The 71,882-nt window shown below is 40.8% G+C and overlaps 1 protein-coding gene and 1 long non-coding RNA gene across 5 annotated transcripts in view; one reads left to right on the top strand and one right to left on the bottom strand.

Annotated features, from left to right (window-relative positions):
* Nucleotides 1-18,721: 18,721 nt before the first annotated feature.
* Nucleotides 18,722-64,006, top strand: SNRK (SNF related kinase). Of its 3 annotated transcripts, none has more exons than XM_075705186.1 (7): nt 18,722-18,738; nt 29,944-30,042; nt 31,314-32,007; nt 49,996-50,137; nt 52,693-52,905; nt 53,925-54,059; nt 60,089-64,005. In XM_075705186.1, the coding sequence occupies exons 3-7, from the start codon at nt 31,419-31,421 to the stop codon at nt 61,305-61,307; spliced, it is 2,298 nt and encodes a 765-aa protein (XP_075561301.1). In that variant the 5' UTR covers nt 18,722-18,738; nt 29,944-30,042; nt 31,314-31,418; the 3' UTR covers nt 61,308-64,005. The 3 variants fall into 3 exon arrangements, with proteins under 3 accessions (XP_075561301.1, XP_075561299.1, XP_075561302.1); XM_075705184.1 differs by lacking the exon at nt 18,722-18,738 and adding an exon at nt 19,289-19,439; XM_075705187.1 differs by lacking the exons at nt 18,722-18,738; nt 29,944-30,042; nt 31,314-32,007 and adding an exon at nt 45,900-45,919 and having other exon boundaries at nt 60,089-64,006.
* A 6,225-nt stretch (nt 64,007-70,231) lies between these two features.
* Nucleotides 70,232-71,882, bottom strand: part of LOC142592918 (uncharacterized) — a 5,157-nt gene continuing 3,506 nt past the window's right edge. The window contains exons 1-2 of one of the 2 annotated variants that reach the window (XR_012830837.1): nt 71,173-71,402; nt 70,232-70,879 (exon numbers count right to left, since the gene is read on the bottom strand). This is a non-coding gene — a long non-coding RNA (uncharacterized LOC142592918). Of the gene's footprint in view, nt 70,880-71,172; nt 71,403-71,882 lie in introns of those variants that run through there. The other variant, XR_012830836.1, reaches the window with a different exon arrangement.

Genomic DNA, 71,882 nt, shown 5'->3' with positions numbered 1-71,882 from the left:
CTTTTGCTGCTTATTACAAGAAGGTAAATGTTATTTCTACCCAGGTATCCTACAAGAAACTTCAGTCTATTAGTTATTTGCTCCCACTTTTTAGATGGGTGCCCAGGTAAACAGAATAAGGTACAGAAAGCTAAATTCTGGTGCTGTGAGTAGGGCTGTGAGTCTACAGGACACAGCACAATAAGACAGTGAGATTTTGGCCCACTGAGTGCATTTGTAGCTCAAAAAGTTCCAGGGAGAAAATGTCTTTACAGAAATTAATCATATTGCACTTATATGATAGAACATCCAGGCTGAGGTTTCATCTGTTGAAGGGAGAAATAAAGTGCTGTTTTCCAGATAGGAAAATGAATGCAGTGATTGCAACATGAAAAAGTGGCTTACTCTTGGCAGGCCATTTCTCTAACGGGCCTGCAAGAGCTGCTCATTAGGAGTGTTTTAATCACAACCAGTGACCACTGAAGTCTCTGTAAAGACAGCCTCCATTAGTTCCCATCACACTGCAAATACACAGCCCATGCAAACATTCAGGTTTTTCCAAGCTCCACTGAGACCACTGGCTAACAAACCCATCAGCATCACACTGAACAAATTTGACAAAATAAGAAGAAAGCTGAGTGTCAGTAAATGAAACCTGGGAACAGAGATGTCTATCTTGAATTACCCTTTTTGTGCTTCTGTCCATTACCTGAAGAAATGTGGGACATCTGGGAAGTAGGATTTGCAAATGCAATCAGTTACCCTCTCAGCTGTGACAGATCCAGACTGAGTTCTGTTTGTATTGCTCAATAATTTCTTTAGGGAGAGGTATGTTGCAGTAACAATTAATTGAAAAATGGTAATTAATTGACATATACACTCCATCTCAGCAACTAGAAAATGTGCGTTCCTGGCACTGGAAAGAGACAACAGTCTCCTCATCCCAGGTCATTTTACAGCTCTATTAATCACCTGCGTTTGTTCCAATGGAGAACATGCTTACTGCAACTGCTTCGTCTCATGCCTGCATACATTTTCTTACCCTGATTCTAGCATAGCCTCCAGGAAGCTCTGTCAGTGCAGGCAAGTTACATCATGCAGTTTGCAGAGCCACACAACAACACTGCTTGGCCAGCTCCATTAATATCATCACGCAGCATATTGATACTGCTTTTTATGCATGTATGTTTTTCCAATCCCAGGAAAAGCTTTACCATCAGTAACTAACTAAACAGCATACTGATGGGATGCAAGATTCAACCCATGGTGAACATTTCACGACACATGCAACCCTGGTGAGGCTTGCTGGTAGATTGCCATGGACCCGTTTCCAAGGTTAGACTTCCACTGACCTGTTTTTCACTGTTGGCTGTCTTCTGTCTGCTGATGTCTTCTACCATTAAAGCAGGGGCTGGGATAGCAACTAGGGATATACCTGCCTTGGACATGCACTGGATTATCAGGGGTCCTAGCAGTGAATTTCCAGGTAGAAGTGAGGTAGAGCTCATTGATCATATAGCCTCCCCCCAAACGCTCTCTCTGTCAGCTTTCTCCCTGAAACTTGCATTTCCCTCAAGATCAAGTATTGATTCCTCAGACTCAGCCCAGAGATTATAAATATCCCCTATCTCCCACGTTCCAGTTAACATTTTGTGAGAAAAACTGAGGAAATACAGCGACACAGCTAGATTTTACGCAGCAACCTAAACTGGCTCATTAAAAGCAAGCAAACAAACAGAAGAGCTCCCCAAACCCCAAGCCCTTTCTGAAATGCAGCTTCCCTCCATCTAACTCCATCCTGCTTTAGAAGTCCCTGGGCATCCACCTGTGGCAAGGAAGGCTAACAGGCAGTTCGAGGGGTATCTGCTGTGAGATCTGCAGATCTAGACCCCATTTCAGCTCCTTCCCCTCAAGCGCTATCTTTCTTGTGCATCTCCTTCAGACTTCACCCAGGAGACCTTTCAAACCCTCTTTTATCACCTCTTTAGCTTTGCCGAGTTGCTGGCAAGATTCCAGCATTCCTGGAAAAAATGGTGCTAGTTTGTATTAGGAGATAATGTAGTCAATGGAACAAAACCCGTGAAGCCATCCAGCACTGGCAACCAAGAAAGCCTTTACGCTTTGAGTATCAGGAGACACCGCAGCTGTAAACCTCTGCAGTGTATGTATAAGGGCTTGCCTGTCATGTTGGATTTTCGGGACCGGTCTCCAAGCAGAGATGCAACAATTTCCTGTCCCTATTCCTGATAAGCAACCGCTAATGAAATCTTTTTTGGATTTTTGCCAAGGGGAAAACAATAGCTTGCTCGAGCACTTCAGCTTGAATGGGTGCGAGCTATTGTGCATCATCTGCTTAGCCAAATCCTGTGAGAGGGCTGGGGGATTATAGTCAGAATTCAGCATACGTGGAGAGAAGAGAGATGCATATCTGCTTTTTTCTTAATCCCAATGTACTCTGTTATCCCACTGGGGAGGATGGAGCTATGGAGGTACCATTGCGACTATCAGCTGAAGTTGAGATCAATTCTGACAGCAGCAGAGAGTATGCCGTGAGCATATGAATGCATTGACCATGAAGTCACTAACTCACCTGAACAATTTTGTTGTCCTCTTTAAATGTCAGGTTTCACGCTGTCATACACTAAGCATGATATGATCCCACAAATTAGTTAGAGCTTGGGCTAGCAAACATATGGTATGAAGCTGCAACAGGGGAAGTTCAGATTGGACATTAGGAAAAGGTTCTTCACTGAGAGGGTGGTCAGTCACTGGAACAGGGTCCCGAGGGAACTGGTCATGGCACCAAGCCTGTCAGAGTTCACGGACCATCTGGACGATTCTCTTAGTCATACAGTTTAGTTTTAGGTAGTCCTGTAAGGAGCAGGGAGCTGGACTCAATGATCCTTATGGGTCCCTTCCAACTTGAGATATTCTATGATTCTATGATTCTATGATTCTGTATCAGGCAATCAATAAATATGGTCTCCCCAGCAGTTTTAGAGGTGGAAGAAACTTAAAAAATGGAAAGAGGTAAATGAAGTCATGAAACATAACATCCATTTCTATAATATTAGCTTTGGTGTTCGTGAGACTTTCCACAAAAGCAAAGGCATGAAGAAAGAACAGGAAGGTCACATATTAGTAAAACTCTCTAAATTGAGAAAGCTGGGGCTTTTTTGTAAATGGAAAATAAAGATGTCCCGTGCTTTAAGAATCCTGAAAGATGATACTATTATATAAGCCAACTACAGACTATGAACATAATTTGTTATCATATTGTTTCGGTAAACGTGTTTGTCCATCCTCTTTCAACTCCAGCTGTAAAGGAATTTATTTATTTATTTTTCCAAATGCAATCAAAACAAATTTCATTGTGCTTACATGCTATGAGGACGCCTGTCAATTTTACAATGAATTTCCAATAGTTTGAACAGAAGTCCGACTTAGCAACTGCTGGTAGTGAGTACCTGGTTTTGACACATACCTCTTTCTTAGTCAGCTGCTGCAAATCAGTCATCATGAAATTGGAAATTCATTGCAGAACAAGGTATTGTACACCACGGGAAATATTCTGTGACTAACAAAGGATAATTTGTTTAATCGGATTTTATTTTCTAAGTTAAGTGGCTTTTCATTTCTTCTCTTAGATTCAGGAATGAACATTGTATTCAAGTGCATATCTCCTATGTGTGCTGCTTGAAATTGTACAGACGCAACAGCTTGTCTGTGGAGATTGAAACCAAAGGTCGGTTTGCCTAACACTGGGATATGGGCCAGGTCTTGTCTATGTTTTTCTCTCTCTCCCGATATCACTCTCGTATTGGTGCCAGGAATTAGGATATTAATCTTCTCTAGGTAAACATCAGTTTATAAAAAGGAGAATATAATTGCACAGAAGAAGCTATGATATGTCTTGGGATTAGTGAATGCTTCTTAATTGAGCTTTAGTGAAAGCGGCAGTTCTGGCATTATTTTTATTCACCTTGTGGAAAATTATTGGAGCATATTTCATATAATTAGGATCAAGAATGGATTTGGCATCACTTCCAGAAAATGCCCCTGAACACTAATCTGGTTTATTTGGCACCACTGCTGAAGCTTCGCTTGTGGGGAATACAATGACAACAATTAACCTGGCAATACAGAACAGAAATGGGAAGTGGGAAATTGTCTTGTCTTTTATCCACATATAGCATGAAGTGTGACCTCACACAGCAACAGAGCAGCAGTGCCTTGAATTTATTTTCTTCTTTTTTTTCCTTCTTGAGGTGCCCTGAGGAATCTTCTAATTTTTTTCCTGTCTAGCTCTAAAATCCACATTTTTCCTGCTGTCCAAGAGGGCCTGAATAAACAGACACATGGGCCCTCTTTAAAGTGTTTGTAGCTAAATGTATTGGATTAAACTGGGTGTGGTTGAATGACCAAAAGATTCCTTCCCTTTCTAGAACTAGACCAATACTGACTGTCAACAGCTGTCAGTTCAGAGTGTGAAATCAATGGCAGGCTTTGGGCAAGGTCTTTAGGTTACTGCACCAGGAGGTACATTTCTTTTTATTTTAAATAATCACATATGGTGTGTACAAACTCCAGTTTCTAGTGGGTTCTGTTTGTTGCTTTTTATTGCAGTGTTCTGGACAACTCATCAAAACCCTCCCCAACCCTGGCCCCCCCTTTATCCACTAGTCAGAAATGCAGCAATATGTTTTAAGATTTCTAGGTCAGGTGCGGCAATAATTCATCCATCCATACGGGTTTTTTTTCCTTTGATATAGTCATCAAGCTGGACGATGGCACAGCAAAACTTGCGAAAACTAGTTTGTTTGCAGGGAGGATGTTTGGAAGAGGAGGCTTCCACTAGAAGCAGGACAAAGAGATTAGGTATTAACCTGGGATCTTAAATACTGCAAAGCTTGAGAGACTTAGAGAGATTTACAGAGATGTGGGGGAACTTGACAGGAAAGAGGAAGAGCACAGTGATTTGGTTTATCTCCTGAACCATCTGAGAAAGGGATGCAGAAGAACTCTGTGGGGAGGAGTGAGAGAGGAGGATCCTGTGTACTCAGGAAGCCTTAAACTTAAGCCCAAAGAACACTATCGAGTGGTGAGGAAATTTAAACAGGGAAATACGTAGAGCTGCTTATTGTGTTGTTTTGTTTTTTTTTTTCCTAGAGCCATATATTTCTTTTGCCAGATGTAGGACCTAAGAACACAAGAAATGCCTTGCCAGACTCGTATTCTGTCTCTGGCTGTGGCAGTAGGAAACACCACCCAGGCAAGCATGCTCATTTAATTTAGGAATAGTCACAAAATCTGCCACTGTTTCCTCTATCCTGGGTGGCCGGACAGGTGAGCTGGGAACCCCAGAGCACCCGCTGCACTGGACCTCATGGAAGGAATTTGTTTAAGCTGCTGAGCAGCCCAAGGGGGGCAGCTGTGGACCCAAGTCATGTAAGTTCCACACAAAGTCCCATTTCTTCCAGGGGAAAGACAGAGAGTGCCTGTGGCCAAGGAACATGTGAGAGAGGCTGAGAAAAAGGCAAGTGCTGTGATGTGCTCAGATCTAGGGCACCTGAAAAGCCTCCTGTAGACTCAATGTAGTGGGGACCAGAAATAAAATCCCGGTGAGAGCCACAGTAGCGTGTGTGATGAGTGGCTGGAAATCACAGGATCGTATTTCAGTCACATTATTAAAAATCTTTCCAAACACAACAGATTTGGGGAAAGCTGTCAGGTCTACCCTCATCTTTTCTGAAATCTTGGGAAAACAGAAGAGACTCGCAGCCTGTCCTGATCATTAACACCCCCCTCCCCACAGCCCCCAAACAGCCTCAAGCAAATGCCAAAGCTGAAAGCCCCTCACAGAAAGCCTCCTTCCATTATCTTGAGCTCCAATCTGTGCTCTGTCCTTTTCTTCGACAGCAGAAAAGGGATGTGGTAAGTAAATCCTGTGCAAGCTGTTCACATCAAAACCAACAGCTGAACTTGTAAGATTGCTGCTCATGGTAAAATACCTTGTTTAGTAAGACAGTAGCTGCCTACAGCTCTTGGATTGACTGTAGATGTAGCCCAAAGACGAGCACATTGCAGCAATGTAGCTGTGAAGCAACAAGTAACTGACTTGCAATACCAGTGCCCGCTATGGGGCAAAAATAGGCTGTCGCAACATCCCAGCCAGACAAAAAAGAGAAACTTCCTAGAAACTGCTGATTTGTGATTGTGCAAGGGGAACCCACCTAGAGCCTCTGTATGACAAACCAACAAATGGCAGGCACACACCTTCCATGAGGAGTGGAAAAGACTATTTTGCCTGAGTAAATAAGCCACTTTTGCCAGGCATAATTTCTGCCAAGCCATTTCATCACGAACTCAGTCCTCCATCAACAATCTGTGAGGTTTTCAACAGCACCAGCCTTGTCAGGTGAGCCAGAGAAAGGGGACTGGTTATTGTCAACACAGCTGCAGTACTGCGACCTGTTTTTCCTATTCTGTCCCCCCCCCAAAAATCATTTACAAAGCAGAGATGAGCAAATGGCAGGACAAATGACACTGCATCCAGGAGGATCTGACCCTTGCTCTGGAAATGCCTGGTGTGGAAGGAGTGGCAAACCTCTAACACCAGTCCTCCCCGCTGCTGCCATCAACAGGGAACTGAGCAGTGCCCAGCCGCTGTGGCTGGTCCCTGTCCCATGTCGTGCCCCACGCCGCGGTTTTATTCATGCTGCTGCCCCTCACCTGCCCCTCCCCAGCGTCGGCACTTGGAAAGTGATACAGGCCACAGTGCTGCTCCAGACCCCACCCTATGCAGGAGATGTTCTTGCTCATTTTCCAGCAGTTTTTGTTAAATTAAACATTTTATTTTTGTGCACACATGCCATTGTACCCCATCTCTAAACTCAGAGGCTCTTGAATTCATCCTTGGCTCAAAAATCTCAGATACTCACCTTCTGGCCCTTAAGTTTAAAAAATCTGGCCTGGATCCTTCATGTCCTCTCTCATGTCAGCCATTGCACAGCCCTCTGAACAGTGACAGCTAAAACACTGCATATGCTGCAATACCAAGTTTTGTGAGCAGAAAATGGGGTGTCACCCTTAACCATGAATTTCCTTCTCTCTTTTTCTAAAAATCTGTGTAATAACAATTAGCACGGCTTAAATATGTACCTTACATTTTCACAGGTTTCAGCCACAAATATTTTTACCTCACACCACATCTGAAGTAGAAAAATAGCAATGTTCCCTGTCAGCACAAAAAGAAGTGAAAGACAATAAATCACTGACTTGTAAACTGCACCCAAGAATCAATAAAATGTAAACGGCTACAAAATAGAAGGTAGAAATACATTAAATATGAATGATAAGAAAGAGGAATAAGACTGGAAAATGATAAGGCTGTGTATTTCATTACATCAGACAGAAGTGATGGAGAAGGGTTCTGGGTTGGTAAAAGGAGAGAAGTTCTTTGCAAACAAAATGGTATCTGACCATGTATCCCCGTCCACTATCCCTCTAATGGAGACAGAATATATCATACGAGTGTCAACAACTTTTAGAAACTTTACACATCGCTGATTACAAATGAAAATGTAATCCAGTCTACACGTGTTCTGGCTCTTATCTCTCCTCCAGGGGAAAGCATTGAAGCCTCAGCCTGCCATGGAAAATGTACTATTCAGACATCTGTGACCAGTATGTGAAAAGAAGAGAAGATAAGGTGCATACCAAGCCTACATCTGTGATAGGGGTCTCAGAGTGACTAGAGAAGGATGAACGAATGCATATGGAGACTGACTGAAAATTTTCTAATTAAACCTTTGCTTTCTCCAGAAGTATCTGCTCTCTACAGAGTATTTTCTGTTTTGAAGGAAAAGCTCACCAAAAAGATTTTAACCAAGGTACTCAATACCCAACGCTCCTCCTCCCCCCCCCCCCCTCCCCCCCTTCTTTTTCTTTTAAGGAACAAATAGCCTATTCTTGAGCAACGATACTGTGTATACATTAAAGACTCCCTCTCCCTGGAGAAAGTTCAGCCTGCTGGCCTACCATGGAAGGTAAGAGGTAAGCTGTTAACGGTTGCAGGATGACATTAGAAATATGGGCTGAGAGAGAGATTTGGATCTTTGAAGAATAACTAGTCCTGAACAACAGCAGATAAATAAATCAGAGCAAAGCCATGGGTAGCAACAGTGGCCTGCCCATCAACATAGTAAGGAACACAGCAGTACCAGTCAGTAGCTCATACTGGCAGTGTAGGTGAGGTGAATGAGGTAGACTTTCAACTTCACATTTCCGAGCAAGGCTCTTGAGTTTTACAGCTAGAAGTACAATCAGCTTTGTATGGTCAGCAATTCATTTTACCACTTTAGAAACTTAAGAATAAAAAATGCAAATGCACCTTTGATGTGTTGATTACTTAGGGATGTACAAAACCATGAACAGTGGCGGTAATGAAATGTCTCCTGGGTGCCTTGGAACATCGCAGGAGGACCCGGGCGAGGTTTCCTAGGAAACCAGAGATGCACTCCAAAGCATGTGCAAGCCTGGCCAGCTGACAGCCACTCCGTTGTGCTCTGAACATCACTGCTAGAAGGTATGTGATTCAACTCTGGAGTGTAGTTGGTAGGACTAATTGTGGAAAGCCTAAAGGAGGTTGGGATAGATTTGTTCCTGATTGCATAAATGGTCAGACCTCTAAAAGAAAGAAAAGACTGATTGCTAGTTACCCAAAATGAGGGGGAGAGAGTGATGAATAACACCTTCAATTAATCTAAATATTGATCTTAGGCCCAGATTCTCCTGGCCTAAATTTCACCCAAATCCCTGTGCCTACTGTTTTCCATTGGCTGGCACCCCAAAGGCGTCTCAGTAATTATTCCAGAGATGTGAGTAATGCTCTGAGCACAGAGCCACTTGTGTCCAACGGTGGTCAACACTAAGCAGACAGATTTATGTGGAATTTAGTCGTGACAAAACTGGGCCTTGGGACTAGACTGTACCTCCAAGATGCTTACCAAGGAAGGTGTCTACAGACCCAATGCTTGTCCTTGCCTCCTCTGACTGTTAGGCAAGGTAACCAGTTTGGCATCTCTTGGGAAACACAATTTACTACCTCTCCTAAAACTTGCTCTTTTTCTATAGCCCAGCACATCCAACCCCCATCCTCATTGGGTTTGCTCAGGAGAGAGCTAAGACTGTACGTGTGACCTGTGTGAGGAATGGGATTAGAAGAAAACAATTACTTTTGCCCTCCTTGGCAGCGTGATTCCCAACCCTTTGCAGATCCTTTGTCTCTTACCACAAGACATGAAGACCCTTTTAGTAAGGGCAGAACAGTGGAATTTCCTATGCAGCTATGGGAGAGATGACACGATTGAACTTCTTTCCAGTTCCATTTCTCTGACTCCCTCAGAACAAGCCCCTGGATCCACCAAAGACTGAAAAGCAGTCATAGAGATTTCAAAATGCTGTCTATGACTCAGCAGTGAGTTCTGCCCAATGATCTGTGGATCATATATCCTAAAGATCAAATATTTGTGGACTGGGATGTCTGGAGTGGAAAGGGTCTGCCACATATGAACTTTTCTTACAGAGTTTTCCATGCACTGAAAAAACGCTGTTGTTCCTGAACTCCCATGCCTTGGTAGGAGATAGGGCAGACAGGTGTGGCTGTAACTCCAGCACAAGTAATAAATACATTTAGCAGCCAGATTAGCATAATTGCTTGCCTAGTCAGCTAGCATGCAAAGTGCACAAACAAGTATCATAACAGTTTTATTACCTGTACATGCTTGCGTTTCCTTGAGACGTGATAAAACAACAGATCAGTAATTTTAAAACAAGCAGTAAAAAACCTAAAAAATGCAATGAGTAATTTAAAACAAAAGTTAAGAAAATTGTGTCTTTAAGAAATCTTCTCCAAGCTGCACTCCAATTATATTTTATTGACGTGAAAGAAAAGATATTATGACCAAATGTAATACTGCTCACAAAAGCTTACATTTAGGTAGCTTTTGTTTTGCTCCATTAGGAAATATACTTCACTGCAGTAATTTATACCCTTTGGTGTAAAATCATCAGGTGTGATTCCATCTGGAAATATTTTCAAATGGGCAATTGGTTGAGAAATGTCCCCACCCTTTCTTTGTTCAAACAATAGATAAGGAGTGTGCCTCTTATTTATCGAGTAGAGTATTTAGTTCTTGCTGATGAGATTGTACAGTGCCTTTTGAAGAGCTCGAATATTAGTGAATTATAACTGTTTTAAATACATTTTTAACAATCCACTCTAATTTCACAAATATTACATGAGCTAGCTAGCAAGTTTGTTAGTCAAAACAAAAAAGGTAAAACATCTTTGACATTACACCGAGACGCGCTCAGCTGTTAAATGAAGTAAAATCATCTGTTGGAGTTTGTTCATTTTGCAAATGGCACATTGTGTACGTTACAGTGAACAGTGGGAGCAGTGAGCAAGATGTGACTGAAGTAGCCTGTCAAATCCTCGGTTTGATTTATAATAATGGGGTTGCACTGACATGAGAGTAAAATGCAGCAAAGCATATGTTCACTGTGAGTAATACAGACTCATTTATACATTATAGTAGTACTAAATAAACAGTCTCGATCATTTTCTAAAATAGTCCTACAATGAATGCGGTTATAGTGCCATGGGACAAACACTACTTTGCAGGCAGTGATCAAACAGAGAGAAAAAAAGTTCAACCCTTTTTTCGTCCCTTGAGTTTCCAGTCCTCAGACTGGTGGAGTGAAGGAAGTCGAAATAGCATACGTTTTCCTGTTGTGGGTCTAAAGAAAGACTAATCCTGGTCTTTCTCTGGAACAGAGAACAAGCATAACAGTGGCTTCATGACATAACCTGCTCAGAATCTGGTCCCTTTGATTTTCAGTTGGACTGTTTGCAGGAAAGGGCTCAGTAGGACTTCAGGAGAACATCGACATAGTTTCAGAGATGTCAGTGACAAATCCGTCTCAGCTATAAAATAGTTACTGCAGGAACACAGAGAAATCCATGCATTTATCTTGAAGACTGGCAACCCTTCCACATGAATGTTCTAATTAGGAACTATGACATCCTATTTCTTTTTTTAATACCCTAGTTGTAAATAGACAACAAATGTTATTTACAGTGGTTGAGCAAGAGAACATCATTGTTTAAACACGGAAACGGAATTTAAAGTTCTGCATTCAATTATGTTTGGGGTTGCCTTTCATTTGGAGTTAAACCTGGAGATTTTAAAAAAATGTGGCTCCAATATTGTTTCTCTTTGTAAAATGGGAAGAATGTTAAAGAGTGTATCCAAGCTGCCTGTAACAGCATGAAGACTGTCTCAAATGTAGTAAACCTCTTGGTTGTTCAAATAATCATGCTTTGTATGAGCATGGTTATTTTGCGTTGTTTGAGTTTCTGACTGCTATATTATGTGAGAGATCTTATAAATCAGAAGTTTCTGAAGTCTCATTTCTATTTCTTCTCTTTCCTTTTTCTAAGATACATTTTCTGTGAAAATGGTTCTTTCTTTTCTTTATCTCTCCCAGAGACCTCAATTTCTGGTGCACCTACTCAGTGTCAAAAGCAAAGTCATTATAAGAAAACTGTATTTTTTTTCATTCCAGCCTGAATTGAGAAATTCTATACATCTGCTAGCAACTTTGTAAATCAGAAATCTGATAAATTAAACATACAGCATTCTTCTTAGGCTACCTAAAGAAAAGGAAGACTGAGTACAGAAAGGAAGACTGAATGAAAGGAAAAATACCCAACAAAATACAATGACTGTCTCCTGGGCTTTAAGTCACAGGCCAGATTGAAGATGAGGTGTAGGTGGATACAATTTCCGCAGGGAAGCACAGGCCAGGGATGGAGCTGTGAATTCTTGGGAATGTGCAGTTTAAAATCTGCTAACCCTGGAAAGCTGCTCTGCCCTTCGCTCTTCATTCCAGGGGTGAACTTAACTACACAGCTTTAACCATTTGCTTTTACTGCACTGGCAGAGGTCATTTTGACTGCATTTACTGCAGCAATACAAGCAGATGTGTAGGTTATTTCATATGGCATTCATCAGAACACAAAAACCCCCCAAATGTCAAACAAAAAAAACCCCATCCCTCAAATCCTTTGTTGACATGAATTTTTTAAATGTTTCGTTTCAAAACTAAAATGTTGCACTTGTAAAAATGGCAACTCTGTCCTTTTAGGTGACATCAGTTATTCCATGGAAACACATTTTGCTGTGTAAAACATGATTACTGCTGTTCCATGACTATAATTGCCCTCAAATGTGCAATTCTCAAGCTTTCCTTCCAAGAAATTGCTTATTTTTAAAACCGTGGCACTACATCGTTGAGATATGGTTTTACAGGTCTTCAGCTACAGGTCTCTACATTGCATCTTGTTATTTTCTGCAGTACACTGGATGCAATTAAGTTTTCTTGTAAGTGCATAGAAGGAACTATTGCTGTTAAATCAGGAGTATGTATTCCTGAGGACCCTTCATTAGGTAATGTATGTTTGAACATACCTAAAAATAAGTAACAATGATAATACTATAAAAAGCTTTTAAATACTTGCTTTTTAGGACATGATGGTCTTATTTCATCCATTAAAGTGGCACGGTAGAATATAGGTCATATCCTAGCCATTAGCACTTACGCTTCAGTAGCAAACACTGGGGTTGAGTAATCTGTCACATGATCAGAATTCTAATTTTGATTTTAACACAAATTAATTGTGTACTTTTTTCTGTAGCAGCAAACATATGACTGATTTTCTACACTTGCTGCCATTTAGTGTATTCAAACCCCCTATTTCACAGAGAAATTGAAAAAATCCTTTCTGCCATTTATTTTCAGAGAGTCTCTCACCATGGATTTGTTCCTCAGGAAGACAATTTTTCTAAACCCTACCTTCCCTTCTTCCTCCCAGGTCAATGCTGCATTCCTTAGTCTTCTACCGTGCCAAGGTGATGGGGGATTTTGAGAATCTGGTTCATGCAAAGTCTTCCCCAGCCAGCATGACACCTGCGTGAGGAAACCTGGCGCTTTGTCCCACACACAAAGGCCTCCCAACCTTTCCCAGAACAGAGAAAGACAGAGAGTACTTCTGAGTTAAAGTCATGACTACTACAAATTAACATGTTAGTACTAAGGAAATTTTTCTTCAGAAACTGACTCACTTTTTCCCACCCCAGCTCTCCTAGAAGAGTTACTAGGAATCCCTAAATAACTTGGGCCAAGCCCAAAACCATAAGTGAAAAGGAATGCAAATCACCAGCCTTAGAACCACTCCTAACTTTACTATGTTTAATTAGTTTATCACCTAAAACACTAATGGCATGTCCACAGACCTTGTGCCTCTACCTTCCCCTCCAGATTCACACATTTTTATGCTTTCGAACTGAGGCATTAGGAGGCCACCTGACTTCATTCATCATTTCTATGCCTGATTTTCTTTTAATGTCCTGTTCCTTTCCGAGTGAAGCAGGAGCTTGTGAACGGTGTTGTCAGCTCACCAGAACTAGATGTGGGACAAAGGTATCATAGGAAAGGCGAAGTTTCTGCACTGCTTCTGTGCTTATCAGGACTTGGAGAGGCTGCGCATTGGGTCTCGGTCTGATATTGTTGTCCCCCTCGCCTAGGGTAAGGCGGGTTGGGCCACATCCCAGGTTTCCTTTCAGTACAAGGGTCCCCTGTCCCTTGCATCGCTGCCTCTGCTATTTCTGTCACCAGCTGGATTGGTTGCTTTGACTAAAAACCAAGGGAGCAGTTAGGCGATGCGATACGTGCTTCCTTCACAGTGGGCAGCAACTCCCTAATTGTCCTTGGCACCGTCGGGAAGCGCTGCTCTCCACCCATAGCAGGAAGCACACACCTTCTTCCCCCTGGCCTTGCTTTGTGTCTCTTCTCCCCTGGCACAGGCTGTGGGTGGGTGTTTGTGCCCCTCTTCCTTCCTGGAGGGAGGAGAGACCTTTAGGAAAGACCTGCAGCACAGCAGAGCAACTATGCAGTGGTGGAAAAGCACAGTATTCCAGATGTGCTCTGAGTGCCGAGTAGAGGATGGTAATCATTTCCCCCATCTCCTGGCTGTGCTCCTGCTGACACAGCCCAGGGTGCTGTTAGCCTTCATCACTGGCTTGGGCTTACCCAGCTGTCCCCCGGGACCCCAAGCCCTTCTCCGCAGAGCTGCTCCCCACCCCAGTACCCTGCAGGGTGTTAGTCTGTCCCAGGTACCATTTGTCCTGGTTCAGTTTCATGAGGTTCTTGTCATCCCATTCCTCCAGCCTGAGCCCCTCTGAATGGCAGCTTTATCCTCGACCGTATTGACTAGTCCCACCAATGTGCTGTCATCCACAAACTTGATGAGAGGGCACTCTGTCATCTCCTCTAGGCATTGATAAAGACTTCAAATAGGTCAGGTCCCAGGATAGACCCCTATGGTACTCCACTTCTTACTGGCCTCTGGACACAGTACAGCCCATTAACCGGTGTCCTCTGAGCCCTGTCATCCAAACAGTTTTTTACCCATGTGGTTGTCCATCCATCCAGACCATAATATCCTAATTTGGATACAAGATTGTGGTAGACGGTGTCAAAAGTCAAGGTAAATGATATCCACGGCTCTTCCTTCATCTACAAATCCAGTCATTTTATTACAGAAGGCCATCAGGTTGGTGAGGCATGATTCACCCTTGATAAATGCATGCTGGCTCTTCCCGACCACCTCCTCCTTCCTGAGCCCAGAAAAGTGTTCCAAGAGGATGTGGACTTCCACATGGGCTGCAGGGAGGCTGATCAGCCAGCAGTTTCCCTTTGGGTTTTTTTTCAAGACAGGTACAACATTTGCTTTTCTCCAGTCATTGGGGACCTCTCCCATTCTCCATGATCTTTCAAAGAAAAAAGTGAGGCCTTGCAGCGACACCAGCCAGCTCCCGCAGCACCCTTGGACACAGCTCAGTTGGTTCCATGCATGTTTATGGGTCGCGTTCTCCCACGCAATCCCTGACCTGATCCTCACCCACTGCTGGTAGTTCTCCTCCTTGAATCCTAAGCACAGAGAGCTGGGAGACCCTGTTAGTAGGTCTGAGGCAAAGATGGCTCTGGGTACCACAGCCTTATCTATTTCCATTGTTACTAGATCGTTTGCCCCATTTGGGAAGAAGCCCACACTTTCCTTTTTCAGTCTTTTATTACTCTTGGAGTTGCAGTAGAAGCTCTTCTTCCTGTCCTTGAGATCCCTTCCACGTGTTAACTCTAGTTGAGCTTTGACCTCAGAAAAGAGACTGCATGGATTCCTTTGGGCATTTGCAGCAGTTTCTGCATAAGCCCAGAAACCTGAGTTAGCTACTCTGGTGGTGGAAATGTACAAAACGTTCAAATGCAAGCACTGAGATTATTAAGAAATGTAGTATCTGAATGTCCTGCATAAGCTTCAGTATAAATTGTACTCTTCTATATCTGTCCAAAGGCAGCTGCTTTGTTCTGCTTTGTCAGGGAAACTGTTAATAATTTAATAATGAAAGGGAACTAATGAGGCCTATGGATTTGAGCCTCATGCTCAGATTATCCAGTGTCTAATGAAGTGTGAATTTTGACTGAAGCTTTTTCCACCCTGAGGGGAAAAAGCCACTCTCATCCATGCGGATTCTCCTGTGACTAATAAAGGGTGAGCTCACACTGCAGCTTTTGCTGTACAGGGAGTACAGGTAAGGTTACTCACCAGTACCTAGCCCTAGTTTCATGACACTTACGAAAACATGTAATTCTGGTGATATCTACCCCTTTAATTCAGATTTGACCAGTGGGTTTGGGAATTACTAGGGAGAATGGACAGGCTGACAAAGGCTGGTCCAAAGTCATTATTTAAGCCTCATGCACTTTGAAACATCCCAACATTTTCACTACTTTGCATTTCAAACACATCTCATTGCAAAGGTGCAAAATAATTTACATGAAGTATTAGCCTAATTTTTGAAACAGGTGAACTGTAACGATTCATCTTTTGAAAAACATATCCCTTCTCAAATACTGTAGACTAATAATTTTGTATGTGTTTATATACTACATACTTTTCACAGATGGCTTACACGTTTAGTATCTTATATAAACCAAGGTTGTTTCTAATGTGAGACTTCTGTAAAAACAAATATTGTCTACCATTTTCTTTCTACAGTAGATTAAGCTTGGATTTAGCAAAGAGGAATGTCGTCTGGTCTGATTCAGATGCATATACACCATGAGCAACCAGGTGTATGAGGCTGTTGCTGTCACCATTCCAGGACAAATACATTCAGGCTTTGACTGACAGGTGAGGTGTGTTTTGCTGTGGCATAGCTAACACGTATCAGCTATCTTGTTTTAAAACCGACGTGGACACAAGGCACCGCACTTCTATTGCGAGGTAAGCCAGGTGAGGCCAACCAAAAGCAGCAGCGTAGTCCTGACCTCCCCTAGCAACCTAGCTGCAGCTTGTCTGATTTTACAGGCATGTAGCTACCACATTAATTAAGTTTTCACTGCGAAAAACCTCACAAGACCAAAGCAAGGCCCTGTGCCGCTGAAGACAAAGCCCAGCGTAAGTGACTGTACATACGCCAGTAGAATTACGTTAGCCTGTTGGAGGAATGGGTATGGGTCTCACCCCAGCGGCGTGCCATCGAGTGTAAGCAGTAATAAAACTGCCTGAAAAAAGGCAAACCAGCCTGGACTAAATTCCAGCCCGCTCTGACTGCCAGACTCCTTCCAGTCCCTGTTGTCTCCCCTTAAGTGCTGCACATACCCTTGACCCTCTTCTTTTCAGTCTCATGCATACTCATCTACAAAGACTCATCACATTGAGTAAATGAGGCTGGTTATTGCAATCTCTTACATCAGATCCATCTTGTAAATTCAGCAATCGGTTGTGTTTTATTGGTGTCAAATTGGTGTAAGAGTGGAGAATCGGGCCTACTGAATGGTCTAAAGGACGACAAAGCGAAGAAGAAATTCTCCTTCTCGTTAGGAAGCAGCGATCAGAATCAACATGTCCTAAAATCTTGATGTATTTTTTTTCCATTTCTCTTTTGAACCCTAAAATATGAAATCACGAGGTCCTTTTTATTACATATGATCACACTATTTCAGTTATTTCCTGAACTGTATTTTCTAGTTGAGTTTATTCACAAATGATTGGTTTCAACCTAAGAAATTCCAGGTCAATTCAATAGCCCCTGCTGTACAGTGTAATATAAGCTATTCACAACGGAATGACATGTAAATTTTGTCAAAGCATGGGGAAAACCAAAAACCATTTATCAAACTTTTTCTTAAAATTTGGCTTCACTATAATGAGGTTTTGTATTCTCTCTCCATGTATCTTGATTGGCCATTTCTATTTGGGGGGGAAAAAAAAAAAAAGCACTTTGAAAAGTGCCACTTTTAAGTCTCCCCTTTCCCTGGCTATTCGAAGATTTTCTTTCCTTGATCTTTGGAGGAAAGTCTTGCCTTATTTCTGATGCTCCAAGCAACCGCTTTGCTCATACCCCTTAGCAGGTAGGAGCCCATACACTTCTGTAGCACAATCATTCCAGGTTTTTCCCTCCCCTTCATTGCATGTACAGCCGTTTCCCGCTGAAACACCTGCCAGGCTCATTCCCTGGCCTATTTTCTCCCAATGTCATCCTTTCCCTTCATTACCCCTGCTTCCAGCTGACCTCCACCACCCATCCTGACCCTGCCCTCCTCACCACAGGGGAATCCGACGGCAGCGTGCCTCGCTGCCCGCACACCATCGCCACCCCGGCGAGCTGCCTAGGACACAAGGGGCACCACCTCTATACTCTCAATAACACACCATTATTTCTAGCCCCTTCACACGGGAACGGACCAGCCAGGAAACACAGGCGTGGCCATTTCACCACTTTAATTAGCCCTCCAGCCCAGCATCCCCTTCCAGAGGGAGAGGGGGCGGCGACCTCGTAGCAGAGCGGCCGCCACCCCGGCGGCGGGCCCGCGGGCTTCGCCCTCTCCTCAGACCTTCAACGGGCCGCCCTCCCCTCTCCTTTTCCCCATTTCCAGGGCGAACTGCCCGGGGACCTTTAGGAAGCCGGCGCTTAGGGGCAGCCAGGAACGGGCGCAAGCCTTGCCCCCGACTGCCGCCGGCCGACCCACCCGCGTCCCCGGCGCTCCTGCCCTCCCCTCAGGCGGCCTCCCCCTGCCCTGCCCTTCCCCTCCCCTCCCCTCCCCACCCGCCACTCGCTGCCCCGCCCCCTCCCGCCCCGCCCCCCGAGCCCCATTGGCCCGCCGTGACGGCAGCGGCGCGGCCTCCCCACCGCGCAGGCGCGGCGGCGGCCGGCTCGCGGGCTCGCGCGGGTGCCCGTTGCCCCGCCTCGCCCCCGCCCCTCCTCCCCCTCCTCCTCCCCCCCCCCCCCCCCCCCAACGGCTCTCCGCGAGCCGCCGCGGCCGTTGTTGTCAGTTTGCGTCTCGGAGTCGCCGCAGCGGCAGGGCCCGGCGGAGCGCAGGCCGGCCGGCCAGCCAGCCCGCCCGCTGTGGGGCAGGAGTCGCCGCAGTCCGCCGCCCCCGAGCCCCCGCGGCCCAGCCCAGGTTCCCCGCTGCTGCCGCTGGCGTCTTCGACCCTTTCCCTCCCCTCCCGCCGCGCTCCCCGTCCCCGCCGCCGCTCCCGAGGGCAGTCGCGGCGCCTGCTGCCCATGCAGGGGGCGGCGCGGGGCGCGGCGGCCCGAGGAGAAGCCGCCGCCGCCGCTGCTGCAGGCGGTAAGTTGCCGGTGGGGTTGGGCCGGGTTCAGCTTGGGCTGGGCCGGCGAGGACGGGGCCGGCCCGGTGGGGTGTGGTGGGTTCTCTTCCTTCCCTCCCTTCGCCTTTCCGTTTCTCCCGGAGCCGGCCTCGCCCGCCGAGCTCTTCCCGGCCGGCCCAGTGGCGGCCTCGGCCCAGGCGGCGGCGGTGGGGGGCACGTTTCCCGGCCGCCGAAGGTCGGTGTGTGGGTGCCGCCCGGGGCTTGAGAAGAGGGATTTGGGGGGGCGGGGCGGGGAGAAGCGGGTGTTAGTGCGGGGACGGCGGGCTCTCGGCGGGGGCCTCCCGTGCCCCCCCTGGCGCGGCAGAGCCCGGCGCGCCCCACGCGAGCCCTCTCCCCCTGCGAGGCGGCGTCCGTGCGACGCGTCCCCGCGGTAGCAGCGCGCGTGGGGAGGCGTGCGTGTGACCGGCTCCCCGCCGCGCGGCTGACATCTGACCCCGCGCGAGTCTGTGCCCGCTCGTGTCCGTGCCCCCGCCGTCCGCCCCGGAGCAGCGTGGGGTCGCCGCGGGAAAAGTAGCGGCGAGTTGGCCCCTGCTCCGCCTCGTCTTCTCTGTCGCTTGGAGAAAAGATAAACAAGCGAGGCGAAAGCCCTCTGGTTAGCCAGTCGGTCCGGTCGCGGGTGCGTTTTGGGGGAATGACGGTGCATCTTACCCCTCGGAACCAGGTGCGTAGCCAACAGGTTTGCTCAAAATGCAAGCTGGCGTCTTTTCTGCTCGCAGAGCTGGAGCATGCCCCTGACAGAGGCTGAAAGCACGAGTAGCCCGTGTTCTTTGTCAATACATGTATTGCTTCTGTCAATACACTTACTGCATTGGATTTACTGCCTTTAGATTACTATCGAAATCGGTCGGATAAGTAGTTAAGTCCTGGAGAGAGGTGTCTCTGCTTTTCGCTGGGTGGGTTTTGGCACCCAGATGGTACTCCACTAGTTAAATTTAGGGAAGACGACTTTTAAAGATGTTTGTGGTTGACGTACAGTCTTGGTAATAGCTGAAGGACAGATGCGTGGTTGGTTTTGGTGGTGGTGGTTGGGTTGGTTTTTTTTTTTAATGAGTAGACTGAGTAAAGCATTGGAGAACATCCGCTAGGGAAAAAGCCTATATTGGCCAGAGGATGGTTGGTGACAAATGTGACCTATTTTTCAGATTGGATATTTTTATTGGTAAGGGATGCTAGAATACCTGTGAAGGAGAAAGCTTTATATGGGATATAGGCATATAAAAAGCTTTAGGTTTTTGCTTATGCATAGATAGTTTCCTACTGATCATCTTGCTTTCAAGAGCTTGCTAAGAGTAGATATGCAAAGAAGTGGTTTCTTCAGTGGTACCATTGCAGTTCCTGGAGCAGATGAAGTGTTTTGTATGATTTACAGCCATCTAGCATGAATGAATTGCATGCAAATCTGCTTACGCCTGCCCTCTGTAGTGCAGTCACTAGTTAGTCATATAGGATGCTTTTTGGAGTTGTTTATTATGGATATATTTAGATCTTCAGGCTCTCGGGAAGGACCAGTTTAATGAAACTCAGCAAAATGAAATCTATATAGAAGTGTTTACAAGCAAATGTTTATTATGTTAGAATTTAGCAGTTCTTGCAAGGCATGCTCCATTAGGAACTGGGTTAATGAATGGTGGGGGGGTTCGATAGCTATAAGTATATCACAAAAAGTAGGAATTTGACTGCTGGTTATTTTTGTACTATTGCTGATCCTTAGAAATAAGGACTCTGAAACAAACTTACAAGAGCTAACAGTCATTGCTATTTAATGCAGTCAAATTTTACTTTGTGGAACATGTTGAAATGTTAACTTTAAATAGACTAATATCTGCCCCTTTTACTTCTAGTGCATGAAAACATCCAGATTTGAGGACTTAACAACAAAAGTTAAGGAGGAGAAGGTCCAAGTCTTGTCTCATATTTTTCCTGAATATTCTAAATGCTTAGAAAAGGGGTAGAATCATGGCATGATTTTTCAAGTGGTTGGGAAAAGAAGCTAACCTGAATGCTGGAGTATTACCTGGTAGGCAAGGTATCATCTAAGACAGCACATTCATCTCACTGTTTTAAGAGAACCTCTGTGATCCACACCTGAGGCTTCCAACAAAAACAGGGAAAGGGGAAGATGGCATCTTAGTGGACTTAGTGATAAACTTCTTTTGTTTTTTCCTTTTTACACAACTGAGAAGCAAGAAAGTACAGACTGAGTTTTGGATACTTACATTTCTGTACAGGTTACTGCTGTTCCTCAAATCATCTTGCTATGAGAACTGATATTCCCATGTGTTGTGGGTGGTTGCACTGTGGATACGTAGTCTGCTTTCTGATTATTTTAAACAAATAGCATGTTAAGATGCTACTGCAGATATTCTTCTACTTGCAGTAGTCATCTTCCTTGTGCAGTGTTCTGACCAACCTGATCTCTTCTAAGGCTCTAACTCCCTGCCTTCGATATCATATTTGAATAATTCTTTTGCAGTCTACACCTTCAGTGTATCATTGTCCTTTTTATCCCACTAGCAACTGTAATGCCAAACTGGTGCCTTTGTCTTGCTTTGCCTGCCTTGCTTTCAAGGGCACGGTGTCCTGGTATAGCTAGCTTTTTTTTTTTTCCCTCAGTATGTGTGTCTTACGAAATAATGCACTTTTCTTGGATTTTTGTCTGCTTTCAGAATTCCACTGAAATGCTGTAGCTGTAAAACTTCTTGATGAACTTCTGTCCATTCCTTCTTAATAGTGTTTTCCAATTATGTCTTAAAATAAGAAACCGATGAAACATGGTTAAGACCAGGGCCACTACCTTTTGTATATAGGGCTGAACTGCAGTTTATGATGAATATGCTAATATTAAATTGCATAAGCTCTTAACTTTAGTAACCTATGAGGTTCTGTGCATCTTCTTGTCACACTACTTTCAAGCACTTCACTGGAATGCTACAGCTTCTGTAATAATGTAAAGTAGCTGTTGTTTTAATACACATAACAGTATTATATAAGAGCTTAAGAGGATTTGAAAAACTGTATGTTCACTTACAATTCTAGGATAACTTACCCTGGCAGAGTTCTGGTACACGTAAGTTGATTAAGTCACCGATGTTAAGAACTTAATGAGGAAAAAGTGCTGTGTAGTTTTTACACTTGTGAAGTATAAACCAGAGCATGTTCGCATTCTGAAAAGCTGAATCTGTCATACAGTGATCTTCTGCAACAGTGTTGGGGCATGAATGTTGCACTGAATTTGACAGGCTGTTTTTCACTCTTCATATATCATTAAGTGTTTGCTGCAGCAGTCTCATATCTAGTTACTGACTGGACTTAAACCAACTTTACTTGAGAGATAAGAAGATAGCCTAGACTTTTATAATTTTAGTTCATGTTGAAGCATCATGAATTTCAGGTGTCTGCTGGTTCCTAGCTAATTTAGGATGCTATAAATGAGGATAAAGTATTGAAAATGAGTAACTGCAGGTTGGGGTAGGTGCTGTTTCTTAAGGTTTAAGTAGTTTCTGTCCTAGATGGGAAATGTCAGTATCTCGGAGGCAACTTGACATAAAATGTAAGTGCTTGAATTGACTATCGGAGAGATTGCTAAACAAATGAAGCTATCTGAAATTTGAGCTTAGAGATCATTCTTAAGAAATTTAATAGAAATTATTACTGCTTTTAATAGGTACTAACAATGCATGCACATATTCGCATCTGAATACTCATATTTGAGCTAGCATTTGATGCTTTCACCTCCCTTGATACAGAATAAAAGTCATGTTTGTGATTCTGAATTTACACAACAAAGATGATGTTAGGTGTTACAACAGTGGTAACTTATTAAAATCTTAAGACACACTGAAGTGTTCATTGATTAATGGTGGAATGTTTAGCACTCCTGTCAGTTATCTTTTCTACGCTGTCTGGCATGAGAAAATTATGTGGTAATCTTAATAAAGAGATGATTGAAGAAGGTGAAACAATTCTGAGAATTCATGACCATGGAGTAGATGAAGCAATTCCTCTTAAAGAGTCCAGATTGGTGGAATAGAAATCTGAGTTGTCTGTTTTCTGCAAAGTTCCTGCGGTAGGTTTTCTGGAAACAAAGACGTAGTGTCCTGTCTAAAAGATAGTGATACCATCATGACTCACAATAATATGACTTCTGTCTGATATGCAAAGTATTTCTTCATCAGTTTCATGTTATTTTGAGAAAAAAAGAGAAGAAAATGTGATGAAATTCAGAATATTAAAGCCTTTGAGGAGCTACTTGGATGCTGCTTATCAAGCGTGGGAAAGTATAGTTTTGGGCTAGGGATTCCAACTACCATGAGTTATCTCTCTTGCTTATAAGATGGTTGACTGAAAAGCTTCTTGGTTTCTGTGATCTTCAGACTACTTTGATACCAGATCTTGATTGGTTAGGTTTATGAATGTCTGTAACTAAGATACCCATGTTAATTTCCTGTAGCTGAGGAGAAATTTTTCTTTCAGTGGGAACTGCAAAACATGATAATTTCAATTGAAAGTAATTTTTTTATATATATCATGACATCACAGGGTCTGAACAAAGTTTTGTAACTGATTTTACAGATGCAAAAAGAAAGTACTAGCAGATATCATAAAATTTGGAGCAAGTCCTTTTTAAAAGATGTTAGCACATACTACTTTGCAGAAGATAATTTAGGGGACACAGCCATTTGGGAAGGTCTGGTATTCTTCCCTCCCTCTGCAATAATACTTTTAAGAGCAGCTTTAGATCTTAAGTAGTGTATTGTTGAAGCATGTGATATGTCAACAGGGTGGTGGTGTCTGTTTGTATTTTTTTTTTTACTTGTTTAGGGACTTTGAGAGTAGGCACAAGAGGAGAACAGAGACAATATGAAATTAATTGCTTTCAGAGCTGTGGCTGGTGTGAGGACTTTAAATGGTGTAAAGCTATTGCCGAGTTCTCAAATCCATAGGGCAGATTGCATTTGTCTTGTGTAATACCTCCTGTTAGAAATGGAAAGTGCCTTGTGAACTACAGTGATTGTCAGCATGGTTATGAAAGTATCTTGGGCTTTTAACACATTTCACAACTAGAGGCAGTTGGAACCGATGGCAGTGACTACTAATCATGGGTTTGTCAATGGATCATAGCTTGGTCACTCTTAGCACATCTGTCATCTTAACAGCTTCGGCGTCTACCCTCTAATCGTAATCTTACTATTGCTACTACTATCTTGCTATAGCTTTGCAATATATACCTACTTCAGTGTTGTCTGTATTTTTTTCCTCACTCACCTACTTCTTGTGAAAGAAAAAGGAAATACCTGTTCTCAACTCTTAAAGTGGGGGGCCTTGAAGGACCAATTCAGATCCAGTGGCTTTTTTTCACTTGCCTGTATTGAAGATGATTTTCACAAAGATGTCAACTGTATAGTGGGGTTTCTACAACACAGTTATCAAATTTTAGTTTGTTCTTTACTAGTGGTCTGCAAACATCTTACCACAGCTTTGCAAACCTGTGTGAAAGAAGAAAGCTTAAGTTTTCCATGCTTGATGTGACTGTACTAATCTTCAAGAAAATAGGATGGTAGACAGAAATCTGTAGGTCTAAAAGTTTGGGAATTTCTTGTCTAAGGATATTGTCAAATAAAGAATACATTTATTTCTGAATCGTGCATGATGTTTTTCAAGTTTAATTGTTCTTGTACATCAGAGCTGCCTCAAAGTCTTGCTCTTAGATTTCAGGTCATGCAGGCTCTCATAATTTTCTGTTACAAAATAATGTTAGTAACTTTTATTTCTTCTCAAATCTATAATGCTACCCTCCCCCAACCTTTTGTTTATAGGTCCAGGAACAATGTTCTATTAAATTTGGCCTGCCAAGTATTTCTGCTACTGACCGTTCACTGAATAATGGACCTTAGAGTTGAAGCATTCTTGTTCGCATTTTGCTTTTATTTCTGGATTCTAAGAAGAGTTAAGGCTAGGCATCAGTAGCTCTGATGTCTGTAATACATTCTGAAATAATGAAACACTAATGTTTCACTACAGGCTTCCCAAACTTTGTCAGCAATTGACAGTTCTCATATCTTTTCAGAGCAAAATTCTGAAGACTATTTAAAGCTAGGGAATACCATTAAATTGTGCAGGTTAATTCTTCTTTTTATGTTTGGAACATAGAACTGCTTGATAACTGTTACCTTCTTCAATTTAGGTGTAGCCATGACGAATGGTAGAGAGATTTGCTGGTACATCTTGACATTTTAGTAATGTAGTATGAGGTGGATGCTGATGCTGTTGGAGATGATAATGAGGCCTAATATGAAAATAAAAGAAGTGCATGTACACCTTGAAAAATCTACTGTAGTGTTTTATTGTGGAACTTGTCAGGAGCTGGAGAGTTTATGGGGTTTGTCATCAGTGAAGGGGAAGATACACATGTATGCTGTGGTGCAGTCATGCAAAGTGGGAAATAAAGCATTAGATAGCATTGTGTATATAAGGGCTGAGTTGTAACACCGCTGCCCCTGTGTGTCATGCCCCTTCCAAGAATGCTGCATCTGCAAAGTGTTTGGCTGTAGGGGAGGTATAGATTGCTGTCGTTTGTTTTGAGTACCTTTGAATGGTAGTTGTGAAGGCTTAGGTCACAGGAAGGTGGGGGAGGAAGGGCTTTGCTGGACTGTGACACCTCTGTGAGTGGAAACAAAAGGAGAACACAGGTTCTTGGGATCTTAAGTCCAATACTGTGTCTTGAATAGTCAAGGAATGTTGGGTAGTATGAAGCTTAAAAAGTTTCAAATACTCTGGAGGAATTGAGTCATGACTAGTTTTCAGAGCATGTGGTATGCATTAAGTGTGTATGTTCTTCACGCTTCACTCTTGCAACACTTAGTACCTGTTTCTAGCATGTTGGCTCTCCCTTATATAAAAGGAAAGGCGATCAAAAGCCCTCTCCGGGATGGTAGATGGACACACTGGTGAAGGTGTAACATCATCACATGTAAGTAGTGGCTCATACAGTAACAAAGATAGACTGTTTCTAAAGGCTCATGGATTAGGCTGTAAAGGTATCTTAGAGTAGGGTAGCAGATAAAAATTTATAGGAAATATTGGAAAAAAAGTGAAAAATTATACTTGCAGTTTGTATACTGAGTTGGGTATTTCCTTCAGTTTGCTCTCGGATCCTGATGATTTGTACAAATTGCTTTCAGAGTAAAAAAAATTGCTTCTGGATCTCTCTGATCAGTTTATGTCAAATTTTGGTTTGCTGTTCCTAGGAAGAATAGCAACATAAGTCTCAACATATAATTATGTAGTAAGTAAATAATTGGTATAGATGTTGTTATTCATCTGAGACAAAAGAGAGCAAAAGGAGAAGCAGGGTGAAACTTACTTAATCTGTCTTGTGGATGTATATAATATGTACATCCGCTGAACTAGTCATCCTGAACTCCTATTACAGAAAATGAAAATGTGTGCTTTTAAGAAATGATTCATTTGATCTATTTAGCTATCTGCTTTAGGGTGCAATTTGTTTTATCATAGACTCTTATCTGTGTTGACTGAATCTCCATTTATCGTGAAGGGAGGCAGGAATGGTTAGCTGTCTGTGGCCGGATGAGCCTCAGTGAAGATTACTTCAGCTTTTATGTCTGTTAGCCTGATAATGAAGGGAAGTTTTTGCATTGATAGTATTATAACATTTTGTTGAAATGGGACCTTGAATCTTCATTTTCCAAAGTAAGAAGCTGGTACAGACATTAAGGTAAGATGAATTAGGCTGTTCTTACATGTAATATATAATCTAATGAAACTTTCTGGACCGGATGAATTGCTTAAAGAAAAACTAGTGTCTCTGAAACATGCTGTTTTTCTAAACAGATCTATTAGAGATCTATTCATCCATGTTTTAGAGATGGTTGAATCACAGTACTGTTGTTAAGCCTCTTAATAGGATGCATGTGATGTTACAAAACGGCTTCTGCAGATCTCCATTACAGAGACTGTTTGCAGTATTTTGTGGGATAGGATATATGAGCTTCTATGGAAGCAAGGATCTGTTCTGAATCTATTTACTGGTAAATGTCTACATTGCATAAAATGAGTATCGGGGGAGTAGCTGATTTCTGGTATAGTTAGGGAAGACTGCATTTTTAAAACCATAATTAGCCACATGGATTAAATGCTGCTAATGGTTAGTAAGCTCGCCTACCAGAAAACCCAAACTTTCTGATGCTGAAAAATGAACTTATAAAGGACTTGAGGTAATGTGAATTAAAAGAAAGACAGGTGACTATTTTCTGTGATATAACTGTCCCTTAATTGTTTTTGGTCAGGCTGTAGTTTGGCTTGCTGGCAAAGTATGGCTGGTTGAAATTTTGATTGTCGTATGCTGCAGTTTGCAGCTCCTTCATTTGGTAAAAATGTTCAAGAGGTCACATTGTAAACTGGATCACTGAAATGATGTGTCATTAGAACTAACCCTGTTTTGGAGTGTGATGGTAGTAGAGGTGTGAAATCTGGAAGTTTTGGATGATTCTATTTATAGTTAGTCCCCAAAGTTTTACTGATGTAACTAGGGAGACAACTGCAAAGAAAGGGTCACAAAGAGGCTTCAGCTCAAAAGCTGGTACCTTGTGAAACTGCACTCTTAGTTGGTCCTTTAGTGCTTTCAAAATTCTGCTTTCTTACTCTAGAGAGAAACTGAGAAAAAGAAACCACTTCTCTGAAAAGTATTGGTATAGCAACTGTGATCCTTTAGGTAGCATATTTAAATTGTAATCAAGGTTTGTATCTATATGCACTATGACAGTTTTGCATCCCTTTGCTACTACTTAACAATTCTTAATTTTGGCGTGTTGACTTCAAAACGTGTGTGCGTCTAAGACCCTTGTGTTTAGCTGTGGGAGCTGCATCTCTGGAGATTTCTTTTAAAACCACAGAATGAAAAGTTAGTTGGTCAGTTATTGTGGAGACTTTGTTAAACTGTTAATGAATCTGCATTAATTTTATTTCAGCTAATGGGGCTGCAACATTAGTAAGTGTAGTTTATCTTCCATTCTGTAAGCTTTTATCCTATTGATTACTGTGTGATGTATTTATCTGTGGCTTAAGCATAACTGATTTTTGCTGGAATTTTGTTGATAGGTTGATGTTTATGTGTATTCTGTCATTTAGAGATAAATCACTTGCTGAGTTTGTACAAAGATGGTTGAGAATGTGCCAAGTGAACAAAATAATTGTGTATAAATCTTTCCTTACTGCTGAGTGTTGTAGTTACTTAAATTCAGACAAGTTACATTCTGTTACATCTCGCTGGGTTTGCTCTCTCCCTTTTGCTCTGCCAGGCATGGGACCTTCTTGAATTTAATAAAGAAAAGCTAAGTAAAAATTGACTGAGGCCTTTTTACCTCCATCTTCCTTACCTCTTCCAGTAACAAAACTTTGGTTTTGCCATGCACTTAAACCTCTGTCTTGTGTGCAGGTGTTGTTTTTGAATCCAAGACTTAACAGAAAAATATCCTTTAAAGCCGCATCTCCTCCTCAGAGAGTAAAGGTGTTTCATGATCTGGGCCAGATTTGTAGGATGTGATGAATTTGTATGAATAGAGATGTAAATCTTGAGGTTTGATTTAACATTCAAGAAAGAAATAGTCTATAAAAACTTGAGCACTGGAGTTTGTGGTGTTGGTAACTTCAATTGCATAGGGAATGGCTGTCTGTGTGGGTGTGGGGTTTTTTTTTTGACATAAGGGTTTTTTTAAATTTAAGGATTCTAAAACTGTTAAGTAGTTTAGCTTAAGGTATTGACTATAGGATGCATTATGGGTAAAACAGATTCGTAAGGAGGGGTGATGTTCTAGTGGCAGTTAAAGAGTTGTCTTTAAGTTTGTGTGCTCTTTTTAAATTTTCTTTATAAGCAGTGAAGAGTCTCATTAGGGTGCTGTGGAAATAGCAGTTCTATAAAGCATGTTTGTGTGGGGTGGTTTTTTTAATCTTTTAGGATTGAGACTCTGGACTCGCACAACGGTATGGGGCACAGTTGATTAATACCTCCCTTATTGCTTCATACAGGTTAGGTGGTTTATGTGTGTACATGGGCTATTTTTCATTAGCCTGCATTTTGGGAGTTAGGTCAGTATGATGGAACATTATACAACTATAATAAAGCATTACATGAAAACATTATGTCAGTGCTCAGTAGTAGTCCAAAAAAAAAAAAAACCAAACCCCCAACCAAATTGGCCTAAGAAAGTAGTCTAGAACAAACCAGAAAATGTGTAGCGAAAGGTGAGAAGAATGCTAAAGCCTGTGGAATAACCTCTGTAGAAGGAGTGACAGACTAGGACTTGGAACAAGATTGAACTGAAGCTAGGAAGGGAGGAAGCTAAAACTGTGAGTTGCTTGAGGCAAGGTAAATACGGGTATGATAGTTCTTGTTTTGGAACAGACGGTGAATAAGAAGATGCACAAATTATCAGAAGATGAAAAACAAACAAGAGGAAGTGGTTTTTCTCACAGCACATAGTTAAGCTATTAAATGCCTTGTTGCAGGACGTTCTTGATGCTAAAAATGCACATGCTTAAATAAAGCATCTGCCCAGTTTCACAGGGAGGGGTGGGGTGGAATCTGTCAAGCATTATTAAACAAAAAGTCACTGCACTCTGATGTAAAGAAGTTTTTGAATCTCTTAAAGATAAGGAGAGTTTCATTATTTATTATGTTTGCCATTGTACTATGTTCTTCCCTGTGCATCCTCTAATGGTTACTTAGCAGGTAGGAGACTGTTTGACATGGGCATTTGGCTTAATGTAGCATGCTCTAATCTAGTTTTGTATTTTCTGGAATAAGGATGGGATGGTATTACATGGTTAATTGGGAGTGGTAGGGGAAACTTGGTAAGGTGAGCAGTATGGGACACGTTGGGAAGCAGATATGCCAACCCCAGTTTTGAAATTATGGCACCTTATAGTGAAGTGGAGTAGTTTTTGGAGGAGCATCTGAAGCACAGTGCTTAGTAGCAGAATGAAAAGGTACAGTAACACGAAACCCAATGAAGTTTTTTAAAGCTTGATTACCTTTAAAGAAAAACAAAAACCCAAACCCCAATGTTTATATGATTGTTACACTTACCCTGTTCCTTGTCTAAGTTATGAGGTCTCAGAATTTGATTGATTTCATTCGAATTTTACAGGGGTGGAGGTCTCAGACTGAATTCCCATGGACTTTGTGAAGCTAGACAGCTGGACAGAGAAGAGGTTATACCATGGCTCCAGCTGAGAGAAGCAGTAAGGTGAGCTTGTTAAACATCAGAGAATCCTCATAGGACCCCCAACCTTGTAATTGAATCCATATGAAACCAAGTTCATTAGTTTCACTGCCTGTGAAATAACTTGTTTAGCATGGAATGCTTTTAATCTAATGCTTACATTTTGACTTGAGAATAACTAATGTAAGGGGCTGTTTGTTTGCCAGCTTTCATTTCAAAGATTTTCTTTTTGAAGTTCAGTTTTGAAACAAAATATATTAAAGAGCTATGTTTTCTGTATTTTATTGAGTTGGCAATAAGCCATCTAATTTTCATATTTCTAGCTACTTTGCACTCAAAGTGGGAGAAATTGTCAGCTTTTTGATAGCTACAGATTTTTTTTTAAACTCAGTCTAAGTTTTTGGGAAGTTTTGTGTGTGAAAAAAATCACAATGGGACATAAGACCTTCAAAAACAGGTTTAAATATGGACATTTTATAATTTGGATCTTGTTTGCTTAAATGTCAAAATAGCTGGTGAGCAGGAGTTCAGCACAAATAAGCTGAACTCTTGAGTTCTCTCCCCTTCATTTCCACTCTTCTTCCCCTTCTCCTGACTCATTCCTAGGACTGCTGAACATATGCAGCCTACATACAAACTTTTTATCACCAGTTTTTATAACTCCAGTCAAAATATTTAACAAGACATTTTATTTAGCACTAAGAGTACATCCAACCCAAATGTTACATTTCAGCCTGTAAAGCTTTGTTCATTTGTTGTAATTACAGTATTGATTGATAATGCTCAAACAACATTTAGCTTTGCTAAACAGGAAGCTCTTAAAAGGGAGAAGGTAAAAGTCCAAAGTCATACCATCAGAACTTTGTATTAGAGCTGTTTCACACTGCAACATGAAAGAATATGCTGAAAATAAGATAAATGAAGCATGTTCCTCTTGTCAATGTTCTGTGCTGCCCAGCTGATTTCTGATGTAGCCAGCAAAGTTACAGATTTATAACACTGATGTCTTCAAGTGTTGCTTGCAAGGTTTCTAACTCAAGAACGTGAAGGCCACTGAGTTTCAAAGAAATCGTCATTATTGCACTGTTGAAATTCACTTTCTTCAAGCATACTGCTAATGTGATTTTGGCAATCTGTTGGTTACCACAGCACGGCTTATCAAACCCTTTGCGAAAACCCCTGAAGAGTTTCATAAATAATCTGTAATAATGTGCCAATGTAACTTTAGAAGAATTACAGGATAATAATTTTGCTTATTTTTATACAAATATGTAATCTTGTCTCTTTATTTTTAGGTATGCTTGGCAGTGACAATGGACTATTTATTTGCATCAGATACTCTTATATGAAAAGATCACGTTTCCAAAGAGCGTAAATATTATTTCATCTTCTGAAGCAGAATGGCAGGCTTCAAACGAGGATATGATGGAAAAATTGCAGGATTGTATGACTTGGATAAAACTTTGGGCAGAGGCCATTTTGCTGTGGTCAAACTTGCTCGGCATGTCTTTACAGGTGAAAAAGTAGCAGTAAAAGTAATTGACAAGACCAAACTGGACACTCTAGCCACTGGACATCTTTTTCAAGAAGTTAGATGCATGAAACTGGTGCAGCATCCCAATATAGTACGGCTGTATGAAGTGATTGACACCCAGACTAAGCTTTATCTTATCTTAGAGCTAGGTGATGGAGGAGATATGTTTGATTACATCATGAAACATGAAGAAGGTCTGAATGAGGATCTGGCAAAAAAATATTTTGCTCAAATAGTTCATGCTATATCCTACTGCCATAAACTGCACGTAGTTCACAGAGACTTAAAACCAGAGAATGTGGTTTTCTTTGAAAAACAAGGACTTGTGAAATTGACTGATTTTGGCTTCAGCAACAAATTTCAGCCTGGAAAGAAGCTCACCACAAGCTGTGGATCTCTTGCATATTCTGCTCCTGAAATTTTACTTGGGGATGAATATGATGCACCAGCAGTGGGTATGTCCTCTTTGAATTCAACCAGTAATCTAAAGTACCATGATGTTGTACCACTCTGTTTTCTGTTTCAAGATAATGCCATATGTGGAAGCCAGCTAATTGGCAAGAAATTAATATTATAACCTGGATGAGTTAATGCTGGAGCAGCTCTGTTTGAAGGAGATACTCAAATGTTCTCAAAAATGCTTAAAAGATCTTTTTGTATTAAATGATCCAATTGTTTACATTTGTTGTGATTTAACCCCAGCCAGCAACTAAGCACCACACAGCTGCTTGCTTGCTCCCCCTGCCCTAGTGGGATGGGGGAGAGAATCGGAACAGTAAGAGTGAGAAAACCCATGGGTTGAGATAAGAACAGTTTAGTAATGGAAATAAAGTAAAATAGTAGTAGTAATAATAATAATGATGCTAATAGTAATAATAATGATACACAAAGCAAGTGATGCACAATGCAATTGCTTACCACCCACTGACCAATGCCCAGCCAGTCCTCAAGCAGCAATCGCTGCCTGCCAGCCAACCCTCCCCAGCTTATACACTGAGCATGGCATCATATGGTATGGAATACCCCTTTGGCCAGTTTGGGTCAACTGTCCTGGCTGTGCCCCCTCCCAGCTTCTCGCTGGCAGGGCACGAGAATTTGAAAAGTCCTTGACTAGTGTAAGCACTACTTGGCAACAGCTAGAACATCAGTGTGTTACCAACATTATTCTCCTGCTAAATCCAAAACACAGCACTATGCCAGCTACTAGGAAGAAAATTAACTCTATCCCAGCCAAAACCAGGACAACATTGTAATTCACTCTTCTATTAGTAATAATATGAATGCAATGTCTGTATTTGTACTTGCTTTGTTAGAGGACCCGCCTCCTTTTCAGAAAAGTGCCTGGTTTTAATTTATTTTTAACAACATGCACCCTCCCCCCAAAAAAAACCCCAACCAACCAGTGATTTTCTTTGCTCAGTTTAGCCATGTAAGAATGACGTTGTGAGCCCTGGCTGCTTACATGTTCTGCTGCAAGGTGGTAGGAACCCATTTTTAGTAAGTAATGACTTGGCTATCAAAGGAGGATACAGGAAATCAAGAAATGCTTGAACTCCCTCTTCCCCTTCTCTGCCTTTTTCTTGTCTAAGAACTAAAAGTAGGGGATGAGTTCCCGGTTGCTCCCAGTTGTTTAAAAGGTAAGAGAAATAGTGATGTGTAAATTAGTCTTCATGTTTCTAGCTGGAAAGTCGAGTGTGCTAGGCAGACTACTACAGATAATTCTCTTGCTCTCTCTGTTAGGTCTGCTGTGTATTCTATTAGAAGTAACTTGGAGGTTATTTTAAAATAGCTGTGAACGTTGATAGAGTCACTGAAAGTGACTAATAGTCATACCAATTGCTTGTATTTGTTAGTTGAAGTAGAACTCACTTCAACAAATTTAGGTACATATATTTCCAAATGATGCTTCAAAAATAGCGTATTGGAGTCAACGTGCCTCTTGTGTGCCCAGCATCTGATACTTTTACTGTCTTAACACCCATTAGGACTCTGTACATTGCTCTGTGTGTGTGTTTTGCTATGGTTATAGTAGTGGCTGTAGTGATGGTTTGAGTGACTTGTCCAATTTTTTGCTAATTTACCTGAGGTAAACAATCAGCTAATTTTGTATGCTGACAAGGTATTCCTGCATACTGTTGAATTCTTGCATTATTTTTCATATAAATATTTTTAGCTAGTAGATTTTACAGTCTTTGCTTAAACATTTGAATGTCACTTCATGGCTTCTAACTTTGAACAGGTATTTTACTGTGGGCTTTCTGGACTTGAAAGTACTTTCTCAAGTGTGCTATAATTAGGAATTTTAGATGTTTGTGCTATTTTTGGTTTTGCAAATCCGTGTTGATGCTACAGTGATGCTTGACAAAATTATTTTTTATTTAGAGTCAAATGTTTTAGATGAGTTGGTTTTGGTTTTATTAGTGGCAAACTAGAGATCCTAACTCCTGAGTTCTGTGTTCTTCCATGTCTTCTTATTTTGAATTTCCTGAAGCATGAGTTTAACTAATTGCAGTGGCCTCTGAAACTAGATGGAAAAGTGCATTTGTTAAATATTCTATACAGTGCCTCACAGGAATTTTTTCTGAAAAATGGAGTAACAGTCAAATTTTGGAGGATGAGCAGAAAATGAAGTTTTGATATTACTGCCCAGCTGAAGATGCTTGGAGGAAAGAAGGTGTATGGGGATTAATGGTGGGGTGGCAGGGGGGCATTAGGAGCATTATGACCAGATGGTCCAAATTGAATTATGTAGTTAACAAAGCACACTTTGGACCATTTATCTTTAAGATAAATGTAAGAATGGTGGCATCACACAAAATGTTTCTTAGAGGACTTTGTAAGCAATTAGGTGGGTAAACTTCTGAATAGTTCTAGAAGAAAGTGGTTGAATGGATTCGTAGAGGAGGAGGTCTGGCTAATATAGAGTGGATTGATGTGAACAGTAGAAAACCTAGAAAAAATTAATTCCTTCTAGCTGATGTTTAAGGATGCTAGTTAAGTTCTATTTCTGAGAATATTTAAGTACACATCAGTGGTTAGGTTTTACTTACTTATTCTCCAGTATACTGTCTCAGTTACTCAGAACTTCTATCCTAGTTGAGATGGCAGTGCTTGTATTCTAACTTTTTTAGTGGCACAGTTTTCATCACTTTGTAATGTACTAGAAAATCTCTAAAGTACTGTCAGTACAATAGTTACAGAATAAAAAAAAAAAATCAAAATTTACTAGGAGTTGCCAATAAGATAATGACCTTGAAGAGTCTGGATTTCCCTTTTCTAACTGTGGGTAAAAAGGTAAGATACACTATGTAAGGTTTCTAAATATGACTTATTTGTGTATCTTAAATGTAAAGATTGTGGGGAAAAAAGAAAAAAAAAATATTAGGGACTTCTTTAAAGCCCTCCTTCCCCCAAATGGAGTCTTAAATGTAGAGTCTTAAAAGAATGGTTTAGGAAATTTATCACTAACCATGTAATTATGCAACTGAGAAATTGGCTTGTGCAAACCTTTTGTAACCTTTAAAGATAAACTTTCATGTGAAGATGAGGTCATACTGGTGAACTGGAAGTATCTATAAATTTGGAAGTAGATGTTTTCAAAGAAGAGAAATTATATCAGTTACATTTTGATGCTAGTAATGTGCAAGGTGTATATATAGCCTGAAATAGTGGTGAAGTGCTGTGAACTCATTCAGCTATTGGCTGAACAGGGCTATTAATATTGCAAGAATAATGACTGACAATGGGAAAGTTTTTTTGCTAGTTAGGATGAAATTACATTATAGTTGAACCAGTCTAAAAACTAGTTGCTTATGAGAAAGGAGGTCATTATTTCTCCAGTGTGACTACGTGGTTCTGCCACTTCATGAGTGTCTGACCACTTGAAAACCAACTCAATTTACTAAAATGCCAAATTAAAAAGGATTGCCCTGTTTATACTCTGTGCATGTTAAGGTACAGTTGCATTCATTATAATATTTTAAAACTCCCATACCTGTTTTCATTTATCCAAAATCATTGTGTTATTCACAAAAATTATTGCAAGAAAAAATTGATCAAGATACACAATGGTGTTTTTTTGCCAAAGATCTTTGCTACAAACATGACTTTTCTGATGTCTTATAGTATTAGAATGAGTATGTAAAGGAAAAGACTTTACACTTTCTTGCTACAAAGAGCTGAAATATTCAGGGCAAGTCTTTTATTAGGTTATATCCTTAATAAATATAATGGAAAAGCTTGCTGTATGAAAAGGTAACTGTTTCAGCTAGTTTAGGGATTAATCTCCCCTTTGTGATGCTACTTAAAAGTTTTCACACTTGAAAAGAGACTAGCTAATTTAGGTCCTCATTTCCTTTTGTGTTTAAGGCTGTAGTTAAAATGATGCAAGAGGAATATTAGGCAATGATCGTATGTTCCCAGGGCTTTTCAAAAAAGCTGAGTTAGAAAATGAGAAGTTCTGTTGCTTGTAGTTTCCCATGTTTTTTTCACACTTAACTAAAATTTCTTCCAGTCAGAGGAAAGTGAGAGGACTGTTGTTGCACATAAAGTTCATTTCGTAAATCAAATGGACAAATTATTTTAGATCAGACAGAGTTTTGTCTAGAGCAGTGGGGTAATCCAGCAAACACCAGCAGTATTGAAAAGTGGATAACTACAGATGAGAAAGACTAAAGCATGCTTCTGGTGATACTTTCCCTGTTGCTCTACCAGCATCAACAGAGATTGGATCACTGAATAAATAGAAATCACCTCTTTCCTAGGTGATAAAGTTTAATTAGAGTTTTTCAAATTAGTTGATTCTTTCAGAGGAGAGCACCTTCTATTTTAACTGCTTGGCATCTCTACAAAGTATTAAGTGCTGTGTAGGCTACAGTAATTCTGGAAGACATTGACACTTCTGATAGGTTTTTATTATTGTAGTCGGGTATTCTGTTTGTGATTTTGTAGATGCATGGAACATTTGAAGAGTAAATTCATCCTTCTGGGGATGAAAAATGGGCAAATTCAGACTGTAAGATTGGGACTGTCTCTTTAGCACAGTTGAGAGCACAGGCCTCTAGAACAGGACTGTAATGCACAGATAACATTGTAGGTATCATCAAAATTATTTAGCATTGCAATCTGTCATCACAGCAACACTGAGAACAGTGGCAAGATGTTCCTCATAAGACATGACTAACAGGAATATTATGGTTACTGTAGCTCAGTGCTATTCAACTGGCAGTTTGTAGTCCAAATCCAACTTGATGCCTTCTGGGAAGTTGCAAGGGCCAGCCACTTGGATAACATTAATTACTTTAGTAGTTAGATGCTGGCTTTCTTGCACAGCTCGGACCTGGAGGTCTTCTGACAATATGATAAGGTGATAATGGATGTATGCATTCATTATCTAGTCATATATTTTTGATTATTAAAGGAAACAGAGGATTTGTCATGCATACCTTTCCCTTTTCTGAGATGATGATAATGCTTTTAGACCCACTTTGTCTCTATTGGAATGATCCCAAATGCTTTTGTTTTGTTTTTGCATCAAGCATTTGCAAGGGCTCCTTACTTGCATATAGTGTTGCTGGAGTGTGCTTGGTCTTTCAAAGCTTCAGCCATGTTTACCTGGTGTTTGAGCATAGCTGAGTAGCCCCGATGACCCTGTCTGGAGCTAGTTCTGATGTTTCTGCATGTATATAGCACTTTATTTACAAATTGAATGACTAATGTAAGCATAATGGCCAGTGGGTATGTACAGTAACCTTTTACATTATAAAAATGCTGAATACAAGGTTTGACAGACTTGAGTTTAAAAAAAGAAAGGTGGTAAGATACTTGCAAACCATGTATGGTATTGAATCATTTAGCATAGCTGACAGCAGGTGTGCTAAATATTTGCATGATATTGCATGTATTCTGCACACATGCAGAAACATCAAAACTAGCTCCACACAGGCCAGACAGGGTCATTGGGGCTACTCAGCTCTGCTCAAACACCAGGTAAACATGGCTGAAGCTTTGAAAGACCAAACTCCAAATATAAATTGGAGTTTCAGTATGCTCAAAATTGGATTACAGCCAAACTTGACAGAAATGAAAAGCAAAAATTCCTATAAAAGTTTCACTGATTGTTTTGTTTTGAAAATCTCCCTTTTTAACGTTGTGCTGCAACACTTTAGAAGATTTATAGTTAGATATATTACAGAATGAGCTTGAAGGTGCAAGGGTGCAGAAAGCTAAAAGAGTGTAACACTTAGCTGCTTCCAGCATAAGAGGTCTTCCCCTTCCATTTTGCTTGTGTCAGTGCAGAGCCACCCATTGTCATGTGCTGTACTCTGTTGCATGGCTGACCATTTGGTGAACTGATTTTATCAGCTAATGACAGAAAACTTGTTAACTTTTCTGCAGGCTGAGCTTCTGCCAGGTTAGCAGGGCTGTTTGTTCCCTTAGCATTAAGTGGAAGAGCTGGTGCAAAGGAGGTGAAGGGAGCATGGAGCTTGGACTGGAGTTCTGGGGGAAGATAGTAGGGCCTGCCCCTCTTTTTTTGTGAGCAAGTTTAGGTTAGATCAACTCAGCCTAGCTCACTTCAGCTTCCATGTGAGAGAAACTCATTTAAATGAAATTCATTAAGTATCATTGCCAGCGCATTTTTAGGAGAACTGTGTGCGCTACTTTTCCAGCTTCAAATGCTTTTTTGAAGCAAAACAGAAGGAATTGATGCGAGTACCTTGTGCATTTCAGTGCTGGCTTCTCCTCCTGTGTACTTGTGTTAAGTAGCCACGCTTTTCTGCCTTCTCCCTGCTGTGCTGTGTATCTCACTGCTGAAAAAAAATGAGTCAAATTTGAAAAAGTATCAGAAATGAGCTTTTTATACTTTTTAGAAAGGGCCAATGTAAGGAATTGGTTGTGGAATACTTTTAGAAAGTTTGAAAGTTTCAGGCTTGAGGATATTTGTGTCATGTTAACAAAGAATGTATTTTTAAGTTCTATGGCAATTTGTATGCAGGTAGTAAAATTTACTTTTAATGAAAGGGGAGTCCAATTTTTATGTAGTATGCTGTCCTTTGATTCTGCTTTTTTCCCCTCAATCTAACTACTTTATTGACAAGAAAATACTTTTAGTGCCTCAAATTGAGGGTGTTATGCTACAGGTGTCAGAGCCTTGTCTTCAGAAGTGAAGTTATGATGTGACAGAGCTGCAGTGAAGGGTGGGAGTCTGATCCTGATGACTTCTCAGTAAATCTGTGCCAGCTAATATTTATGAAGTATAATTTATGTTCCATTCTGGATTACTTTATGCACAAGTTTTAATGCATTCACCAGTAAACTGCTGGGTGAAGCAAAGAATAATTTATCCAAGTGAAACTACAGAGGAGAAGCTGTCAAGATAGTCTTCAGTTACTACCATATCAGCTCAACTGTAACCTAAGTATGGGGATGTTTCTTAGTCATCTTGCTGTGTTCATGGGAGAACTGTTTTCATAATATTTCAGACTGCTGTTGTGGAGCAAGATTTCATTATGATAAATACACCTCCACAGCCAAAAAGCTTCATTTCTTGTATCTTGCAAGCAAATATTCAGATCACTTATGTTCAGCCCATGGCTGACTAATTTGGCAACACAGATCTGGTGGGACCTGAATCAGTGGTGTACTACTTAGTTATAAACCAGCTGCTGAAGTTTTGCATTCATGTGTAAAGCTGTACTAAGATGTTAATTTTATAAATAAACTCTAAATTATACATTTTACAGCTAAAACCTTTAGGAAAAGATAGTCTATCAGAAAATATGAAGGATTTCTTAGGTATCGGGAGTGAATTGTCTTTAGTATTTATATATATAAAAAAGACCAAAACCATTGCAGTGAAACAACTATATAGGCTGTATGTTCTATATAGACTTTGACGTGTCCAGTGGTTTTTGAGAACATGTTTTATACAGTGAAAAAACTCCTCCTATATTTAGCTAATTAATATTGTTTTTTATCCTGGCTAATTACTTTCTGGAGTAGTAGTACTGGAAAGTCAGTTCACACAGAAAATGTTGGTTTGTTTGTGTTTTTAATGTAGATTCAGTAACTTCTGAAATGTGGCTAAGCAACAGAAACCAAAGGAGAAAGAATGCACTTCTAAATGCAGAATTGATGAATCAGAGTAAAACAGACTATTTTGGAATCAAGGCAGTGGCATGTGTTCAGCAAGACTGTTCAATGGTGGTGTTTTTTGTTAAAATATCCTTACTGAAATTTGAGATGCAGTAGTTACAAAAAATAAAGAACAGCTATTTGTCTGTATTTTAATAGTTTTATGCAATCAGCAAAACCCATGCTATTGTCTTCAGGGAAAAATAAGTACTAGTTGCCAGATTGAAGGAAAATAAGAATCACTTCCAAAGATAAGACTAGTTACTGATCATCATGTCTTAGTCAAATAAAATAACATATATAGAACAGACTGTTTCATCAGACAGATAAGCTAATTATGAAAATAATTTGCTGAATGCCATTTGCTATTTATGCTCTTTTTTGGAGGGATAGGAGAAGGAAAAGATTTCTCCTAATTCTCTTGTCTGCTATGTGTTCTAATAGTAATTTGAATTGGATTTGTAGTGCTTTAAAACAAGGAGAAAACCCAGTTCTGCCTGTTAGTTTTGAAAACGTTAGCAGTGATTGTGGATGATGTCTTCCTCAGCCTTCTCCAAGGGAAAAATAAATCCGATTTTACAAAGACCAAAAAAAAAGCTGAATTAACAGACGGTGGCATCTCTGAAAATTAGACAGGTCGGTACACAAGTTTGTTCAAAGCCTTTTTCGTGAAAAGTTAAAGAATGGAAGAATAGTTGAGTCAGCTAAAAATGAAGTATCTACAAAAAAAGTAATCTTTGTTCTTTACCCATACTCTTCAAACTTTACAACTGGTCCAGTTTGAGCATCTTCCAGATTTGCCAGCAATCTGTGCACGTGGTCATGTAGAAATACTTGTGATGCATAGAAATGCTGAAATTGTTAACACAAAATTATTCTGTACTATCTTGCTACTGACTTCTAATACAAGGGATACAACTTTTTAAAGCTTTTTAGCTTATACAGGGGTGGAAATACTTTTCTTATTCTCCTTTTGAAGCACAAGTATATCAACAATGTAACAGGCACCATTCAAACAATTCAGTAGTATGATACTAGCTTTTATCCTTTTATACTGTAGTATGTAATTTTTCAGCACAGTTTTTAATAGAAGTCTCATTTTCTGCAGTGTTTGACTTGTCATATGAATTTTTACTCTTGAACTGTGTTTTGGTTCTTCAGACAATTACATGAAGCTATGCTATAAATTAGCCTATGCTGTGAACAAATCTTGAATTTCAACTTGTAACAAGCGTGCTTGCTGCTGTGATCCTTGTGAGTTACCAGCCTGTACCTACTCCTGAGCTCAATGAAGGTTCCACCCCTGAATTCCAATCCAAGTAAAGTAGTTCATGATGGGGTTTTGTGTCCGAGTTTAAAACAGCAGCCTTCAGATACTGCCCAGTTGCTGCCTAGCCCTGAACATGCCCAGAGTGCAGAGATGCTGATGATCTTTACATTAGATTTTCACATTTAGATCTGCATAGAAGAACTTGATATTGAAGTGCTGATGTTTTGAGTCCCTTTCAAGGCTTGTCTTCAACAGGTTTCTATGGATTTGGCATTCTTCCACAAATCTGCTCTGAAGAGGTTGTAGCAGCAGTGGTGATGACATTAATGTCTGAAGATAAGGGTTAGAGTAATTGCCCATGATGCTGGAAATTGGGGTCCGTTTCCATCCTTCACTTATCCAGTCCGTTGATACCTCTGCAGTGGCAAAATAAACATGTAAACATTTCTGTCATCTCCATAAAAGTTGATTTGTTTTCTTTTTTGCTTATTAAGTGGCTTCTAGTGGAAGATAACTATTGTGTTCAGCTGTTACAGTAAACATTGTAATGAGAAATGTATAAAACCTGACTAAATTTACCTAATATTACAAATCACTTCTGAAGAAGCAGACTTTCTAAAGAAAGATCTGTCTTATCAACTGAGCAATATACACTGTGTAAACTGTTAGGCAGTTCTACATTTAAGTTAGGAGGGAAAAAAAGAAATCTTTTTCCCATAAAGGTCTGAAATAAACAACTTAGAGTAAATTGAGTGCGTTTATTAATGTAGTTAAATGTGAATGTGTCTATTCCAAAATCAGTATGGATTTTTCGCTGCTTAAAACCACAAATTCACATAGCATATATAAAGTGTGACAAGTGTCTGACTTCTGAGGAATAGTAGAAATTTGAGCAAATCTTATGCTATAAGGATCCCCTATGTCACATAAATTGTAACTTTCTGAAATCTGTAGTGCTTATTTTAGGAGTAAATCTGAAACTTTAGAAAGCAGTGAATAGCTAATGAAATAGTGAAGCCCAGCTCAGTGGCTGAGCAGATGAATATGGATATCCTTTGTGCAGTGTACAAACTTGAACATAACAGATGTTTGACTGGCCTGTGTTTAAGACAGGCGTAGCATAGACAGCTAATGACGTAGTCTGGTTTCTATGGCAGTGACTTCATGTTATGTAAGGAAGTTGCGTATACACAGCCCTGGTTGTCATGGTTCTGGGAATCCTGCTTGAACAGTCCTTTCCTGATCAACATTATTTAATGGCTTTAAGAACAATAAAATATTCTTGACTGCAGCTAGCTAGCTAGTGCTTCTAAAAGTCCTGATCTCTCTTATTTTATTCTTATAGCAATGGCAGTTTCAAGTTACTAGCATGCAATTTAAAGGCTAAATTGCATCTTGAGGTTTTCACTGTGCTTTTGAAAGATCTTGATTTTGGCCACTGCAGTATACAATGTGCCTGTCTTCACTATACTCATTTGAAGTTTTACAGGTTATAAGCATGCTAAATGCATGCAGCATGTCAGGCTTAAATTCTGCTTTTCCCTCAATTTTCTGCAGAGAGCAAATTAGATGACCCTTGGAGGGTCCCTTCCTTGGAGGGAAGAAGTAAGCAGTTTCCATAAAGCCTTCAACTGCTAATTACCAAGAGTAGTAAAAAAACCTTGAAACTCTGAAAAATAAATTCTTGTTTAAATCTGCTCTTCTAAAAACGGGTCTCTGTGTTCCTTCAGTTAAGAGTCTCAACTCTCGAATTGGCACTGGCACTAGAGTTCTGAGCTGTGATAAGGGCAATGTATGCCAACTCATTGGCCCAAGCCAAGGAGTTCTGCTTACAAAACCTCCTTTATCTGGTTAAACTATCCAGTAGTAAACTTACTACATCTAAAGTTTTTGTCTAAAACCTGATTTTTATTTTGAGTATTAATGTAGCACCATAGCTAATACATTATCTTAAAATGATACGCCAGGGGTGTGAAGGTGGAGGAGAGGCAGATCTCTGCAGAGTTATCTACTGTGTATACTGTATATCAAACCATATTTGCATTGAACTGAAGGTGAATTTTTTTTTCTAAATGGCACAGGCCGTTTAACAGGTCTCAAAAAAGCAGTCTTGGTCTGCATTCAGATCCTGCCCATATACTTCCACACTCTCCTTTGCATTTTTTTGACTCTGGTGCTTGTGCAACCCTTTAGTGAACCAGTGTCATTCAATCAATGGATAAAAACCTAAACAGATGCTGTCATCTTTGCTTTTAAATGTGTATCTACAGCTTCTAATAATGTGTGAAAGCAGGAAACTGTCTCAGCTAGGATTTATCCCCTGAGTTGACATAAGGTATATGAGATTAAGAGCATACTCTAAGTGCTGCCTTCACTACAAAAAAAAAAAAAAAGGCACGTTTTCACAAGTGTGTAGAGATCTATAGGAAAACTTTTGTTCCTTTAAACTTTGAGTTATTTTTCTTCCCCCTTTCTCCAGTTACCAGCTGGTCTAAAAAGAAATGCTACTTCTTTTTAGAAGCCTTGCTTTGATGAGATGCCAGGCTCTTATTTCCTTGCTGTACCAACATCTTTCTAATCTGCTTAGTCAACTGTTTTGTCAAAGTTGATGCTTTTGGCCAAATCAGATCACTAGATCTTGACTGAGGCTTTCACTCGGTTTGAGTGAAACCTCCTTTTGTAATAGGGTAAGAGCGCTCTTTGGGATTTAGAAATGAAAGATCAAGGTGCCATTGTCTGCTTTGCTGGTGGAAGTGGTCTCCTGAGCAGAAGCAGTTATTCCCTCTTTGCTACACCTACTATGTGAGCAGAATTCAGCAATAGCAGGGTACAGCACAAGAATGGGCAGCACGTACTGACCAGGTGTTGATCAAAGCACTCGATCAGTTGAGTGCAAACCATGTCCATCTTCCTTAGGTTCCTTGGGATCCAGAGGACATGTAAGTTTTTTTCTTTATTAATAGGAAAGAATAATAGAGCTGCACCGATTATGGCAGCACAAAACAGTATGGTAACAAACATTCCTGTGTGTGGCTTTGTGTATTGTTTGGGGAAATACTAACTTTTGGTAAATAAGCACTATAATAAAACAATCTCTGATTCTCCTTTACTGATTTCTCAGAGACAGCTGCACTTAAAGATCTTGAATTTTGTGCCTCTCAGCCAGATGGCACTATTCTGGAAACCAAGAATTTTCCAAAACATACTGTGGTTATTACACTAAATGAGTGAACAAAAATTGTATCTTTAAAGAGAAGGCGGCATTTTCATTTCTTCCAATCTTTTTTGCACTGTATTTTCTGAATTTGACTGAAAAATACACAGCTATGGATCTCCAGTAAAGAAAAGTGGAGAGTGCAGATACAGGATTCATTTTCTGCATGTATAAAATGGCTTAAAACTAATAAATCTGGTACAAACATACGCATTTCTTATATATGTACTGTATAGTCATTTAACTGTTGATCTTTTAAATCTTTCAAAATGATATGTGGGTATTAACTCATTATTTTGGAATATCTGCTTTGGAGACTTCAGATTCTAAACCTTGGATTTTGAGTTGTGCTGAAGGCTAGCAAGCTAACATGTTTAAACTTACTTGTATGTTGGGAGTGTAGGTCATCTATTCACCTATTTAAATTTAGAGGAAATATTTACAAATAAATAAGACTTTTGACCCTCAAGTTTATGGAACCTTTTTACAAAGAGGAGATGATTTCCCCTTTTTGGTAGTGTTACCTATGTCAACCTGTAAGTGGCTTCAAAACATGCAAAACAAAACTTTATAATGCAAAACCCGCAGGAATTTCTGTTTTCCTGGAAACTTAGTTGCACAGAGATCTGCCAGTAAAAATAGTATTTTTTTTTTTTATTTCATCCAGCATTGTGTGTGTCTTAGTCTAAGTGCCAATATGAAATATTGTGGTAGGTGGGGAAGGGCAAGATAGTGTTGTTACTGTTCTTATTTTGTTTATGACTGCACACAGTTGTTGTCAGAATAATTGTGGTAGTTTGAAATATCAGTGAATAATCAACTTCTTACATACCAGTTCCATTTTTCCATTGTTCTTGCAGGGTTTGTATATTTCAAATGAAGTTACTTTGAAAATTTTGTTTAATGCTTCCTGTTTCCTGTCAGCTTTTTTTACCACTTCCTTCACACTTATCATGCCTTACACTGTGTTTGGTGTGAGGATTGAAAAATAATTGTGTTCTATAGCTGAGACAACCTTGTGCTGGTTTAAATGGAGCATTCAAGTTCTGTGTGTTCAGACTATCAATGTTATTTTAGTTCTTACTCTGCTGTGTCATGCTTTCATTTTCTCAAATAAACACCTACAATGCGCTGCTTCTGATGGGTAAAAGGAAGTCTAGTTTTCCTGTTGGTGCTGCATACTCCAATGAGGTACCTCTGAAGGTCATCTGGTGTAATCCCCCTGGTCAAGCAGGAACACCTAGAGTCAGTTGCCCAGGACTGTGTCCAGATGGCTTTTGAATATCTCTAAAGATGGAGGCACCACAACTTCCCTGGGCAACCTGTGCCAGTGCTCAGTCACCCTCACAGTGAAGAAGTGTTTCCTGATGTTTAGGGGGAACCTCCTGTGTTTCCTGGTGTCTATTGGCTCTGGTCCTGTCACTGGGTCCCACTGGAAAGAGCCTGGCTCTGTCTTCTTTGCACCCTCCCTTCAGGTATATATATACATTGATAAGAGCCTTCTCTTCTCCAGGCTGAACAGTCCCCCCAGCAGTCTCAGCCTTCCCTGATAGAAGAGATGCTCTAGTCCATTCATCTTCATGGCCCTTCATTGGACAATCCAGTAGGTCCGTGTCTCTCTTGTACTGGGGAGCCCAGAACTGGACACAGTACTCCAGGTGTGGCCTCACCAGTGCTGAGCAGAGGCGAAGGACCACCTCCCCCGACCTGCTGGCAACACCCCTCCTAATTATTGTGATTCACAATTATGGTGATTCATTAAGTGTGCATTTTTTTTATATATATATATATATACACACACACAAACACCTGTAGATTGTTGCCTGAAATACTGGATGGCAAAACATAGGACTAAGCTTGGCCATCACACTATATTTCCACTCAATGAAAAAAAAAAAAAAAAACAAAACCAAAAACATTAAAAACTTCTGCAAATACCTGTGACCCAAGATCTGTAAGGCTGATCTGGTCACTTGTATGTAGGACAAAAGCTGCTGGAAGATCCACTAAGTAAGTTGAGGGGTGGGAGGGGACAACACACATGCAAAACCTGTGAGTTCTTTCTTAGAGGTGGCTGCAGGAACATGTACATTTTCTGTTGTGCCTTTACTTTTAATAAGGTTGCAGCTGACCGGAAAGAGAGTGTTCTTAAAGATGCTGCATTGTTCATCGGGTTGGTTGGTTGGTTTGTTTTAGTTGCATGTGGAGTTGCAAAGAAGTGATTTGGTCTAGTTAAACCATGGCACAAAGAATAGACTAGGGAGCAACCCCTTGATTTGCAAGTCTGCATATGAAGGGGCAAGACAGAACTCTTGCATGTGTCCTCTTAATACACCTACAGACATCCAAACACTTGGCTTTGCTTCCATAAATGAGGAGAAACATGCTATAATATGATCCTGCAGGGCTTGTGAAGATGATCCCAACGTGACATCTGTCATGTGACATGATAAGGTCTGCACTAAGTCTTCCAGTGATTTTTCTGGTTTTAGTCTTCAGATGTAGATTAGACTTACTTAGGCACGCTATTTTCTTGCTTCCCAGTTATTAGTATACTTTTAAGTCTTCCTGGGCTGCTCAGCTGTGTCCTTGACACTGAACTGAGTCATTTTAGTAGCCATGACTGCAGATGCAGTGAAGTTGTTCTTCAGCCACAGCTAGAAAAATACAGTGAGAATAAAAGCCATGTAATTGTTTCTGTCCACTGTTATTTCTTGGCCACATCAGAATAAGTTTCTGCTATGCTGTCTGACTAACAAAATACATGTTTGTGAGAGAAGTGTAATACTAAGCTTTGCCTGTAGTATGTAAGAATGAGATAAAGTGTAGTTGCTATCTTAGTGCTCTTTACTGAGAGGGGAAGAATATCTGGATAATATCACAGGGTCAAAAGGTCTTAAGCACTTTTAGTTTCTAAACAAAACAAAACTGCGTACATGTGATGCCTTTTTAGTAACACAAAATGCATAATACAACAAAATACAGTAGCAGTTCAGTGCATGATTGATATTCCACTATTAACAAGAGTTTGTATTCTATTTTTCATGCAGTTGTATTTAAAACAAAAAAAAAGAGAAAAGTTTCATTTCACCATTTGTAGCTCTTCTTATCTGGAAAGACCTGTGGATATGGAGTGCAAAATACAGTAACCAGTGAAAGAAAAACAGACAAAATTCTCTGTTATGTGCTGGCTAATCAGTAATTACTGTTTTATTTGTCAAAACATACAGATTGGTATCTAACTGGACATTGCATTATAGCAAACAATGGTTATTTTTTTGCATTTAGAGAATTGGTTCGATTCTGCTTCTGAAAAGTTTTTTTTTTTATTCTTTTTATAAAGTCAATGTACATACATGTTTACCTAAATAACTTTTGGAAAACTAAAACAGTATCTGTCATCACAAATCCTTCCAAATTGAAGTACAGAGAAGTCTATGTATAGCCAAGAAAAGAAGCCATGTGTGCAAAATAGAAAATTGATTAGGAGACTGTCTTCTAAAAGAAAATACTTAAGGGTGTTTAGTATCTATTCACTGCAGTTGAAACTTCAAGGTCTGCTAGAGTTTCCTGTATATGATGATTTCATGGAACTTTAATTGTTGTCTTACCACAGTAAGATTGCTATCCTTTTCTCAGGACTGTCTTATTGTTTAAGCTTGATTTCTTAGAGTATTGTGGTTTTTCTTCTGTTTAAACTTTTTATATACTTACTTTTAACTTATGGTTTGATTATATTGCTTTCCTCCCCAATACTTTTTTCCCTGGCTTAAATTTAGCCAATGTATATCGCTTTATTATAGCAAATGTAGTTTGTCTGTAATTATGAATACTGTGTGGACTCTTCTAAAATACTTCATGCTGAAAGGAGTCATGAAGCATTCTATTCTTTTTTATTGTGGGAGGAGTATCAAAAGAAATACTAGGATAAAGTTAAAAATCTAGGCAAGACATTGATATCCAAAAGATGACTGTTCATAGAAATGCATAAATTTACACATTTTATGTGCTTGCAAAAATGAGTTCTTGTAACCTATTGTGTGGTGGGAGATAGATAATGTGCCAAAACTTTTTGGCCACTTTCAAACTAAACAGTAGGAGAAAGGTGTAAGTAGCTTTACAAACTGAAAGGTGTACCTCTCAGGTGAAACTACCACTCTGTCTTGTAAGGCTTTTAAAAATCCTGTATTCCAGAACATTCAGCTTTCTGGCATCAGGCTATCGAAGTATTAAAGCATTTCTTGAATCTTAAGCATGTGAATAGTCACATTGAATTTGTAGGTATACATGATAAGGTGTACTGACCTCAAAATGCTCTGCACCTGTAGGATTGAGGCCCTAGTAAGCATAACAGAAATCAAATAATTGTCTGAGTTAATAGCATACACTTACTACAAATTAGAGCTCTGAAGAAAATTACCATGTAGTGTTTCTCTTCCTCTGTCAGCTAAACCATATGAAGAATGAGTTGTAACTAGCAAAATGAGTAATTGTTCTAGGGATGAATGGGTGTGATTTACGGTATTAAATAAAATTGTAGCCATCCCTCAGCATTAAATGCGTGTCAAGTATTTTGAGTAGGCCACAGAACACAAGATGCAGTTGCGTAGGTAACTTTGCGTGGTTCCCTCTTGCAAGCCTTTCCAGGACAGAGCTGGTGTGCTCTGCTTCCCAGACCACTGCCAGCTGCTCTCCCCTCTTCCCTCAGGAGGCTTCTGCCTGTTCGTTTCTCTCACTTCAGCTGTTTGTCTGGTTTTGCTGGGTACGGGTCTGTGAAATGCTAGGGTGTAAGACCCAAAATTGTCATTGAAATTTCCAGAGCGTGGGGTTGTAGCCGAAGTTTAAGAGCATGGCCTTTTCTCTAAGCATATATTGGAGTTATTTATTTTTGTGCAATATGATAATCGTTCTCAATATTTAAGCTTCCTGTATTGAATGCAGTGAGACTTGTGAAATATTTTCTTCTAGGCAAACTCTTAATAAAGATTTGAACTAAATATTAGCTTTTACAGTAAGTAGAAACCAACTAAAGGGCTTCATGCCCAGAAGTGTTTCTTTTTCATCTTTGGTATGTCATTTCATTGGGGAACAAGACGGTTGGTTTTTATTTTACACAAGCAAGAATTGAAAGGAATCAAGAAGACTCCCAGAGTGTAGTAGAGATCACTGTTAATTATGTTAGGTTTGATGGATATTTAAAAAAAAAACCAAAACAAACAAACCATACTTTGTAATATGATTGGTGTAAGAAGTTAGTTTTACCTAAATTATTTAATTTATTATTTACCATTAGAAGTAGACAAGAATTTTTTAAAGCAATGCTCTAGGAGGAAAAACATACTTAGTTCAGTCTCACTGAAATAAGTGACTTTCTTTGTAATTTCTTACTTCATACGGTAACATGTAAACAGTACTGAGAACGTTTTATGCTAGTCCTTCAAAAGGAATGTCCTTTGAACACAAATCTCTTTAATAATCTTTGCCTACCTGTGAAGAAAAGGGTAATGAATTCTTGTCTTCTGAGTGACCGGATTATCTTCAGCTTTATCTAACACTTTGCTGTCAAAGATGTTATGCATCTCACTGTTATGCATCCTTGAAGTCACGAATTCTGATATTTTTTTCCTTCTAAAACTATATAAGCTGTCAAACAATGGAACTACTGTATTTTGTACTTCAGTGGAATTGCAAATTCCATAAGTAAGGCTCATAATCAAGAGTGCAGGAATCACCCCAGTATGCATCTCAAGAATATTTCAGAGTTTTGATGGTAATTATGTCTGTTTCCTCAACAGTTATTGTAAAATATGTACTATATATTTACAGATATATGGAGTTTGGGGGTCATCCTCTTCATGTTGGTTTGTGGACAACCACCATTTCAAGAAGCAAATGACAGTGAAACTCTTACTATGATAATGGACTGCAAATACACAGTGCCACCTCATGTGTCCAAAGAATGTAAAGAGTAAGTAGAGTACTGAAGAACTCGGAAGTGTTCAGAGAAGGGGATTCTCATAACCTTTGGGAGTTCCCCATACCATATTATCAGTGTGTGGAATATTCCTTGCCTGTTAATAAGATATTATGCCTAGTTGTTAGTGTTTCTTCACATGGATTTAGTAGTTTCTTGGGGCATCAGCGTTGCATTTTTTATTCTTCCTGTCTCTTCTTACTAAAGGTTAATCCCATGATATTTTTTGCCAATAGGTTTTTCCCACACTTGTGTGAAACTTCATTTTGATTTTACACAACATATGTTTTTTCATGTGTCTCAGTTGTTGTGCATTTTATAAATGATTGAAGAAGCTGCTCACCACTGACTGGCTTTGGCCTCCACTCTTGCTGGACAAATTACAAGGTGTTGCTGAGAGTATTTTGTGGCAGGGGTTAAAAAGGTAACAATTCCTATAGATTTCCATTCAAAATACAAGTTGTCAAAAACCAAGGATGTCACAGCAAGTTTTGTTCATCTCCTACTGAAATTGCAATTCCAAATCAACATTCTAGGCAATCAAGGGAGAAAAATATTCTGTCTGCAAATACCATATGCCACTTGGGAATCATGACTCATTTTGATGTGTTGTTTTTCTGCAGTGTTCACTGCAGCTTTTTTGGTTTTTTTGATATGTTCCAATATTTCTCATATTTCCCTATCAGTTAATGACCTCTTCAGTCCTTTTAATATATATTCCAGTTGCATGACTTAGACTATTTTACAATGTTTGGCTGGGTTCTTGAATCTGCAGTAGAGTATCTTTTCATTTTCAATATGAAAAGTGCAGATGCCTTTATAAATGCTTGAAAAATGTATTTGGTCTAGTCAAAAAACCTAGAGCAGCATCTAGGATTCTGTTACTTGACACAGAATGAAATTTGTTACAGCTGTGGTCATAATGACCGTTCCTCTCTTCACCTGTCATCTGTGTGGTCCAGGAATCTAATGCATAGCATGATGCCATAGCTGGTTTTCGTGTCTTGTCATTAGTGTCTAGCATTTCCAGTAACATGGAAAAGCTGGTATCAGTGTTCTCAACAGTTTGAAGAGTTTCGCATACAGGAAGAGGTTTAAAATGCAATACAGGAAGAGGTTTAAAAGAGAGCTCTTATCTGAATTCAATCGAATAAATCTCTTGAGATGCTGCATGCTGTGCTGAGGCCAGGAAGCTTATTTTTTGCAGCCTTTCACTTAATATATTGGCTAATACTAATATGCTTAAAGGCCCAAGTAGATCTGCTTTCTCCATGTGATGCATCAACAATGTACAACCAGTTACCCAAGTCCTCTATAAGTTAGGTTTTCTTAGGGAAAAGGCTCTGGGAATGTTTAAACTTCCTGCTTGGAGTGAAAGCGTTTTTGGTGGTTTGGGATGCGTAAGCAAGCTTAAAGCAGGAGGTGTATGTGGTACATTTGTGTGGTTTTACTACAGGTGCAGTTTAAAAAAAGTCAAATGAAGTATATAGTTTGTTCCCTTTCTGTCTTAATGTTAACAAAAGCAAAGAAAATCAAGGCTCCCATGTCTCACCCTGCCTTTCCTTTTGGTAAAGGCAGAGACCACAGCTGCTAAGTATATATGTGGCATTCTTTTTTTACAGTAGTTTTAAGAAGTCTGAATTAACCTCCACTTTTAATTCCGTACATCATCTCACACTGAAAAACAAACAAAAAAAATTGTGATTACCTTTGTGATTTGTGTGGCCTTGCAGTTTGAAGTTACATGGTGTAGTATAGTTAGTGCAATAAAAGGCATTATGTGAGAACCACAGAACTTTCATTCTGCATGTTGGAGCAATAAAACTTAATTGAAACCTTGGCACCAAAACTGTATATCCGTGTTCTGTTTGTGGTGCAAAGTCAAAAATACCTCCCCCAGTATTTTTCACATATAGTAAGTGAACAGAGATAATGCTGTGCTAATCAAGTCTTCTTTCTCTGTTTATTTAGGGAATTTATGCACTTCCTTTCCAGCACTTGTAAACACTCAGTATCAACCTATTAGTAGGTTTGTCACTTCATCATCCCAGATAGTGTTTTGTTCTGCTTTTTTTTTCCTCTATGGATAGAACAGATCACTGTTCTTTCAGGGACACTAAGGAATCAAATGTCTGATAGCTATTTCAGAATAAAAATTTCTGCTTATCTTGCCATTCCATATTCTTGTCGACAGCAGCAATAATAAAAAAATTCTATTTCTTTTAGTTAACAGACCAGCCTGTAGGCCATCTAAGACAGTTGCCCTATAAGACCTATTAAAAGTAAATAAACACTGCAGTTTTCATTTACTATGCGTAGATTCTTAACATGATTTTTCTAGTTTGCTTGTTTTTAATAAGTAAATTGTTTGTTTCAGTTCAGCAATATTTGGAATGTCTTCGAGAATAAATAATTTCCCATCACATTTTTTACTGTAGAGACTTCTAAAGATCTATGTGGACCGAAAATTTCTTCCTAATGTTGCTCTTACAATGGCTGCTTTTTAAACACATGAGTGTATTTTGTTTAGATTTATTTTTTATTTGCAGTCTAATTACACGGATGTTGCAGAGAGACCCAAAGCGAAGGGCATCTTTGGAAGAGATTGAAAACCATGCATGGCTTCAAGGAGTTGACCCATCTCCTGCAACAAAGTACAATATTCCTCTTGTGTCTTATAAAAATCTGTCTGAGGAGGAACACAACAGTATAATACAACGCATGGTTCTTGGGGATATTGCAGACCGAGATACAATAGTGGAGTAAGTTGTCAGTTTTTTATATGCAATTTGTTTTGTGCATCTGTCATTTTTGATTAAAGAATATTATAAGAACCTGGGTACTTCAGTGTTTAAATATCAAGCCATTCATTTAACAAATGAAATATTACAGTCTTGCTCTGTGATAGGATATTCTAGGATGAGAAATACTTAAGTAGATGCAACCTTAGGAAAAACTTAAAAAAAACGTGTTGGAACAGTGTTCGATTCCTGCGGTAGTTTGTCACCTTGAGTAAACTTAACTGTTTTGAAATCTATGCTTTTACTTGTGCTTCATATCTCACGCATATTTGAAGGTGATAAAATTCTAGCATTTTTCCCGTAGTACATTTCCAGTATACCTGAATCTTTGTTAATTTAAAATATTATTCCTTTTATCTATATAATACAAAATAGTAATTTAAAATTGTTTTTTCTATTTGTTTGGGTTTAAGCTGGAAAAACTGTTACTATCTTACTGTTGGGGGGGGGGGCGGGTGGGAAGCAGCAGTCTTGCTTCTTAATAAGCTTGTAGCTGCCTAATCGTGGCATCCTTTCTGTTAGAATATATGAATGATGCTTACTGGCTTACGAACTTAATTTTACTGTAAACTTAATGTGACAGCCCTAAAATAATGGAAGGTTTTTCCTCCAGTTGTTGCATAAAGAAATATTAGTACTTTGTGGTTGTATGTGCCAGTGGGAAAGCCCACCATTGGTGCATAACACTAATGAAATAAAACTTTATCATTTAAAGAAAGTTAAATAAAGGAAGAATTACTTAATTTTTTTGGATGATGTTCTAAATATATCCTCACCCAACTATAATTGAAATTACTAGACTTGTTGGCTCTTTATTTTTAATAAAACCAAGCCATACTTGTCAGAACATCAAAAATACACGGTTCTGTTTTCAGGCGCTCTTCCTGCTATTAGAAATATAGCAAGGTATGAGAAATGCATGTCCAGTTTTCTAAAAACCATTGATATATGGTTCATTTCATGTTTTGTATTTTCATTAGGGCATTGGAAACAAACAAATATAATCACATCACTGCTACTTACTTCTTGCTAGCTGAAAGGATTCTGCGAGAAAAACAAGAGAAAGAAATTCAGACTAGATCTGCAAGCCCTAGCAACATCAAAGCTCAGTTCAGGTGAGATTTTAGGAATCTAAATGGTTTCTTTTTTTTTTTTTTTTAACCTGTTCTAATGAGAATATTATTGAAATGCTCAAGTACTTCTTTCTTAAAAAAAGTAAAATACTTATTCATTGCAAATTTTAAATGTCTTTTAAAGTGCTGTGGATGATTCAGAAGCTGTTCAGAAATCAGTTAGCAATAGTATTTTCAATTCCTACCATTTTCAGGAAATGCCTAATCAATTTGAAGTCTGTATCTGAAGTAGTAAGTTTTCACACCTGCTAGGAAAGGGCATGTTCATTGACCTTCAGTCCTCATACAAATGTATGTGTATGTAATGTCCCTGGAAAAAATTCAGTTGCATAAGCTAAAAAAATGTTGATGTGGAATTAGTTACAAATGATAAATCACTCTGAATTTGATGTTATGGTTTAGTTGTTAGCATTGATTTTTAATGGGCCAAACATCTGTAGGTTATGTTCTTTTTAATATCAGTTGATATGCCTGTTGTTTAAGGAAAACTGTTGAATTAATTGCTTTAATCACCCATTTAAACATGTTGCAATAGATCTGGGGTAGCCCTGTATGTCAGGGAGTGTTTTGATTGTCTAGAGCTTAATGATGGTGACAATAGGGTTGAGTGTTTATGGGTAAGAATCAGGGGGAAGGCCAACAAGGCAGATGTGGTGGGAGTCTGTTATAGACCACCCAACCAGGATGAAGAGGCAGATGAAATATTGTATAAGCAACTGGGAGATGTCTCACAATCACTAGCCCTTGTTCTCATGGGGGACTTCAACTTACCAGATGTCCACTGGAAATACAATACAGCAGAGAGGAAGCAGTCTAGGATGCTCCTGGAGTGTGTGGAAGGTAACTTCCTGACACAGCTGGTGAGTGAGCCAACTAGGGAAGGTGCCCCGCTGGACCTGTTGTTTGCGAACAGAGAAGGACTTGTGGGTGATGTGACGGTTGAGGCAGTCTTGGGCGTAGGGATCACGAAATGCTAGAGTTTTCTCTTCTTGGAGAAGTAAGGAGGGGGGTCAGCAGAACTGCTACCTTGGACTTCTGGAGCACAGACTTTGGCCTGTTTCGGGGCCTGATTGACAGAGTCCCTTGGGAGGCAGTCCTGAAGGGCAAAAGAGTCCAGGAAGGCTGGACATTCTTCAAGAAGGAAGTCTTAAAGGTGCAGGAGCAGGCCGTCCCCATGTGCTGAAAGACGAGCCAGCAGGGAAGAAGACCGGCCTGGCTGAATGGAGAGCTTTGACTAGAACTCAGGAAAAAAAGGAGAGTTTATGACCCTTGGAAGAAGGGGCAGGCAACTCAGGAGCTCTACAAGGATGTCGTGAGGTTATGCAGGGAAAATTAGAACTAGAACTTAATCTGGCTCCTGCCGTAAAAGACAATAAAAAATGTTTCTGTAGATACATTAACAACAAAAGGAGGGCTAAGGAGAATCTCCATCCTTTATTGGATGTGGGGGTGGAACACAGTGACAAAGGACAAGGAAAAGGCTGCAGTACTTAATGCCTTCTTTGCCTCAGTCTTCAGTAGTAAGACCAGTTGTTCTCCAGGTACCCAGCCCCCTGAGCTGGAAGACAGGGAGCAGAGTGAAGCCTCCATAATGCACAGGGAAATGGTTAGTGACCTGCTACACCACTTAGACACGCACAAGTCTATGGGGCCAGATGGGATCCACCCAAGGGTACTGAGGGAGCAGAAGAGGAGGCTGAGGGGAGACCTTATCGCTCTGTGCGACTGCCGGGAAGGAGGTTGTAGCGAGACGGGTGTGGGCCTCTTCTCGCAAGTAAGCAAGCGCTAGGACTGAAGGAAATGGCCTCCAGTTGTGCCAGGAGAGGTTTAGCTTGGATCTTAGAGGAGAAATGTCTTCACCAGCAGGGTTGCAGGCATTGGAAGAGGCTGCCCAGGGAAGTGGCTGAGTCCCCATCCCTGGAGGTATTTCAAAGACCTGTAGGTGTGGTGCTTGGGGACATGGTTTAGTGGTGGACTTGGCAGTGTTAGGTTAACAGTTGGACTCAATGATCTCAAAGGTCTTTTCCAACCTAAACGATTCTATGATTCTACCTTTTTTTTTCCTTTTAGTTTGACAAAAACATGGTTAAAAAAACATGTAGTAAGGTTCCCTGAGATTTTCAAAGCTTCAGCTTGTGACACAGTAAAACTAAAGGGGGAAGTGGGGCCCATCTTGACAATCTTTCCAATGAAGATGGAGGCTGTGCTGAGGCATTTCTATGAATTTTTGTTCTCTAACCTCCAGTCTCTTCAAAAGTTGCCTTTTAGGTTTTGGTAAAAAATTATTTCTAACTATTGTTAGCAATAATAACAATTGTTAGTAGCTAATCTCTTAACGAGAGAAGAATATTAAGTGCTTGTGCTGATGTTTAGAGTTGCTGCCTACATTCAGCGTTGTTAATCTGTCAGTAGGATTTAGAGAAAAAGAAAAAATAGCTTGTTCATTCCAAAGGTTTCTTTGTGCAACTTTCATGCAAGGTCATGTGTGAAATCATTTAATAGGAATGATAATAGGGACATAAAGGCTATGGTGTCCTTCTGGTGGATATCCATATTTGCCTTGGCCTAACTGATAAAAGTAAGGTACTGCCACTTCAAGTTCAATCTAGGAAAAAAAGGACACTTGTGTTAAGGGCATGCACTTTGGAAAATAGCTTAAAGATACATCATCTCCATTGATTGTTACTTTGGATTTAGGCTGAGATTTTAGAGGAGTCTCTTCCGAATACCATTCCATTTACCTGAATAATGGGTTGTTTCTCTCTGAACCTTACAGTGGTTCTCAACATCTTTCTCATCTCCAGATTGGACTGCACCCTGTGTTGTGTACTAGAGTAGACTGAAACTTTGTTGCTGCACTTAAAAGGTCATTCACTCGATGGTCACTTATGTAGGAAATTTTATCCTATGTTGCATGGTTACAAGTGCTTTAGAAGAGTTATTGTTGCAGGAAACTAAGGGCTGCCTACAGAATCTAAGTGGTCTGGAGCTTGGTGTTACAAGAGCTTACCTCTCTTTGTCGGGACTGCTGTAACTTTCACTCTGCAGTTCTCTCTTTAATGGATCATCCTCTTATTTTACGTCAATTTCTTTTAAAAAAGAAATCCAAGCACAGCATCAAATGTGTCTAATACTAAGTATTACCTATAAAACAAATTATTCGACAGGAAATCTTTGAGTTTACTTTCAAATGAAAATTCTAAAACTACAAAGTCTGCTTTTAAATTGTTTTGGTTTTTTTTCTCTGCATTTATGTCACTGTTTCAGTAGAAGAGCTGCTCCAGTTATATGAGGAACTGGAACAAACAAGTTCATTGAATCTAAATCTTGATATGAATTTGTAAAGTTGAGTGGAGTAGTTGAAACCTGCCTTATGAGTGTGAATTTTCTTTTCATGACAAGGACATCTGCATAAACTCAGAAACTCTTGCCCTTAATGGTCCCAGGTAGCTCTTCCTTGTCTTCATGATGGTTCTAAATTCAAAGTGTTTATATAGAATGACCTCATGGAAAAGACAACAAAGTAGTGCATTACTTTGATTTTGAGACTTCAAAAGATGTAAAAAAAAATAATTTCACTTACTCGCAACCTGGAGCGTCCTTTCAGTCCCACTCTTCCCTCAAGCCTACTGGGAATAAGGGGAGGGGGGAAGGGAAGGGAGGCAAACATAGGCTGCTATGAGAGATAAACATACTGTAGTGAGGAGGTTTATTCCCTGGAAACTACAGTACTGTTAGATACTATATTTACCCTTTATTGTGACAGCCACAGAACTCTCTTCCTTTTTTTGCTGACAAACCAGTCTGTTCTTAAAGCACAGTAAATTCTTGAAACGTTTAGATCTTCATTTTCTGTCACTTTTGTAGTTATGTTTCTAATTTATTTAAGTCCTGTTTGTTAATCACTGACAGTTGTTTGTGTTTAAAATATCCAGTGCAGCACAAGTCATCAGAAAACTAGGTCAGTGGTTCCCAGCATTTCTGGAGTCAGCTGGGGCCTAAGGGAGGATGGCAGTGTCAAACCAAGGAGGACCACAGCCCAGGCTCTCCTTCTTGTCTGGGCAGCTTGGGTCGAGCTGGTGGTTGTGCGGCTTCCCTCCAGGCAGAGCTGCTCACTGGAGCGAAACCGGTGGGAGGGCACCAGCAGCTCCCAGTGCCCAACAGGACAGGAAGGAGCCTGTGTGGCTCCTCCCGGGGAATGGACTACACAGGCTGACACGGGTGTGTTGGCATCCGGGTCCCACTGTTAGAGGATCCTGGTGGATATTTGTATTATTGGTTTGTTAAGAAAAACTTAAGCTAGCACTTCAAAACAAAGTCTGCAGTTAGGCTTGATGAGTTTAATGTTGATTTTAAAAAGTACTCTTCCTCAAAGTTCATACAGTTGGGAAGACAGTTGTCAATTGTTACCTGTGTAGGCAGGTATCTTGTACTTCAGGAGCCTTTTCTATCCAGCCATTACAGAGGGAGCCTTGAGCAAATGCAGTCCTACTGCAGGTGCTTCCATTAAGTTTAAACACTTAAAAACACATTTAGAATAAGAATAATCAGAGGTGTCCGAGCTTTTCTTGTTTCTTCAGCTTGCCTTCTTAACACAGCAGAGGTGAAGAAGTTGGTATGATCCTTCCGTCTTTGTATGCAGGCTGTCCAAGCAGAGGTCTGGGGTCATGCTTGGTGTGAAACATTCTCTGCTTCCTCTCCTGCTTTCCTCCTACACCTGGCTTCTAAACTGGGCTACAAACTCACGCAGCCCTTTCTTTTGGCAGACCCAAAATGTGGTTGGGAATGTCTTGTAATATGCTACTCATATTTGAACAGAGGTCTCTGCTACAGCTTTTCATGCAGTATGCTAGAGTATTTTAGTTATGTAAAGTTAAGTGATTGGCAAACTTTTTTAACTTAAAGATAACTCAATTTGAGAGGTTAGAACAAATTTCTTGGTCTCCACAAGAAATGTGGGGCTTATGCTGAGTGAAGCAACTGAAGAATTATTCAGTGTTAAGGTGTTGGCCTGTAGGCGTTGGTCCTTTGGATTAGGCTTTCAAAATACAGAGAGAGAAAAGACTGGCAGACTGTTCTTAATTTATTCTGTGTGCATTATGGGAAAATTACAATATATTTCAGGATTTAAAGTAAACCACAAATCATTAGATACTAGCTTAGATACTGGATATAAGACATCAGCTGCTAGCTGTAAAACTGATTTACACAAGTGTTACTTTCATTCTGATTTGAGCTAATGCTAGTACACAGTCATATGTTTTGGACTTTGATTTACAGTTTATTCAAGTGTCATATTCTTAAGCAGCTTGAGTCCTGAATTCGTGCAGCTGCATTATTCCAGTTGCTCAGCTAAGGTCAAATAAATGTATGATCTCAATTCATGTGTATTTAAAATTAAAGGGGATTTTGTAGGATAGAGCTTGGTCTGAATGAGACATACCAAAAATGAGAGAATGTTTCTTCTGACTCAACTTTACAGTCTCACTCATGTTAATTCTAACCTAATTTTTATATCAAGAATTCTGGGGACAAAAAATAACAGAAGCTTAAAAGAAGATGATTAAAAGTAGTTTGCAATACTGTCTTATTTAAGTTGGGCTTGAATCAGCTGGTATCTTCCTCTAGGTCCTGGTGGTTCTGTACCTACTTCAGATATTTTCTTTTGAGACACAACAATTATTTAAAGTTTTTTATTGCTTAATTCATTTTCTGAGAGCAGTGAAATCTTAAGATTTCATTTGACAGTAGCCAACATAATTTCTAAACTATACTTTTGTGTATATGATGTTCCATTCAAATAACAGCATTTCTAAAGGAATACACGCTCTCTGAGAATGTTTCCTTTTCCTCAGTTACTCAGGACTGTTACTTGCAAACACGCCACTCGGCAGGCCAGTGTGCGTGGCACTACTCGTGCTTCTGTTGTGCAGATCTTACATGTTCTTATATGTTCTAAAATGCTCGCCATGATCTAACTTTTCTTTTATCCTTTATAATTGTTTATGCAGGCAATCATGGCCAACAAAAATTGATGTACCCCAAGATCTGGAGGACGACCTTACAGCTTCTCCTCTCTCCCATGCAACTGTTCCTCAGTCACCAGCTCGCACAGCTGAGAATGTTCTGAACGGCCACAGAAGCAAGGCCCTTGGCGATTCAGCAAAGAAAGAAGATATCCCTGAATTAGCTGGACCGGCACTTTCAGCAGTGCCATCAGTGAGCTTAAAACCCACTACAAGTGGCCGGAAGTGCTTGTTCAGAGTAGAGGAAGACGAAGAGGAGGACGAAGAAGATAAGAAACCTATTTCTCTTTCTACTCAAGTTGTTCTGCGCCGTAAGCCTTCAGTTACAAATCGTCTTACTTCGAGAAAGAGTGCACCAGTCCTCAATCAGATCTTTGAGGAGGGCGAGTCAGATGATGAGTTTGACATGGACGAGAACTTACCCCCGAAGCTCAGCAGGTTAAAAATGAATATTGCTTCACCTAGCACAGTGCATAAACGCTATCACAGGAGGAAAAGCCAGGGACGGGGCTCTAGTTGCAGTAGCTCAGAAACAAGCGATGACGACTCGGAAAGCAGGAGACGCCTAGACAAAGATAGTGGGTTTACTTACTCGTGGCATAGACGGGACAGTAGCGAAGGGCCCCCTGGCAGCCAAGGAGATGGTGGTGGACAAAGCAAACCAAGTAATGGAAACGGAGGGGTAGACAAAACGAGCCCAAGTGATAACAGCAAAGGTGGGGGGAGTCCCTCCGGTGGCTCCAGCGGTGGCACCAACAACACTTCAGGTTCCACTCGTAGATGCGCTGGATCTGGAAACTCAATGCAGCTATCGTCTAGAAGTGCAGGGGAACTGGTTGAAAGCCTGAAGTTAATGAGCCTTTGCCTAGGTTCACAGATTCATGGCAGCACTAAATACATTATTGATCCTCAAAACAATCTGTCCTTTTCCAGTGTAAAAGTACAGGAGAAATCAACATGGAAAATGTGTATAAGTTCCAGCGGAAGCACAAACCAGGCTTCATCGTTGGGCAACCTAAAATTTTTTTCTGACCAAATGTCAGAGACGGCAAACGAATTGGAACGGATAAAGAGCAGGAACTTGAAAAACAATGTGCTACAACTACCTCTCTGTGAAAAGACGATTTCTGTGAATATTCAGCGGAACCCAAAAGAGGGGCTGCTGTGTACCTCCAGTCAAAGCAGTTGTTGTCACGTCATTTGACAGCAACCTGACCTTAATAGCTCGATCTACTTGACAGCATCATTCTTCCTGTTCAGAGCTGTGAACACCTTGTCACCGGACCCCTTTTTGTTGTCTTAAGATTTTTAAGTGGGCTTTAGGCAGTTATTTATTACACTTTAATTTTGTGTTTGCTTGATGGTATGACAATGCATGGTCTTTGCATGCTGCTAGCCGATACGTTTTTCTTTTTCAACAAAACAGAATATTTTATTGTGTAATTTTTACATTTATAATTTTACTATGGAAGATCTGGATTAAATTAAAATAAATATCTGGATCCTAATGTAAATGGAGCACTTAGAAGTTTCATGTTCTGCACTTAAACTAGAGAGAGAAGCTTTTGTTTGCTTGTGAAATGTTAATTCTTGTTCTGACCTTCTGTGATAACTAAAATATGTGATATGTGGCATACTTCTACGTGTCTGAAACAGAACCAAAGCAATAATGTTTTGATGCTGAAAACTCTTCAGGGAGCTTTCAGATGTTCCAAGGCTTGTACAAAGCAAAGATGCACTGAAAATTAGTGATCTTGAAATATGATTTTAAACCCACACCTATTTGTCTTAAGCTATGATATGGATAAAGTTGTGGCTCAAAAATCAAACAGAAAAGATCTTGTTTTGCTAGAGGCAGTTTTCTTTTAAAAAAAAAAAAAAAAAGGCAAGTAGATTTGTAAGGCAGCTTTCTCCCATAGAAATGTGTTAATATTACAAGCAGACAATCTTTTTTAATATAAAAAAGGTAAATTATTAAGTCTACTTCTGAGTTTTTACATGCTAACTGAAAATAAAGTATTTGTATGAGTTACTTTTGTTATTAGGATATCATGACACTTACTATTTTAGGTTTTCACCTTGTAAACCCTCTCCCCTACCCTCTCCTCCCCTCCCTGAGATTTCAAAAGGCAATAAGGGATGGAAAACCTTTAGGTAATTGGATTCAAATTGAAATTGTTACTGTCACTTAGATTTTTCTCATTATTACTCTTTCTAAGACTTAAAATACTGCTGTTCCCTACACGTACGCCACTTATTTTCCCTCAGTAATCGTGCTTTTTCATAAAGTCAATTTAAAATAGCATATAGGAAAGTATTTATTTTACAGCTCCTAGCCTTTCTGTCGGGTCTCCCGTTGCCACGGCAAGGTCTTGACTTGGAGTATTTCTGTACAAAAGGTTACTTTTGACCAGATGAATTAACTTTGTGGAATTTTATTATCTAGAATAAAATATATTGCAGATTGCTAGTTTTGGGAAGGGCAAGAATGTTTTATTTTTTCATGCTGTGCACTGGGTCTTCTAAGCAATGCTAGTGAAACTGGTGGTGTTATGTAGCAGCGCCCTGGGCAGACACTGGATGTCTGGGAGGAGTTTACACTGTTGAGCGTCTTGTAACACTTGCAGAAGGGTCGAATCCAATGCATTTCGCATCCACCGCCGAGTGAGCAGAGCACCAAAGAAAGGCGTTACGCTGGGTCATAATTTTTACAGCTCGTGACAGCTCTTCTCTTCTTGATTAGAAAAAGACTTTACTAAGAGAGTCTAAATTGCACGGGGTATGCTTACTGGCTAGCCTAGCCAGGGATTTTACATTCTGCTTCCTAAACAAGGCGAAGGATAAGCGTTTTACTCCTTTACGTTTTAAACTCTAGTTGCAGTGTAGTCAGTGGGATATTTATAAATCAGAAGCTACAAGAATAGATGTGTGGGTGAAGCCATAGAACATATTTGCTTGAAATTTTTGAGCAGGGATCTTACCAAGGGCCAGAAATGAGATGTGTGGTTCACAGCCAGTGAGCGGAACATCCAAGTAGGAGACAAGTTTATAAAGGGCATTGGCAATAAACTTATTTGTTGCAGCTTTTTTTCCAAGTATTGTAAATACTCTTTCCTGATACTATGTACAGCCTTGGAATGGCACCTTTTAACTAACCCCAGGTGTATTTTGTTCCCAATGTTTTTATATACGACTGTATATATGGTGCTCACTTTAGAACAGCAGTGTTGACCATTTATGCTGCATAGTTGTACTATAGCCTTAGAGTTGTGCGTGGTTGGTTGAACCCTTGGGTGTACAGATGTTAGTCTGAGTGGCGTCCTTTACCCTTTTGTTGATAGGTGAATGACTGTGCATGTGGTGTATGTTGTATTATGTCGTCACGTAAAAGGAAGGGCGAGAATAACCACTACATTAAGGTAATATTGGACCAAACTATTTAGAGCAAGTAAACAGTTTCTTGTACCCCTTAACGTGTCTTTAAAAGTTGCATATAGTTACAGTAGTGTATAAATTAAATATTGTGGAAAAACAATTAGTCTTGTATTTTTCTGTATGTGTGTATATAAATATATATATAAAAAATAATGTACCTCTAGCAACTTAATCTGTATTTAAGATGTGACAATCTTGACACAGAGTTTTAAGAGTAGCAGTATAAATAAGCAGAATTAATGAACAGAAATATAAAAATTTCTCACCGAGAAAGAGTCCATGCGTGTGTGTTAAGAGGGTACAGAAATATCAGCTGATCTTATTGCTTCCAGCAATGTTTGGCTCTTTCACTGTATAAACATTCATGGTGTGCGACAGAAATGGAAAATCCAGTTAATAAAAGTAATATCTTGATTGATGCATAACCTACGACTTGCACGTCAATGCAGTTTGTTACTCCTGGCGTTCGCTGCATGAGGGCGGCACCGGCTCCCGGCCGCGTACCCCTGGCTGCAGCGCAGCGGGGGCCAGCCCTGCCCCAGGCGCGCTTGCTGGGAGCCGCTTCTCCGCAGGGCAGGCACCCAGTAGCTCCTGCTGAACAGCGCCAATCAAGCTCACGTAGGGTAATAAATTAAAAGGGAGAGCAGCAGAAGCGTAAGCTCGGTTGCTTTGTGTGTGGATGCAGGTTCGTTTGCAAACTTTCAGTTATTCCCTTGCATAGATCAAACGCGTTCATTTGGGCTTAGATGTTCTTGTGGCTGGCACCTGCTTTTTCTTGGCAGAGCTTTTTGTTTAAAGGTTGAGGTTGCTGTTTCTTAGGCAGAACTTCAGAATGATTTAAATGGTTCAGTAAGCTTTACCAAGCTGCCGTTCAGCTAGAGAACACTACTGCTACGCCTGTCCAGCTTACCGGCTTGGCAAACCTGGTGCTGTTCTGGCAGCTCTGGAACACAGAACAGCCGCGGGTTTCAGAATCTCAGTTAAAATCTCTGAGTCAGGCAGATGAGACTTATCTCGGCCGCGCAGTCGTGGGAGGGACTGCCATAACGCCCGGGTAAAGAAGGTGCTTGTCTCGGGTTCTTCGTGTTAGATGAAATGACTGGTTGTGTACCCGTTTGCCAAATCTGCATAGGTGGTGTGTAAACTAATAGGTTTGGGTTGGGTTTGTTGTTGGGTTTTTTTTCCTTCTTGTGAAGATGCTTGTGAGTTGAAGTTTCACCAGTACAGATGGAATGTTTTTAATTCAAACCTAACCCAGTACTATGCTTCTTTGTAATGTAAAATGGGTAATAGTAAAATAATAAAAAAAAAAAAACCAAACCCACAAAAAAAAAAAACCAAAACCACCCAATGTTAGCATCAGCACTGATATGCATCAGCAGTGAGTAGCAGGGTGTGCCGACTGTGCACCGAAGGATGGGCGCCTTCAGACAAAGCTGTTGTCACCCAAAGCCGTTGTCACCCAAACCGCCCAAGATCTAAAGCCACTGTGCAAGACCCAGCGCTGTCTGCATGCACGCTCGGCTCTGCTCTCACATGTAAGAGGATCCCAGGAGTTAATTCCACTTAGCTACTGCAACTGCTTCACAGCATACATTTTACAACTGTGCCATACATGGCAGTGTGTAGACCGCCACGTGCTGGAAAACATCTGCTCCTGAACCTTTAGTCTAAAATTAAGTATGTCAGCACAGAAGAGAGAGAACAACTGAAACACCTAAGCGCACATCCAGGCGCGTGCTCTCACCGTCCTCGCTTACAAACCGCTGTGCCTTAACGCATAGTTAGGAGAGCAACGCTGCTCACTGCTGTATTTTTTCCAAGGTAGCGTGAAAAGCGGTCGAGGTTGCGATTGAGGAGGGGGCAGCAGCGCTGGCCGGAGCCTCTGGGACAGCTTCTGCCCCTCTGCCGCGTCCTGCGGGCCGGGGGGCTCCTGGTGTCTTGGGGAAGCTGCCAACGAGCCCGGGAGAGGCCTCTGGTGACCTGCGGTGGGAGCAGTTCAGCGCACCCTGCTCTTCTGCAGGGATGTAACTGTGCACGAAAGGTGAACTGTAACCAGCCAGCGCCGGCGCGGACACAGGGCTTTTGGCACGCTCGCAGGGATGAAAGGCATTTAACAGGTTCTGTAATTGTACGTAATTAATGTACGATTGCTTTATGAGTGGCTAGTTGTGCGAAGCTGTACCCACAGGCTTTTGCAGCTGAGACCTTGCCACCGCCGGTGAGCCTCCCAACGCTGGTTAACGCGAAACGGGGCGGAGGCGGTAGCAGGCAAGGAGCGGCCAAGGAACCCACGGGGCTGTGACCATGCCTCAGCCAGGAAAGGCGGAACAAAGCTGGTACTACCCGCCTCTGCTTTCAGACAACAAGGCCAAGCCAAAGCAGCTCAGTAGTTGGTTACAGGCGGGTCAGATTTTTTTTATTTTTTAAAATGAATTTTTCATAAGCAAATAAAGAAATGTGCTAGCCAGTTACAGAGAAATCCCAAGATGGGTGGCTGGCAATCAACAGAGAACCGGGGCAAACTGGAACATCCCAAACATCAGAGACAACCAAGCCCCCTGACATCCTTTCCCATGGTGAAGTTTTATGTGGATGAATCAGAACAGATCTGTCTGTCGCTAATTCCAGATTATGACTTGCTTTCAATAAAAGGTCTTTGAGTAATGACACCTTGACGTGACTGTACTTGGGAAAGTGTAACAGTGACTCACTTCTTCAGTTGCCGACTGACTGAAGCCACCAAGGCTCCATCACTCAAGTCACGTAGGTACAGCGTTTCGAGGGACAGCCGGACTACCCTTCTCCGGAGCCATGTCTTCATAGCTGTTTTAGCCTACTCCCTTCTTGAAGCATGGGCTCTGGCTATTCCCTCCCCCTTAAAATTGTAATTACTTGTAACAAGTTGACGTAGTTTGGCCTCTCTGTGTGTATTACAAACGGCATCAATTTCTAGAAGTCAAGAACCCTGAATTAGGGACAGAGTAAAGGCTATTATACCAGGGTCAAAAAAAGATGATCTCTATTTACCTTCCCAGATGGTAGAAGAATTACATCTCATGAAAAATGCAAGTATACTCGATACTTTAGAGGGCTTGAAAAGCACGGGGTTTGTGTAAGGGTTTCACTAGGCTCTCAGGCGTGTCACGTCACATCTCCTTAGCAATTAATTTCAGCAAACCCTTGTGTAACATCCTCCTATTTCTTCCCTCTCACTCCTCTCTCTTGAGAAATACAGGGCTGGGGGAGGCAGGAGGGAAGGATCCAGTTCTCTCTGGGCACTTGTGCGCCACACGCACTCAGCTTGAGTGCCCAAGGCCTGGGAGAGGTTCGGCTCAGCTCAGCGCTGCAGACCTGGGAGCCAGCAGGAAGGGCTGATGAGCTCTCTTACACCATGCCCAGGATCGCCCTCATCACACCAGTGATGACAGATGCCATCACCACGGTGTTTTATATAAAACAGCGGGGTGCAGAGAGATCCCTCGTCTCCAAGGGCATCAGTCTTCAGGGCTGACAGCTGAGTCACCAGGCTCTGCTGTCAGCTCCGGCCCGGTGCTGGCACCCACCCCTCCAACTCTTGGATGAGGCATGGGAGAGCTTTCCTGAAGAAAGCACATGGCAGCAGTAGGCATGGTTCCCGCTGGCTTTCCTTATCTGAGTAAAGAAATAAGCTCTCAATCTGTGCAAGTCTTCCTGAATAGGATTTGAGATCGATTCCCTCAGATCTAGGTAGGCTTAAATGCCCAGGTTGCTTACCTGCTTACAGAGGAGCCTTTCCTCATGTAATGATTCCAGTGGTTTCTTCTTCTGTCCTCAAGTTCACGGGAGGTGCTGCAGTCCAGCAAGCATGGTAGAGATCTTGAGTCAGCAGATCCCCCTGGGCCACACAATTAGCCCTGTGGCTCACAATGTACCTGAGGAGAGAACTTTTGTATCACCAGTAAATTATTTATGCTTGCCTGGTTGTTATTGCTGCTGCTAAAGAGCCATGTAAAAGTCAAGCCTTACGGATAGGTACAGGCTACTCCCACAGAGTCGCCTCCCCAAGCGGGATGCCTCCGGACTCATCCTAGGTTTCTCCCTAAAGCTTGAGACCAGAGGTCAACTAATGTTATTTCTTAGACTCAGGCACTGGAAGAACTGCCACGCACCCAAGTCTGTTTGCCTGCACTCCTGACAGGTCCGGAGCCAAGGCCGCCTGTGAGAGCTGCAGGGGCCTCTCTAGCTGGGTCATGGACCGTGCCACCAGCCTCCAGCCAGGGACTCGCTGCCCGCAGCGGGGGCACGGGCAGAGCGTGAGCCGGGCCCTGCCCGGTCCCGAGGCAGCTGCTCGGAGCGCGTTCGCGCTTTCCCCCACCCCTGCGTGAACCCACCTCTATCGCCTGAAGGGCCCAAGCTGCAGCTTCAGTTATCGGGGTTTGCAAAGTGCTCGATGAGCCCAGGGAAGAAGACAGAAGACGCTTACCGGGAACCGGACACCTCTGATCTAGGTGGCTTTGTCTCCTGTCACTTCAGTGCACGTCCCCCTTTCCCCTGTAGCCCACTGTGCCCTTCTCTAGTGCACCTTGAGAAAGCCAGGCCAATGGCCTCGTACGTCAGCTCCGCACCAGGGGAAATAAAAGTATCCACTCTTACCCAGACTAGGGAACAGACATACAGATTACACAGCTTGTGAATGGCAGTTACTGGTAAATATCATATTTATTCTTTCTAATATTTTCATCTGACAACCCATTTTTGTCAGTAAGTTTCATCCTTACCATCCCACAATTTTTACAGATGCACCTATAGCATAAAGAAAACCATACAAAGACATTCAGAAGCATAGACAGAAACAATGTAAAATGTTTTTTACAATGTAATGTAAAATGAATGTAAAGAAACCAAAACCCGATCTCAAACCAACATCAAACTACAAAACGCAGCCACTCCTGCCCAGTAAAAGGACAAAGAGCAGCATACAGAAGAATAGGAGCTACATTTCAGATCAGTGACAAAAGTATCACTTGGCAATATACAGGTAACGTTTCTCAGCCAGCTAAAGCATGTGCTCTTTAGGGCAGAAACACTCTCTGTCATGACCATGTAGCATCTGTGATGCTAAAACAAGAGTTCTCCCAGTATCTAGACCAAACTCTAACCCCTACAAAACAAAGGATTCCCATACCTCTCTCTCACTCACACTATGGAAGGTCTTAATTCCTCCATACCTACTAGCTCAGGGTGGAGAATCCACCTAAGGAATGGTATTATCCCTATTTATAGATAAGGAAACTAAGCAGAAGTGAAGGCATTTCCCCAAGGCAAGGGCAACAGCTAACGTTACTTATGTCACTGGGTACTTACACCTTACGAGAGATTTTCCTGTTAGTCTACAGAAAACAGGAGAATGAGAGGCCCACAAGGACAAACACAGAGTCAGTTTTGCAGAAGTCTTGCTTTTTTTTTTTCCTTTTCCTCACATGATCACAGTTGAGACATGACTCAATTCCTTTTCTAATCCGTCTTAGAAAATTATTGCAGACACCTGATACAGTTACCATCAGCAAAACACACCAACTTTACGCTCATAAACCAGCACAAGCAGACCAGCAGAATCCCTTCAAAACTGCTATGACAAGCTCACAAGAACATATTCCACCAGGAACCCATCCCACAGATTTTTCTTCTCCTGAACTGCTCACTCAAAACCACTGACTAGGGCAGCATGAGTAAAACTTGAACAAATGTGAGATACTTCAGATGAAAGTAGGCAAGAAACTGCAAAGCTGGGGAGCTTTCGTGGAGAACATGCTGGTTCCCTCCTCAAAAACGCTTTGGTTTTGGGATCTCTACAGTGCTATAGGAAGGGAGACGTGCTCCCCTCAGAGATCCCTGCCGGTTGCTCAGGGCAGAGCCTGTGCAGCCACAACCCTGCCGCGGCTTCAGGAAGAGCTGTGAAACAGCAGCGGCCCGTGAGATACCCCTGAAATAGCAGCAGCGTGGGGGACGCACAGTGGGAGAAGCAAGAACAGAGACAGCAGCTGTAGCACGGTTTTGCTCCTCTTCCCAAGGGAACAGAGTCGTTTCTTACTGGGTCACGCCTGCAGAGTTTGAGAAATGCTAATTTTAAATTCCAGGCAGAATACATTATTTTGGCTTAGTTATATTACTCTGCTGTGGGGGCCCTGTGGCAGAAGTCTGAAATGTGCAAAGTAGGCAAATACCTTCATTACTGTAACAGCAGATTTTTCCAAACAGAATTCCAGCAAGTATCACATATAGGTAAGTTACATCTACCAAAGAAGGAGGTCACAGCAGGAGAAAATAAACTGTCTCAAGGTCACAGGAGCAAACACTGTAGATTTTGGTCCTATTACTGTCAGAAAACAGTGAAACATTAGGAAAACTACCTTTTTGTGAAATGCAAGGGGGAAAAAAAAAACCCAGATATTCACTACATACACGAGTACTGGTATATCAAGTCTCAAATTTAATTGATCTGTTACTATCAGTTAATTTAACCAGAAGATCCGTTCATACAATGCTGCAGTTCAAGATCCAGGGAAGTGATATAAAAATCTAATGTAAATTAAAAAATAAATACACTTCATAAATTACTGATCAGCAATCTGTTTCCTACTGAATGCTTTTTACCCAGCTTTTGAAAAGATTTTAGCTGGGGCTTATTTAGATAACTAGCACACAGGGGTATATAATGCATACTTTTATAATTTTATGTTCAACTGTTTCTCAGATCATATAGGGAACAATCATGTATTTCATTATGCAATCTATAAACTATTTAAATTAATTTGCTATGTGCAAACAGCAGCTAATAAGCAAGTCTTTGAAATAATACAGGATTGATTAGCTATTGTAATAAAGGAACAAAAGGGGCAATAACCCCAAAGGGACAGTGTGCTGTGCAGTAAATACTAGTCTACCTTTTTTTTTTTTTCTTTTACAAAGTTGCAGTTGAAAACTGTAGTTAGCTTCTGGATCCTTACTCACAGGATCTGTTTTCAATCACTTGAAGCACAGTGAGTCTGGCACATTTCAACCAGACCTAGCATAAGCTGCAGTGCTTTATTTGGTGTTAACTTCACAAATGGTTGCATATAAGAAACAAAGAGAGCAGGAGAAAAATCTCTTTTTTTTACAGTGTCAGGCAACGAATATTTACCAAGTATCATATAAGCAGGTGCCACCTACTGAATAGTTGGTAGAGTGCACACTCTGAGCGCTACACATCATCACGAACAAACGCTCAAGAAGTGCCCGCATTCACATGTGACTGCTTTAGTCATCCTCGTTCCTTCATGTTTACTCCTTCAGTGACTCAGCCACAAGCTTCATTTGCTGTGAGAGAAGGGAAAAAAAGAAAGGGTACACTAAGTGCAGGGGTAGCATGACGAGTTACACAAACCAGCAAAATCTGAAAGCAGGACGCTTCTGAATCCAGCTGAATAATAAAGCTACACAAAAAAAATTAACTCAAGCTTTGGTAGTTAGAAACAAAAACGCAAGTCTGTTACGCCTGACTTTTACAAATGACACGGTTTTAACAGAGGTATTGCTTTTCCCACCAGAAGACTCAGCGAATGACGATGCAATTCGTATTCGTGATGAATAATGCCTTACGCTGAAATTACTGGGCCCAACAGATGCAGAAAAACCCCGTCTCCCTCAGACTCATGACCGGGGGAACTGCTGTAAGAACAGCAAAAGGGAAAGCCGGGAGAAATTACTGTTGCATTGGAACTGTCTTCTGCCACTCCTAGGCGATAACTGCGCTCGTGGCAGCGCGCTGTGTAAGCTGGCATCGCCACCGCCGCTCCCGGAAATCCCCGGCCCCGTCTCTGGTCACGCCTGTGAGCGGGTAACTGGCCGTCACCGTACCCCTGCTTAGGCAGCACCGGCCGGTACCTAAATCAATGGCAGCAAGCACAGACAGGTACAGCTGACGGGCTTCACTGGAAATCCGCTCTTAACGTTCAGGAAGACATCGATACCAGGCTGGAATTAGGAACCCTCATCTCCGAATCACAGATTTATTTATTATTTATTTATTCAAATACAAGATAGTTCTTTGAGGTAACTTCAGATAAGCAAAATGCTCACCGCAGTGAAGGACTGTGATATCAGAATCTCGGACACAAAGGGCATTAAAAGAAAATACTAATTATTCCTTGCTAGAGCAGATATTCGTTCTGAAGACATGAATGCAATTTGCTTACTCAGTGGGAGAATCTACCTACCGGCCAAGTGCTGTGCACATTTTTAAGGTACATTCTTTACAGATGTAAAATTTTAGTTCACTGCGAAGTCTTCAATACTGTAGAGGGTTTTTGATTTTTAGAAA

Source organism: Pelecanus crispus, chromosome 2, assembly GCF_030463565.1.
Source record: "Pelecanus crispus isolate bPelCri1 chromosome 2, bPelCri1.pri, whole genome shotgun sequence".
Lineage (NCBI taxonomy): Eukaryota > Metazoa > Chordata > Aves > Pelecaniformes > Pelecanidae > Pelecanus > Pelecanus crispus.
This window is presented reverse-complemented; position numbering and strand designations above follow the sequence as displayed.

Bases quoted from the DNA above. Each gene is read 5' to 3' on its own strand.
- SNRK (XM_075705186.1), top strand. From the start codon at position 31,419: ATGGCAGGCTTCAAACGAGGATATGATGGAAAAATTGCAGGATTGTAT. The intron at 50,138-52,692 runs GTAAGTAGAGTA...TTTTATTTGCAG, and splicing joins GTGTCCAAAGAATGTAAAGA to TCTAATTACACGGATGTTGC. The intron at 54,060-60,088 runs GTGAGATTTTAG...TTGTTTATGCAG, and splicing joins AACATCAAAGCTCAGTTCAG to GCAATCATGGCCAACAAAAA.